The 61,322-nt window shown below is 43.8% G+C and overlaps 2 protein-coding genes and 1 long non-coding RNA gene across 6 annotated transcripts; all 3 read left to right on the plus strand.

The window, feature by feature from the left end:
- The first annotated feature begins 13,151 nt into the window (after positions 1-13,151).
- Positions 13,152-18,772, plus strand: LOC135563973 (nephrin-like). 2 transcript variants are annotated; one of them, XM_065008267.1, is made up of 5 exons: positions 13,152-16,795; positions 16,989-17,127; positions 17,388-17,429; positions 18,266-18,391; positions 18,686-18,772. In XM_065008267.1, the coding sequence occupies exons 1-5, from the start codon at positions 16,748-16,750 to the stop codon at positions 18,688-18,690; spliced, it is 360 nt and encodes a 119-aa protein (XP_064864339.1). In that variant the 5' UTR covers positions 13,152-16,747; the 3' UTR covers positions 18,691-18,772. The 2 variants fall into 2 exon arrangements, with proteins under 2 accessions (XP_064864339.1, XP_064864336.1); XM_065008264.1 differs by having other exon boundaries at positions 18,606-18,691.
- A 9,917-nt stretch (positions 18,773-28,689) lies between these two features.
- On the plus strand, positions 28,690-52,271 carry LOC115102014 (intercellular adhesion molecule 1-like). 3 transcript variants are annotated; one of them, XM_029621498.2, is made up of 12 exons: positions 28,690-28,841; positions 30,696-30,741; positions 34,857-34,943; positions 44,496-44,768; positions 44,855-45,181; positions 45,863-45,937; positions 49,490-49,540; positions 50,048-50,104; positions 50,556-50,585; positions 50,734-50,808; positions 50,945-50,990; positions 51,665-52,271. In XM_029621498.2, exons 1-12 carry the CDS (start codon positions 28,830-28,832, stop codon positions 51,687-51,689), a joined length of 1,104 nt encoding a protein of 367 aa, XP_029477358.2. In that variant the 5' UTR covers positions 28,690-28,829; the 3' UTR covers positions 51,690-52,271. The 3 variants fall into 3 exon arrangements, with proteins under 3 accessions (XP_029477358.2, XP_029477385.2, XP_029477367.2); XM_029621507.2 differs by lacking the exon at positions 28,690-28,841 and adding an exon at positions 29,044-29,070; XM_029621525.2 differs by lacking the exon at positions 34,857-34,943.
- A 7,065-nt stretch (positions 52,272-59,336) lies between these two features.
- LOC115102045 (uncharacterized) lies at positions 59,337-60,222 on the plus strand. Its single transcript, XR_003859398.1, has 2 exons — positions 59,337-59,526; positions 59,629-60,222. It is a non-coding gene; the product is annotated as an uncharacterized LOC115102045 (long non-coding RNA).
- Positions 60,223-61,322: the final 1,100 nt, after the last annotated feature.

Consider the following 61,322-nt stretch of genomic DNA (forward strand, 5'->3'; position numbering starts at 1 on the left):
CTCAGGTAAGAACGGTGAGTAGTGAGTGAAAGTCATATGAGGGGAAGAGCAAGGAGTGGGAAAGCAGGAGAGGATAATGTGTTTTACTCACAGAGATAGATAGAGGTTTAATCTTTATATCTGTGCCATTCTAGGATCTGTGACAGTGTGGGCACCGCCACTGAGGCTACAACCCATAGGAATCCCCACCCAGTTGACTACTTTGACTACTTTAAAATGAGGAAGCATGGTGGAAGCCCTAATTGATGCTGCCCATGATAAAATGGCCATTTGGCCACTAGAGGCCTCTATCATTCTCTGATGTTTTCCTCAGCACCACTGTGAGCGTTCTGTGCAAACAGCCTGTCTCAGTGCCGCTCTGATGGCCCACACACACCACAGAATAAATTAATCAATTGTCAAAGCACAGAAAAAAATGTGAATTTGTTATTTAATTAATTTAAACTGCAACCTGGCCACGGATTTATCGAATGTTCAAAATAGACTCACCAAATGTTTTCCTCTCACCTCTCATCAGGCTCCTAGGAACACAACGTTTGGTGATGTGTCAGTAAGCAGGACTCTGTCCCTCCCCCTGTCCTCCCAGCACCATGGCCAGAGGATCACCTGTCAGACCTACAGTTCTCTGCTGTCTGAGGGAGTCAACACCTTCTTCAAGCTCAACACCTTCTTCAAGCTTCTTCAAGTGTGTGGGTTGTATACATGTGTATGTTTCTCTCTGTTTGTTATACACAGCTTTTGAATACTTCATTTGTTTCACTGTCAATGCTTAATTTGTTTCACTGGGATCCAAATAAAGTATTGAATATGTGTGTGCACAGTTATGAGTAGGAGAAAAAGAAAGTGTGTGCTGGTGGGTAATGAGGCTTGAAGCATGATGGTAATGTGACACGATAGTGTGCATGGCAGGCAGTTTTGTTTGTGTGTGTTTGTGCTGTTCTCTGTGTTTGCGTGTGTGTGTATGTGTGTGTGTGTATGAGTGTGTGTTAATGTATTCCTTTGTTGTGACTGTGGGTTAGACAGGCTCTGTGGCAGTGTGTTCTAATTGTGTGTGTGCTTTGCAGCACAGCCATGTTATTCTTTGATGCTGTTTCGCAGGCTGTAGCCAGCCAGCTCTTCAAAGCCTGCTGCTCCGTGCGAGCATGAAGGAATGTCACTGTGTGTTTGTGTGCAGCTGCTGTTGGACAACACTACTGTCACTCGCTGTTTTAATGCCTGTCCCTCCACCTCCCTCCCTCCCTCCCTCCCTCCCTCCCTCCCTCCCTACCTCCCTCTCTACCTACCTCGTTCTCTACCTACCTCCCTCTCCCTCCCTCCCTCCCTCCCTCCCTCCCTCCCCCGTTCTCTACCTACCTCGTTCTCTACCTACCTCGTTCTCTACCTAACTCTCTCTCTCCCTACCTCTCACCCGGCCTCCTGTGTGAATTCAGTCTTTTTTTGATATTGGTGGACGCCGCTTCTCTACAGGTTTTTCTTTCATTTGTACTGCTGTCGCCTTTCATGGCTGACATGGTTTCTTCGTGTCTGGGCTTGTATGTTTTTCTCCCTTTGTGTGTGTGTGTTTCAGATCCCCCAGAGTTCAGCCCTGACCATCCCCAGAAGATACAGGTAGTGGAGGATGAGATAGCCATCCTTCCCTTGCCAACATCTCCTGCAGTTGGCTCTACCGCAAGGAGGAGCTGCACAAAGGTGATCTACCCTGCTCTCTTCCTCTCTCGCTGTGGTATCTCTTTATAGCCAGCCAACTAACTCTCTAGAGCTGAGCCAGCAACTGTGCTCGTATCATCCGCCATTCATGAATAAAACAACAATGTGAACCTGCCTGATTCTCATTCAAATCAATCCAAATGTTATTTTATTTGTCATATGCTTTGTAAACCACAGTGAAATGCTTACTTCCTTATGGGCCCTTCTCAAAAATGCAGAGAGAAATAAGATTGATAAATAATAGAAAGTAAAACATAATAATAAAAGTAATAATAAATACACAATGAGTAATGATAACTTGTCTATATACTGTACACATGGTACCAATACTGAGTTAATGTGCAGGGCTACGAGGTAGTTAAGTACATATAACTAGGAATAAAGTGACAGATAATAAACAGTAGCAGCAGCGTATTTAAAGTTAGTGCCAAAAGGGTCAATGTAGAGAGTCAGGGTAGCTATTCGGTAAACTATTTAACCTGTTTGGGATAGGGGGCAGTATTTTCACGTTGGGATGAAAAGCGTGCCCAGAGTAAACTGACTGCTACTCGGGCACAGAAGCTAAGATATGCATACTATCAGTATATTTGGATAGACAACACTCTGAAGTTTCTAAAACTGTTTGAATGATGTCTGTGAGTATAACAGAAATCATATGCCAGGCGAAAACCTGAGAAAAATCCAACCAGGCAGTGGGAAATAGTAGTCATTGCCTTTCAAATATACAGTGTAAATGGGGTCATATTGCACTTCCCAAGGCTTCCACGAGATGTCAACAGTCTTTAGAACCTTGTTTCAGGTTTCTACTATGAACGGGGAGCAAATAAGAGCTGTTTGAACCAGGTGTCTGGCAGAATGTCTTGAGCTAAGTCTCGCACGTGGCTGTAGAGCGAGCTGAGTTCCCTTTCCCGTTCATTTCTAAAGACAAAGGAATTGTCTGGTTGGAATATTATTGAAGATTTATGATAAAAACATCCTAAAGATTGATTCTATACATCATTTGACATGTTTCTACGAACTGTAATAGAACTGTTTTGACTTTTCGTCTGGACTTTCGTCTGGATTTGCCCGCGCCTTGTGAATTTCGATTGGTGAACTAAACGAACAAACAAAAAGGAGGTATTTGGAAATAAAGATGAACTTTATCGAACATTTATTGTGGAACTGGGATTCCTGGGAGTGCATTCTGATGAAGATGATCAAAGGTAAGTGAATATTTATAACGCTATTTCTGACTTTTACTGACTCCACAACATGGCGGGTATCTGTATGGCTTGTTTTTGTGGTTTAGCACTGTACTCAGATTATTGCATGGTGTGCTTTCACCGTAAAGCTTTTTTGAAATCGGACACCACGGTTGCATTAAGGAGAAGTATATCTTTAATTCTATGCATAATACTTGTATCTTTTATCAAAGTTTATGATGAGTACTGTAAATTGATGTGGCTCTCTGCAAATTCGCCGGATGTTTTCGAGGCACAACATTACTGAACATAACGCGCCAATGTAAACTGAGATTTCTGGATATGAATATGAACTTTATCGAACAAAACATACATGTATTGTGTAACATGAAGTCCTATGAGTGCCATCTGATGAAAATCATCAAAGGTTAGTGATTCATTTTATCTATATTTCTGCTTTATGGGACTCCTCTCTTTGGCTGGAAAATGGCTGTATGTTTTTCTGTGACTAGGCGCTCACCTAACATAATCGTATGGTGTGCTTTCACTGTAAAGCCTTTTTGAAAAAGGACACGATGGCTAGATTACCAAGAAGTTAAGCTTTAATTTGGTGTATTGCACTTGTGAATGTATGAAAGTTAAATATTTCAAAAATATATTTTTGTATTTCGCACTCTGCCATTTCAGCGGATGCGGACTAACTATTTAGCAGTCTTATGACTTGTTTTAGGGTCCTGTTGGTTCCGAACTTGGTGCATCGGTACCGCTTGCTGTGCAGTAGCAGAACAGTCTATGACTTGGGTGGCTGAAGTCTTTGACAATTTCTAGGGCCTTCCTCTGACACCGCCTCGTATAGAGGTCCTGGATGGCAGCGAGCTCGGCCCCAGTGATGTACTAGGCTTTACGCATTATCCTCTATAGTGCCTTACAGTCGAATGCCAAGCAGTTGCCATACCAAGTGGTGATTCAGTCAGGGCCCATTCCAAATCTTTTCAGCCTCCTGAGGGGGAAGAGACGTTGTCATGCCCTCTTCACGACTGTGTTGGTGTTTGTGGACCATGATAGCTCCTTAGGGACCAAGGAACTTGCAGCTCTCGACCCGCTACAACCCCACTACAGCACCGTCAATGTGAATGAGGGCGTGCTCGGCCTCAGTTTTTTGTAGTCCACGATCAGCTCCTTTGTCTTGCTGACGTTAAGGGAGAGGTTGTTGTCCTTGCACCAAACTCCCAGGTCTCTGACTTCCTCCCCTATAAGCTGTCATCGTAAGTCGTCAGCAAACATAATTATGGTGTTGGAGTCATGCCCAGTCACGCAGTCGTGGGTAAACAGGGAGTACAGGAGGGGACTAAGCATGCACCCCTGAAGGGCCTCGTGTTGAGGGTCAGCGTGGCGTATGTGTTATTGACCTGGGGGTGGCCTGTCAAGAAGTCCAGGATCCAGTTACAGAGGGAGACGTTCAGTCCGAGGGTCTTAGGTTAGTGATGAGCTTGGAGAGCACTATGGTTTTGAACGCTGAGCTTTAATCAATGAACAGCATTCTCACATATGTGTTCCTCTTGTCCAGGTGAGAAAGGGCAGTGTGGAGTGCAGAGATTGCTTCATCTGTTGATCTGTTGTGCTGGTATTTAAATTGAAGTGGGTTCAGGATGTCTGGGATGATGGCGTTGATGTGAACCATGACCAGTCTTTCAAAGCATTTCATGGCTACAAATGTGAGTGCTACGGAGTGATAGTCTTTTAGACAAGTTACCTTAGCGTTCTTGGGCAGAAGGACTATGGTAGTCTGCTTTACTGGGGTCAGGGAGAGGTTGAAAATGCTCTGATTACGCGTCCTGGTAATCCTTCTGGCCATGCGGCCTTGTGAATGTTAACCTGTTAAAATGTCTTATTCACATCTTTTATGGAGAGAGTGATCACACAGTCGTCTGGAATAGCTGGTGCTCTCATGCATGGTTCAGTGTTGATTGCCTCAAAGTGAGCATAGAAGGAATTTAGCTTGTATAGTAGGGCAGCTCGCAGCTGGGATTCCCTTTGTAATCCGTGATAGTTTGCAAACCCTACCATATCTGACGAAAGTCAGAGCCGGTGTAGTAGGATTCGATCTAAGTCCTGTATTGACGCTTTGACTGTTTGATTGTTCACTGGAGGCCGTAACGGGATTTCTTATCAACATACGGATTAGTGGCCCGGATTAGTGGCAGTCCTGTTGCTTAGCATCCGCTTCATCGGACCACTTACGTATTGAGCGCATCACTTGTACTCTTTACTGGTAAGTAGGAATCAGGATGATAGAGTAATGGTCAGATTTGCCTAATGGAGGGTGAGGGAGAGCTTTGAATGTGCTTCTGTGTGTGGAGTAAAGGTAATCTAGCGTCACCTCTGGATGAGCATTTTCTTGTTTTCTTATGGCCCTATACAGCTGGTTGAGTGCAGTCATAGTGCCAGCATCAGTTTATGGTGGTAAATAGACAGTTACAAAAAATATAGATGAAAATAGTATGGTCTATATCTTATCATGAGGTTTTCTAACTCAGGTGAGCAGAACCTAAAGACTTTTTTAATATTAGAGATTGCACAAAGCAATTATTAACACAGAGACACTCCTCCCCACTTGAGGTTACCCAACGCTGCCGTTCTGTGCTGCCGATGCATAGAAAAACTAGCTAGACGTACACTGAGTGTACACAACATTATGAACACCTGCTCTCTCCATGACATAGATGGACCAGGTGAATCCAGGAGAAATCTATTATCCTTATTGATGTCAGTTGTTAAATCCACTTCAATCAGAGTAGATGAAGGGGAGGAGACGGGTTGAAGAAGGATTTTGAAGCCTGAGACAACTGAAACATGGATTGTGTATGTGTGCCATTCAGAGGTGCCAGGCGCACCAGTTTGTGTCATGAACTTCAGTGCGGCTGGGTTTTTCATGCTCAACAGTTTTCCGTGTGTATCAAGAATGGTCCACCACCCAAAGGACATCTAGCCAACTTGACACAACTGTGGGAAGCATTGGAATCAACATAGAACAGCATCCCTGTGGAACGCTTTCACCACCTAGTAGAGTCCATGCCCTGACGAATTGAGGCTGTTCTGAGAGAAAAAGGGGGAGGCGGGGTGCAACTCAACATTAGGAAGTGTTCTTTAAACCTCTCTGGGATAGGGGGCAGTATTTTCACGTCAGGATGAAAAACGTGCTCAAAGTAAACTGCCTGCTACTCAGGCCCAGAAGCGAGGATATGCATATAATGAATTAGTAGATTTGGATAGAAAACACTCTGAAGTTGCTAAAACTGTTAGAATAATGTGTGTGAGTATAAAATAACTGATTTGGCAAGCGAAACCCCGAGCACAATCCATCCAGGGATTTTTTTGTTGTTGTTGAAGTCATTGTGTTTTCCAATATATTTCTATGGGAGATCTGATTTATTAGGGCCCAGACTGAGACATTTGAGATTGCAAAAAGAAGAAGATCTTCAAAGGTAAGGAATTTATTATATGGCTATTTCTGACTTTTGTGTCGCACCTGCCTGGTTGAATTTTTTTTCATGTGTTTGTATGCGGGGCGCTGTCCTCAGATAATCACATGGTATGCTTTCGCCGTAAACCCTTTTTGAAATCTGACACAGCGACTGGATTAACGAGAAGTTAACTTCTAACGGCTGAAATCCCTTTAACACCTAGTGAAAGCGCAGGGGACCAAATTCAAACAACAGAAATCTCATAATTAAAATTCCTCAAACATACAAGTATCATACACCATTTTAAAGATACACTTGTTGTTAATCCCACCACAGTGTCCGATTTCAAAAAGGCTTTATGACAAAATCATACCATGCGATTATGTTAGGTCAGTGCCAAGTCACAGAAAACACACCCATTTTTCTAGCCAAAGAGAGGAGTCACAAAAAGCAGAAATAGAGATAAAATTAATCACTAACCTTTGATGATCTTCATCAGATGGCACTCATAGGACTTCATGTTACACAATACATGTATGTTTTGTTCGATAAAGTTCATATTTATTTCAAAAATCTCAGTTTACATTGACGCGTTATGTTCAGTAATGTTTTGCTTCCAAAACATCCGGTGATTTTGCAGAGAGCCACATCAATTTACAGAAATACTCATCATAAATGTTGATGAAAATACAAGTGTTATGCATGGAATTAAAGATATACTTCTCCTTAATGCAACCGCTGTGTCAGATTTCAAAAAAGCTTTACAGTGAAAGCACACCATGGAATAAGCTGAGTACAGCGCTCAGAGACCAAAACAAGCCATACAAATAACCACCATGTTGTGGAGTCAACATTATTCATAAATAGCATTATAAATATTCACTTCACTTTGATGATCTTCATCGGAATGCACTCCCAGGAATCCCAGTTCCACAGTAAATGTTTGTTTGGTTCGATAAAGTTCTTCATTTATGTCCAAATACCTCCTTTTTGTTCATGCGTTTAGTTCACAAATCCAAATTCACAAGGCGCGAGCACTAGGTCCAGATGAAAAGTCAAAAAAGTTACATTACAGTTCGTAGAAACATGTCAAACGATGTACTGAATCAATCTTTAGGATGATTTTATCATAAATCTTCAATAATATTCCAACCGGACAATTTCTTTGTCTTTAGAAATGAAAGGGAACGCAGCTCGAACTCTCTGTCAGACCCCTTAGTCAAACAGCTCTTATTCACTTCCCCTTCACAGTAGAAGCCTGAAACAATGTTCTAAAGACTGTTGACATCTAGTAGAAGACTTAGGAAGTGCAATCGGACCAAATTTTACACTGTATATTGGATAGGCAAAGACTTGAAAACCTACAAACCTCAGACTTTCCACTTCCTGGTGGATTTGTTCTCAAGTTTTTGCCTGCCATATCAGTTATGTTATACTCACAGACATCATTCAAACATTTCTAGAAACTTCAGAGTGTTTTCTATCCAAATCTACTAATAATATGCATATCTTCTGGGCCTGCGTAGCAGGCAGTATACTCTGGGCACCTTATTCATCCAAGCTACTCAATACTGCCCCCCAGCCATAAGACATTAAGCTTTATTTTGATGTATTACACTTATATTTTCGTGAATGTGGAATATTGATATTTCTGTAGTTTGAATTTGGCCTGCTGCAATTTCACTGGATGTTGTCAAATCAATCCCGCTAATGGGATTCGAGCGGGATTTGCTCTTAAGCGATCCCTAAGAGGTTCTCTACACTCAGTGTATATTATCCATGTCCTTGTTCAGCCACAACTCAGAGAAACATAGGATATTACAGTTCTTCAGGTCCCATTGATAGGACAGTCTCAAACGGAGCTTGTCCAGTTTATTCTCCAGTAATTTTACTTTCGCCAATAGATCGGAGGATAGAGGCGTTTTCTGTACTCGTAGATGTAGTTTCCTCAGGGTACCCGCACATCAGCCTTGCTTCTTTTCCGTGTCTCGTGGATCAGGGCCCGGTCCAGGGTGAGCACTATGTCCTGCGCCTACGAATCGTTGAAGTAGAAATCTTCATCCAAATTGAGGTTAGTGATCGCTGGTCTGATGGAAACATTCCGTACAAATGACGTAAATGTGGGTCGCTATTTTTCTGAATACATCACAGCCGTTCCTCTCCTGGCCTAACCTCTATTCCCTGTCATCGGGCCACAGCCACCACACTCCTGTCCCTAACCTCCCACCTCAACCTCCACCACCGCACCATCCTCCCGGAGGGGTTTCCCAGCCATTAAAGGAGGGATGTTGCGGTACAGTGGTGGTCTGACACATGGGCTATTGTTTCTGTGGGAATATTACCAGGCCAATCAATAATATAGCATTAGATGTCACGTATAAGCCATGAGTGGCTTAGGGGTGTGTGTGTGTGTGTGTGTGTGTGTGTGTGTGTGTGTGTGTGTGTGTGTGTGTGTGTGTGTGTGTGTGTGTGTGTGTGTGTGTGTGTGTGTGTGTGTGTGTGTGTGTGTGTTTATGAACAGAAATGCATCCTCGGTACCACTTTACTGAGAGCACAGAGTTTGAGATCTGGAATGTGACAAGGAGAGACACCGGGGTCTACACTGTGAACTGTACCAACGAGGTGGGGTCTGACAATACCATCATCACTCTGGACGTACAGTGTAAGTCTGACCCACTGGCGTTGAATCTGGTTTGTCTACTCACCTCAACACTGTGTTAGCCCACTGAGCTCAAGTCTAGGCATTAGCTCAGGGACTGAACACAAGTCTTCAGGACTTGGGCAAGGTTTCTCAGTCCTCACGCGAGTGTGGTTCATCAAGCTACTTACATTACATGCCAGTGTTGTATACCCAATACAACCCCAATCCTGTCACAACCTTGAACCAACCGACCGACACATCTCCATCCCACTGCCTCCACTCTTAATGATGTAATAATAGCAGGTCTGAATGTTCCAGTAAAACCTACAGTGCAGAACGAGCCTAATGGACAGACAGCACAGCGCTGTCCTGATCCGATGGAACCTGACAGTTAGAGGTTTCCATAATGTATAGAGGATTGTAATAGCTTTAATGGGTGGCGCTGTAGCCTACTTAACAATGTTGTTCCTGGTTAAAATGAATGTGGTGTGTGAGAAGGCCGTAAGTGTCTCTGGTGATTCCATCAGTGTGCTGTGTGTATGAACACAGACGGGGGCATTGGGACACTAATGCCACTAATGTTATAAGTAGATGGTACCCACAGGAAGAGAAGAGCACACCGTCAGGTGGAAAGGGATTACACTACAGTATGTTGATGGAGTCATAGTGCTGCTGTATCCAGGACATAGTGACTGACTGAAGGAGGGATGGAAGGAGGGAAAGTGGGCCATGATGACTGCACCCTCCCTGCCTCTGTCTCACTCAAAGTTAAGGTAGAAGACAGGCAGCATGCAATGGAGAACCTCCAGCGTGACGTGGCCCAATTTATGGACACTGAATTGGGCAGGGGTGTTTGACAATAGGGGGTTGGGACAGATCCAAAATATACTGGGGTTAAATTGATTGGCAAATATTTAATGTAAAGTGGTCAGAAAGGTAATTAGTTACAGTATGTATAGGGTGTCTGTTGGATCAGTGATGCATAGAATAAAATAGAATAGAGTGGAATATAATACAATATAATGGAATAGATTAGAATGGAATAAAATACAATATAATTAGTATATTTGCAGAGAGTTGGGAGTTGGTGGGTGGTGAGTGACTGATTGTTCCCTAAGTTCCAAAGTAGAATTTTACTTTCATATTGTTTCTCTCGTCCTACTTTCTAATTGTCTACTCCCCAGATGCCCCTAGTGTGAAGATGGAGAATGACCCAGTGTATGTGCACGTGGGGGAGACAGCAGACCTGTTTTGTGTTGCAGATGCCAACCCCATCATCAACACTGACATGTTTTCCTGGAAATGGCTGGTGAGAAGCCCCATATGCCCATCTCATTTCACCTCTCCTTTCTCCTGATTTGATTTCCCTTTATTTGGCCTCCTTTCTTTTATTTTACCATTTCTTGCGGTTTATCACTCCCCCTCTTAAATGCAGAGACGTGCCATATTTCACCGGCTCTAACTATCCTTCCGCCCCACCTCTCCCGGCTCCCGGCTCCACACTCGGCCCAAATCCAGAAAAATGGCTTTCATTACGGAGAGTCGACTAAAGGGCACATTTATCAACGTACGCTCTCTATCCTGTATCTAATGCTCTCTTTTTTTCTCTGTTTTACTCTTTTTCTCTCTCTTTATCTTTCTCCGCTCCCTCTGGAGTACCTGTACTGATCTTGCACAGGAGGGGGTGGGGGTGTACGAAGGTATGCATGCTGTCCTCCTGTCTTCCTCTCAATTACCCCTCTCTCTGTCTTCCTCAGGGCGAGGGGGAGATGGAGGAGATGGGGGAGCAGATCCAGGATGAGGCCACTGGGCAGCTGACATTTACATTTACATTACATTTAAGTCATTTAGCAGACGCTCTTATCCAGAGCGACTTACAAATTGGTGCATTCACCTTATCACATCCAGTGGAGCAGCCACTTTACAATAGTGCATCTAAATCTTTTAATGGGGGGGGGTGAGAAGGATTACTTTATCCTATCCTAGGTATTCCTTAAAGAGGTGGGGTTTCAGGTGTCTCCGGAAGGTGGTGATTGACTCCGCTGTCCTGGCGTCGTGAGGGAGTTTGTTCCACCATTGGGGGGCCAGAGCAGCGAACAGTTTTGACTGGGCTGAGCGGGAACTGTACTTCCTCAGTGGTAGGGAGGCGAGCAGGCCAGAGGTGGATGAACGCAGTGCCCTTGTTTGGGTGTAGGGCCTGATCAGAGCCTGGAGGTACTGAGGTGCCGTTCCCCTCACAGCTCCGTAGGCAAGAACCATGGTCTTGTAGCGGATGCGAGCTTCAACTGGAAGCCAGTGGAGAGAGCGGAGGAGCGGGGTGACGTGGAGAGAACTTGGGAAGGTTGAACACCAGATGGGCTGCGGCGTTCTGGATGAGTTGTAGGGGTTTAATGGCACAGGCAGGGAGCCCAGCCAACAGCGAGTTGCAGTAATCCAGACGGGAGATGACAAGTGCCTGGATTAGGACCTGCGCCGCTTCCTGTGTGAGGCAGGGTCGTACTCTGCGGATGTTGTAGAGCATGAACCTACAGGAACGGGCCACCGCCTTGATGTTAGTTGAGAACGACAGGGTGTTGTCCAGGATCACGCCAAGGTTCTTAGCGCTCTGGGAGGAGGACACAGTGGAGTTGTCAACCGTGATGGCGAGATCATGGAACGGGCAGTCCTTCCCCGGGAGGAAGAGCAGCTCCGTCTTGCCGAGGTTCAGCTTGAGGTGGTGATCCGTCATCCACACTGATATGTCTGCCAGACATGCAGAGATGCGATTCGCCACCTGGTCATCAGAAGGGGGAAAGGAGAAGATTAATTGTGTGTCGTCTGCATAGCAATGATAGGAGAGACCATGTGAGGTTATGACAGAGCCAAGTGACTTGGTGTATAGCGAGAATAGGAGAGGGCCTAGAACAGAGCCCTGGGGAACACCAGTGGTGAGAGCACGTGGTGAGGAGACGGATTCTCACCACGCCACCTGGTAGGAGCGACCTGTCAGGTAGGACTCAATCCAAGCGTGGGCCGCGCCGGAGATGCCCAACTCGGAGAGGGTGGAGAGGAGGATCTGATGGTTCACAGTATCGAAGGCAGCCGATAGGTCTAGAAGGATGAGAGCAGAGGAGAGAGAGTTAGCTTTAGCAGTGCGGAGCGCCTCCGTGATACAGAGAAGAGCAGTCTCAGTTGAATGACTAGTCTTGAAACCTGACTGATATGGATCAAGAAGGTCATTCTGAGAGAGATAGCGGGAGAGCTGGCCAAGGACGGCACGTTCAAGGGTTTTGGAGAGAAAAGAAAGAAGGGATACTGGTCTGTAGTTGTTGACATCAGAGGGATCGAGTGTAGGTTTTTTCAGAAGGGGTGCAACTCTCGCTCTCTTGAAGACGGAAGGGACGTAGCCAGCGGTCAGGGATGAGTTGATGAGCGAGGTGAGGTAAGGGAGAAGGTCTCCGGAAATGGTCTGGAGAAGAGAGGAGGGGATAGGGTCAAGCGGGCAGGTTGTTGGGCGGCCGGCCGTCACAAGACGCGAGATTTCATCTGGAGAGAGAGGGGAGAAAGAGGTCAGAGCACAGGGTAGGGCAGTGTGAGCAGAACCAGCGGTGTCGTTTGACTTCGCAAACGAGGATCGGATGTCGTCGACCTTCTTTTCAAAATGGTTGACGAAGTCATCTGCAGAGAGGGAGGGGGGAGGATTCAGGAGGGAGGAGAAGGTGGCAAAGAGCTTCCTAGGGTTAGAGGCAGATGCTTGGAATTTAGAGTGGTAGAAAGTGGCTTTAGCAGCAGCGACAGAAGAGGAAAATGTAGAGAGGAGGGAGTGAAAGGATGCCAGGTCCGCAGGGAGGCGAGTTTTCCTCCATTTCCGCTCGGCTGCCCGGAGCACAGTTCTGTGAGCTCGCAATGAGTCGTCGAGCCACGGAGCGGGAGGGGAGGACCGAGCCGGCCTGGAGGATAGGGGACATAGAGAGTCAAAGGATGCAGAAAGGGAGGAGAGGAGGGTTGAGGAGGCAGAATCAGGAGATAGGTTGGAGAAGGTTTGAGCAGAGGGAAGAGATGATAGGATGGAAGAGGAGAGAGTAGCGGGGAGAGAGAGCGAAGGTTGGGACGGCGCGATACCATCCGAGTAGGGGCAGTGTGGGAAGTGTTGGATGAGAGCGAGAGGGAAAAGGATACAAGGTAGTGGTCGGAGACTTGGAGGGGAGTTGCAATGAGGTTAGTGGAAGAACAGCATCTAGTAAAGATGAGGTCGAGCGTATTGCCTGCCTTGTGAGTAGGGGGAAGGTGAGAGGGAGAGGTCAAAAGAGGAGAGGAGTGGAAAGAAGGAGGCAGAGAGGAATGAGTCAAAGGTAGACGTGGGGAGTTTAAAGTCGCCCAGAACTGTGAGAGGTGAGCCGTCCTCAGGAAAGGAGCTTATCAAGGCATCAAGCTCATTGATGAACTCTCCGAGGGAACCTGGAGGGCGATAAATGATAAGGATGTTAAGCTTGAAAGGGCTGGTAACTGTGACAGCATGGAATTCAAAGGAGGCGATAGACAGATGGGTAAGGGGAGAAAGAGAGAATGACCACTTGGGAGAGATGAGGATCCCGGTGCCACCACCCCGCTGACCAGAAGCTCTCGGGGTGTGCGAGAACACGTGGGCGGACGAAGAGAGAGCAGTAGGAGTAGCAGTGTTATCTGTGGTGATCCATGTTTCCGTCAGTGCCAAGAAGTCGAGGGACTGGAGGGAGGCATAGGCTGAGATGAACTCTGCCTTGTTGGCCGCAGATCGGCAGTTCCAGAGGCTACCGGAGACCTGGAACTCCACGTGGGTCGTGACCATCCAAGGGGCGACTCGGGTCAACGCCTGTCGCTACCAGTGCACTGCCAACAACAACATAGCGCCCCCTGCCAGCGTGGCAGTCCAGCTGGTGGTGCGCTGTGGGTCTAACGAGCTCTACCAAGGTCTATCAATCATGTCGTGTGAATACATCATGGGTGCAACGGAGTGGAAAAGCGTTGTGGGTGTCTTTGTTTGTGTGGCACCGTTAACTATTTCTATGCACATCTGTATGCATTTGCATGTATTTCATGTTTCTGTCTATCTATTTCTGTTTGTACATGTACAATATGAACATCTCTGGCTGTGTGTTTGTCCTTTCCTGTGTAGTTAAGCTGGAGCTCCAGAAGGGGGCTCAGTGGAATAAGGTGGCGAGCAGAGGGGATAGCACCAGAACAGCAGAGGTGGTGTGCCAGGGAGAGGGAATCCCGCAGCTCCACTTCTCTGGGCTTCTCCTGCCTGCCCTATAGCCATATTGGCTGACTGGCGGCTCTGGTGGCTCAGGACAGACTGGCGGCTCTGGCGGGTCAGGACAGACTGGCGGCTCTGGCGGCTCAGGACAGACTGGCGGCTCTGGCGGCTCAGGACAGACGGGAGACTCTGGCGGCTCAGGACAGACGGGAGACTCTGGCGGCTCAGGACAGACGGGAGACTCTGGCGGCTCAGGACAGACGGGAGACTCTGGCGGCTCAGGACAGACGGGAGACTCTGACAGCGCTGGGCAGGAGGAAAGCTCTGGCAGCGCTGGACATACGGGAGCACCTGTAGGGAGAAGACGGAGAGACAGCCTGTTGCGGGGGGCTGCCACCGGAGGGCTGGTGCTTGCAGGTGGCACCGGATAGACCGGACCGTGCAGTCACACTGGAGTTCTTGAGCACCGAGCCTGCCCAACCTTACCTGGTTGAATGCTCTCCATAGCCAGGCCAGTGTGGCGAGGTGGAATAGCCCGCACTGGGCTGTGCTGTCGAACCGGGGACACCATGCGTAAGGCTAGTGAATGTACGCCGGCCCTGGGAGACGCACTGGAGACCAGATGCGTAGAGCCGGGTTCATGGCACTTGGCTCGATGCCCACTCTAGCCCGGCCGATACGCGGAGCTGGAATGTACCGCACCGGGCTATGCACCCGCACTGGGGACACCGTGTGCTCCACCGCATAACACAGTGCCTGCCCGGTCTCTCTCGCCCTCTGGTAAGCACAGGAAATTGGCTCAGGTCTCCTACATGGCTTCGCCACACCTCCTGTGTGCCCCCCTCCAAGAAATGTTTGGGGGTGCCTCTCGGGCCGTGTTCCCTCATATCGCCGGTTCCTCTCTCCGGCTGCCTCTGCTCTCCTAGCTGCCTCCACCTGTTCCCATGGAAGGCGATCTTTTCCCGCCAGGATCTCCTCCCATGTGTAGCAACCCTTGCCATCCAATACCTCGTCCCATGTCCATTCCTCTTTGCACCGCTGTTGCTGTTGCCCGTTACCACGCCGCTTGGTCCTGTTGTGGTGGGTGATTCTGTAAGGGTTTTCCTGTGGTGAAGGAGAAGCGGACCAAAATGCAGCGTGGTGGTTATTCATGTTCTTTAATAAAGGAACTAGACATGAAATAACTAACAAAACAATAAATGTGCGAAAACCTAAACAGTCCTATCTGGTGCAAACACAGAGACAGGAACAATCACCCACAAACACACAGTGAAACCCAGGCTACCTAAGTATGATTCTCAATCAGAGACAACTAATGACACCTGCCTCTGATTGAGAACCATACTAGGCCGAAACATAGAAATACCCAAAACCTAGAAAAACAAACATAGACTGCCCACCCCAACTCACGCCCTGACCATACTAAATAAAGACAAAACAAAGGAATAAAGGTCAGAACGTGACACAACTGCTCAGCACAAGTATGTGTGCGTGCGTGCGTGTAAGAGTGTGTGTGTATGTGTGAATGGGTAAAAGGTCAGAGGTTAGGTCAGACATCAGGACCCAGGGATGTTGCTTTGATGTAAAACAAGTACTTTACAGCCAAATGCTAGAGTCCCATTGGTCCTAATTTAGCTACGTCCTCTCATATAATACTGTTGGGCGTTTGTGTATGCGCTGCCTTGTCCACGATTTTATCAGTGTGGTAGGACCCTCCAGCTTATAGAGAAAATATTCAGTCTCTCTCGACAGTAGGAAGAGCAAGTCCTCAGTGTCAGACACCCTTTAGCTATGTCATGTATATTGATATATCTCTCCTTCTTCCCCTGCCTATAGCTCTAATTCTCTTCTCTGTCAGACAACGCTGCAATAATGCGCTTTCCTCTCTCCGCGCGCAAAGGCTGAGTCGCCCTCTAGCTCTCTAGCAAGCGTATTCCTACGCCAGCGATGTCAACACTGCCCCTGCTCCCAGTGAGCCCCCTGGCCTCAATTGAACACATTTAATGTTTACCATAAAAAGCGTGAAATACAATCCAATATCCACTGCTGCTTTTTTTCTCTCCCTCCGTTTTTTTTTACTGCCTTGAATATTCATAATTAATCTGACGCAGCGATAATAAATGTTACATGCTTCCTTATCATCAGAAGGCCGGGAAAGGAAAGAAGGCTGTATTCTCTCTATCCCTGCCCGCCTCTCTGCCCGGTTTGGATTAAAAAAAGACAGATCCAAATAAGACTGACCCCTCTAACCTCGTATTTTATGAGCGGAACTGATAATGGAAATGATTTACTCTGCAAACAGAGCTGCCTATACGCCTGCAAGCACAGCTTCTCTCTCTCATTCTAGTGCTGAACTCTCTCCTTCTCTTCTGCTCTCTTCCTCTGTCGTTCTCTCTTGTTTATCCTTTCTATCCTCCTATTTCAACTACCCTTCTCTTTATCTCAGCTTCCATCTCTCTCTCTAACACACAGATCAACCAGATCCTCCCTCAGAGATCCGCCTGGTCAGCTTCACCCATGCCTCTGCAACTCTAGAATGGATCCCAGGCTTCGAGGGGGGCTTGGAGCAGAGATTCCATATCAGGTGATAGAGCATTGACTACAGTTTGACTGAAAATCATGTGTCAAATATTGTGATCTCTTCCTTGCATTCATAAGCAACCAACACATCCTTGATAGTCATATTAGGAACAGGTCCGGATCAAGGGTCAATTCCATTTCACTCCTTTCAGGTTAGAGTCCATCCATGTACTGACTAAGATGCTGTTGATTGACAGCTACCGTTGGGAGCAAACATCTTCATTGTGACAGGCCTGTCCCCCGCCACTACATACAACTTTTCTGTCAACGCACTCAACTCCATGGGAGAGAGCGGCTACGCAGACAACAACTCAGTACACACCATCACCAGCGAGGGTCAGTCTAGAGCAAGTTCACAACATGACTTCTGGGTCTTAGCTAGGAGAGGGACAATGGTCGGACATTAGATGGTTTGGACTCCTGCCCAGCTGGTATTGAGATCATGTTATGTCTCTATGCCCCATTTGGTAGAACATTAATAATCTTGGCACTATATGGGGAATAGGATGTCATTTGACCTTTGACCCAGGTTTATCTTGCAGCGTTAGAACAGCATTGATGTTTTTTTCCCTGTCTTCCATGGTTCTTCTAACCAGAGTGGGAAGGAGCAATCCAGGAAGAAGATCCCTTTGGGGAGGGTAATTTAATTTAATTTTTGTTTGGACTGTGGAAAATGGCTATTTACAAAGCAGCTAGCTTCATTTGGCTCTTTGAATAATCATGTGTGCTCTTTGAATAATGGTACTGTACTTCTGGCAGCCGTGGTCATAAATGCTACCTCTTTCCTTGTTTTAGTCTTCTATCAATGAAGGAAGTGAGAGACCGGCTTTCATATGGATTATTATTATCCCTTAATACGTTTGACTCAATATGCAATAAATATATTTACCACAAAAGAGTCAAAACTTAATTGAAGTTCAATTGTTTAATACCGAAGACGCAATAGCTGTAATAGGCGCCTGTCAAACGGTGCAGCCGTATACGTGCCTTTTGAGTGGCGCAGCACTCTCTTATATCCAAGCAAAGCTCCCCCACCCATACAATGATATATCAGTAGTTTTCCACTCACATCACACAGTACTTTCCACTGAGCCTTTCACCCTGATTAAGGACATGGTCTTCTGCTAACCATGACCAAGGAGTTTCAATCATCTCAACCCCTGCTGGCACAACTTCCTCTTATCTTGTTGCTGTTTAGGCCATTGAGAATACCTATGGTTTCCAGTGACCGGAGCCCTAACAGACAGTTACTTAAAACTACACACACCCTAATATCAACTAATCCTATTTCTCTACTTTTACCATCACATTACAATAACAAAACTTTGGTCTACTTCCCCTTAATCACACAAAAGCTATTAATCACACAAACCACAATTATTTACAATCAAACAATCTGTTCCTGATTCTTGCTTCCTTATGATGTCATCATGGTGGATCAACTCATTCCTGTTCTTTTTCTCTTGTAAACCAGACACGAGAGGGTTGTCGCTGTATCAGACCGTGATCATGGCGGTGGTTGGTGGGGCTCCGCTGCTGGCTCTCAACTGGCTGGGCTGCTTTCTGTGTCTGAGGTGGAAGAAGAGGCGTGGCCAGACAGGTAACCGTGGCAATACCATGGTCAAGGTTGTGTGACTGTTTTCTTCTGTATCTCAGTCTCAGAAACCTCTGCCCAAGTTACCAAAGAGTTGAGCCTGAATCTTAATGCAACTTCTTTCTTTCTCTCTCCCGCAATTTCTCTCTCTGTGTCCTCTTCTCTTCTCTTCCTCCTTTCCCTCCAAACACACCCCTCCCTCCCTCCCTCTCTTCTCCAGAGAGTAAAGGTAGTGTTTCAGATGGGAAGAAGAGTGAAGGTAATGGGTGAGTCATCATCTTAGTCTGTCTCTGTGTCCAGGCTAATCAGCACCCAATCCAGTCCAGTGGGTACAGACAAATCACTATACGTCCAATCCCCTCTCAGAGGCCTAAACCCTGCCCTACTGACAGACCACACCCAGGACCCACAACAGCAAAACTACAGGACCCTGTGATGGACAAAAGTCTCCTGGTTTGTATGATGTAGTGTATCAACAAAAGAGTAACACAGACACTCCTGTCAGTCTAAATTTGCAATTGGGGGGCAAAGCAACAGTGCAAATACAGGTGTCACATCCAAAAATACTTAAAATGCCATACGCCATATTGCACTGACAGTGCTATGCTCTTGTGCACTGTACTGTAGTGTTCATGTCTTTGTATCTAGCTATTTTCTCCCTGAGGATTAAGAAAGAGTGACATACGAGTTGTGGGTGGGTGATGAGATGGAGGGTGTTGATTGGATGACGTTGATATGCCTTCATTTAAAAATGGGAAAATAAATAAATAAAAGATTGGGATAGGAGGATGTGGGTGGGTTATCAGGGAGTTGGGATGTGATACTTTGTTTTCTAATTTTAAAAAAAAGAATGGAGGTTAAATGCTTTGTTCTGTCTGTCATTTCCAGGTTCACTGTGTTCACGGCCAGCGGCTCCACCAGGTACGAGGTCAGAGGGCTGGTGAACCCTGCGGCCCAGCGCACCCTCCTCATCGACAGCGGGTGAGAACCAGACAGCAGCGTATATGGGTGCTATGCTGGGGTAAGAGGAGAGGGGGGGGGAGGTGCGGAGAGGCTGGGGGAGGAAAGAGAGGGGGAAAAGGGGGATACTTAGTAAGTTGCACAACTGAGAAGAGGGAGTAAGGAGAGGAACGAGGGAGTAAGGAGAGGAACAAGGGAGAAAGGGGGATGACAGAGGGGGAGATAATAGAGAGTGTGAAAACACAGTAAGGTAGAGTGGTGGATGAAGGGGAGAGAAGAGGAAGTTGACAAAATAAAGAGACAGAGGGCGGGGCTTAGAGAGGAATAGGAGAAGAATAAAGTGAGAGAACAGGAGGGTGAGAGGTAGGAGGATGCTAGCAGACAGAGGTGGAGAGGTGAACAGAAAAGGAAGGATTAAGGAAGAGGGAGATCGGTCAGAAGAGAGGAAGTGGAGGAGTCAGGCATAACGAGGGAAACAGAGGAGAGATAAACGAATAAACACCTTTGGCTGTTCTCAGAGTAGGAAATCGATAGCCCACAATTAGCATTCAAAATACACTTCGATCCTGGGGAAATTGCACATTGTGAAAGGCCAAAAAGGCTTTGAACCCTGCAGAAAAATGTTAAGTAGAATATAACAACACCGTCAGAAAGAGACTATTAGAATAGGCTCTAATGCAAGCAAATTCTCCGCAGAGATGTTAGCTAACCTTGAGTTATAAAACAATACATCTAGTCTAGGCTACAAAATATACTGTTTGTCAGGTATCTCTCTACAGAGTCACCACGTACAGTACAGCATCTGTCTCTGTTTTTCACCTATGGTCTTTGTCCTCCCAGGAGAGCTCCCACTACTACTACCCCACCAGTGACTACTGCCCCTCTCTCTACCCCCACCCCGAGGGAGCACAAGGGCAAGGTGAGATAAATGAAAATACTACCTATGAATAATACATCACAAGAGCAAAGACAGAGACATTTCTCTGTTTAACTTACCTCTTTGCCTCTCTCTTTTTCAAGATGGCCGCCACGACCCACTGGAGGCCATAGGCCATGAGTATGAGGAGGTGAGAGACTGGGGCATGTATCAGGACATGCTGGGGTTGTCTCTCCCATTGCCTCCTTCCCAGTTTGACCCCTGGTTACCAGAGCAGAGGCGAGAGTGGAGACCACCACCACCAAGTTACCCTCAGGTCAGCACAACCCCACTGGGATAAAGTACTAGTTATTGATCCCCTGTGGGGTGATGACCCTTATGTTTTATCACCTTGGGTTTTATCCAAATAACATAGAGATTGGATGGGAAGTTTCGCATCAAAATTATTTCAAGTTAGGATTTGGCCTACAGTGCTATATAGTACTGTCATGTCTCTCACCTTGACACAGCTTTCTTCTCCAACAGGGACGTGGGAGGGACATGATTGCCCTGCAGAAGCCAATCAGAAGGAAGAATCCAGTGGATGAGCGATGCCCAGAGAGAAGCGACTATGATTTACCTTTTGAGCTCAGAGGACAGTTAGTTTAGGAAGCTTAGGCCTTGATTCCAGAATGTGGACAATAGCTCAGACTCAAATACAAACTCTTAGTGCTGTGTTGGTATTGAGTACTATATGAATAGGAAGCCTTCCAACTGTTACTACCAAAAGGTACAGTATTTACAGTAGGTGATATTGTGGGACAGTCAATCAATACAAATTAGTCCTACCATTGATCCAAAGACCTCAAAGATATAAAATGTAAAAGATGAAGCAACAAAACATGCAGAGTTTTTCATACAGATTTTCTAGTAACAGTTGATTATATTCTACTGTACAAATAAAATGGATAATCTAGGCCTAACTGATACACAACCCCAACATGCCTCCAGTGTTTTATACAGATACATGTCAAATCCTAAATATTTCTCCAACAAGAGCCTTTACTGGAAATGTCACTCCAGCAAGATGAGAGATGAAGAGGAAGAGACAAAGTCAGAGAAGATGACAGGAAACTTCAATCAAGTTCCCATTCACGTAGGGCCACAGGTTTCCCTCCCTCCTCCCCAGACCTTCTTCCTACCCCAATGCCCCAATTCCCTCTCCTCCTCTCTCCCACTCACCTCCCTCCCACTTCCCTTTAGCCCAGTCAGTACTACATCCTACAGAGCCTGCACTCAGACAGGCAGGAAGACAGACAGGTAGACAGTGACACAGACAAGCGGAAACCATCTCCATACGCCTGCTTGCCGTGGGCACCTTGCCCTTTTGAACAACCTGCCTGTCTGTGACACACGTCCTTCACAGCAGCAGACGAAGCCTGGGATTATTACAACACATGGTCACTGCCCAAGCCTCCTCCATCTCCCTTCCCCTCAACCTCCCCCTTTCCCTCCCTCTCCCTCCTCCTCTGAAACAAAGAGACCGTGAGTCCTCCCGGTGCGCCCCTCCAGCCCTGGGTGAGCCTCTGAAGGTCGGGGATGAAGACAGTAATTGAGCGTGGTAATGTGTTGTGAGGGTAAAACCACCACACTGTATCTACATGCTGCCTCCCTCCTGCTAATTCTGTTGTCTTTCACATTTCAGTTTCAACTCATCATTCTAGAGAGAGAACATGTAGGCCATTAGTCCTACTGTGCGATGAGAAAGAGAGCAAGAGAGAGGAAGGGAGGAAGGCAGAGAGAGAGGTTAGGCGAGTGGAGAGAGAGAGTATGAGAGATAGATGTAATTTAAGGTCTATGTAGAAAGTCTACCCTCAGATAGCCCTCTAACTTGGTTTTATTGTGCAGATCTGTAGTTAGTTCAAGGTAGTTTAAGTTCATTGCAGGATATTGCTCCCTGGTCTGTACAGATTGAAATGATATGAACATTTTGACAATGTACCTGGTTACAAAGACTTGGTGGTGTTGTTCAGGTGAGGGTTCAGATTAGGAATCTGAATCACGCAACATAACAAAATAGCATCTACACATGCACACACAGGGTTGTTCTTCCTCCTACTTCCCATAATATCTGTGTGTGTGCATGTGTGTGCATGTGGTGGTGGTGGGGGGTATGTGCGTGCGTGCGTGCGTGCGTGCATATGTGTGTGTGCGTGTCCCAGGACGTCAAAGAACAACACTACTTCCTCATAGCCCTCTGATAATTGCATAAAACTCACATTGAACACCCACTCACTCAAAAACATACAATATAATACACACAGACACAACCAATCAACACCTTACTTCCTCATTCTCCCTTCAGCTTGATTTTTTATACGGTCACATGAGTGCAGGCAGGCAGGCAGGCAGGCAGGCAGGCACAGACAGACAGACAGGCAGACAGGCAGACAGGCAGGCAGACAGACAGACAGACAGACAGACAGACAGACAGACAGACAGACAGACAGACAGACAGACAGACAGGCAGGCAGGCAGGCAGGCAGGCAGGCAGGAAGGCAGGCAGGCACAGACAGACAGACAGACAGACAGACAGACAGACAGACAGACAGACAGACAGGCAGGCAGGCAGGCAGACAGACAGACAGACAGACAGACAGACAGACAGACAGACAGACAGACAGACAGACAGACAGACAGACAGACAGACAGACAGACAGACAGAGTGTCGAAAACATAATCTTTATTCCAAGGGGGAAAATAGAATAACCACTGGTTCTATTTTAATGAGGATCATTCTGCCTACTTTAAGACCGATTCTATTTCTGGAGGAAGTCTCCCATGAGATCTCAGATATTATTTATTATTACGACACTGTATTGGGAACATTCTCACCAAATTGGTCTGAAAACATAATATTTACAGTTAGGGTCTATTTGAGATCATGCACGTACAGTGGGGAGAACAAGTATTTGATACACTGACAATTTTGCAGGTTTTCCTACTTACAAAGCATGTAGTGGTCTGTAATTTTTTATCATAGGTACACTTCAACTGTGAGACGGAATCTAAAACAAAAATCCAGGAAATCACATTGTATGATTTTTAAGTAATTAATTTGCATTTTATTGCATGACATAAGTATTTGATCACCTACCAACCAGTAAGAATTCCGGCTCTCACAGTCCTGTTAGTTTTTCTTTAAGAAGCCCTCCTGTTCTCCACTCATTACCTGTATTAACTGCACCTCTTTGAACTCGTTACCTGTATAAAAGACACCTGTCCATACACTCAATCAAACAGACTCCAACCTCTCCACAATGGCCAAGACCAGAGCGCTGTGTAAAGGATGGGCTACAGGACAATAGGCAAGCAGCTTGGTGAGAAGGCAACAACTGTTGGCGCAATTATTAGGTTCATGCTCTACAACATCCGCAGAGTACGACCCTGCCTCACACAGGAAGCGGCGCAGGTCCTAATCCAGGCACTTGTCATCTCCCGTCTGGATTACTGCAACTCGCTGTTGGCTGGGCTCCCTGCCTGTGCCATTAAACCCCTACAACTCATCCAGAACGCCGCAGCCCGTCTGGTGTTCAACCTTCCCAAGTTCTCTCACGTCACCCCGCTCCTCCGCTCTCTCCACTGGCTTCCAGTTGAAGCTCGCATCCGCTACAAGACCATGATGCTTGCCTACGGAGCTGTGAGGGGAACGGCACCTCAGTACATCCAGGCTCTGATCAGGCCCTACACCCAAACAAGGGCACTGCGTTCATCCACCTCTGGCCTGCTCGCCTCCCTACCACTGAGGAAGTACAGTTCCCGCTCAGCCCAGTCAAAACTGTTCGCTGCTCTGGCCCCCCAATGGTGGAACAAACTCCCTCACGACGCCAGGACAGCGGAGTCAATCACCACCTTCCGGAGACACCTGAAACCCCACCTCTTTAAGGAATACCTAGGATAGGATAAAGTAATCCCTCTCACCCCCCTTAAAAGATTTAGATGCACTACTGTTCCACTGGATGTCATAAGGTGAATGCACCAATTTGTAAGTCGCTCTGGATAAGAGCGTCTGCTAAATAACGTAAATGTAAATGTAAATGTAATTAGAAAATAGAAGAAGTTCAAGATGACGGTCAATCACCCTCGGTCTGGGACTCCATGCAAGATCTCACGTCGTGGGGCATCAATGATCAAGGTGAGGGATCAGCCCAGAACTACACGGCAGGACCTGGTCAATGATCTGAAGAGAGCTGGGACCACAGTCTCAAAGAAAACCATTAGTAACACACTACGCCGTCATGGATTAAAATCCTGCAGCGCACGCAAGGTCCCCCTGCTCAAGCCAGCGCATGTCCAGGCCCATCTGAAGTTTGCCAATGACCATCTGGATGATCCAGAGGAATGGGAGAAGGTCATGTGATCTGATGAGACAAAAATAGAGCTTTTTGGTCTAAACTCCACTCGCCGTGTTTGGAGGAAGAAGAAGGATGAGTACAACCCCAAGAATACCATCCCAACCGTGAAGCATGGAGGTGGAAACATCATTCTTTGGGGATGCTTTTCTGCAAAGGAGACAGGATGACTGCACCATATTGAGGGGAGGATGGATGGGGCCATGTATCGCGAGATCTTGGCCAACAACCTCCTTCCCTCAGTAAGAGCATTGAAGATGGGTCGTGACTGGGTCTTCCAGCATGACAACGACCCGAAACACACAGCCAGGGCAACTAAGGAGTGGCTCCGTAAGAAGCATCTCAAGGTCCTGGAGTGGCCTAGCCAGTCTCCAGACCTGAACCCAATAGAAAATATTTGGAGGGAGCTGAAAGTCCGTATTGCCCAGTATTGCCCAGCCCCTGGTCTGTATGGAGGAGTGGGCCAAAATCCCTGCTGCAGTGTGTGCAAACCTGGTCAAGAACTACAGGAAACGTATGATCTCTGTAATTGCAAACAAAGGTTTCTGTACCAAATATTAAGTTATGCTTTTCTGATGTATCAAATACTTATGTCATGCAATAAAATGCAAATTAATTACTTAAAAATCATACAATGTGATTTTCTGGATTTTTGCAAAAAAAACTTGCCAAATCATTAGTGTTTCAAATACTTTTTCTCCCCACTGTACGTGACTGATAATGATGAGGTCTGTTCTTCTACAGTCTATTCTACATGAGTTTCCCCCACATTGCCAGGCATCTGCGGTTGTCTCTACCCAGCTACCCAGATATGAAAGAGATTCATTCCAATGATTCACCAGACGGCTGGTGCTGTCTCTCAATTAGGTATGTTATTTTCCATCATGGACTGTCAAGACACATTTGTCTCATTACTGAAAAATTGTCTTAAGTTCCAGTCAAAGTGACAAGCAGGTATTCAAATAGAAATCTATTCTCTCCTGCTGCCGATATATCATGGAGGAGTGGAGAGGAACTATAATCTGCTAAATTGAAGGTTTGACAGCCTAATACAGGCACGTCAACGTCCATTTCTCTTCTCTCATGTCATGGGCGGTTTGATGTATTATGTGCAGAAGAAGGTCCCAACGGTACGAGTAGGAATGGAAAACAAATTGAGAAATTAATTAGCTTAATATGAGATGTTTTTTCCTCTTTATACACCTCTTTTCTATACCCCTTTTCTACACAATAGAACAAAATACACCGGAATAAAAGTGAATACACATTTGTCAATCCCAGGTGGCTATTAAGGTTGCTGAACCAATGCAGTAACACAAACCATACAATCAGTAAAACCTTTCCCTACATGCTGCACCACATTTTCACTTCTTGAACTAAGTAGAGCTGAAATAGAAATGACCCCAGTCCTGCTCTACAAAAACATGAGAGTACATACAGACATCTTTAGCACAGTTTCCTGGAGCGGGTTTTGTGAGCAAAGAGAATGCAAAGTGAGTTTTAGATTTGGGTGAAACTCTACAAAAAATAGAAGAGTTGTCTTATGAAAGGCAGCTTTGAAATAAAAACAGAATTAATGGTTAATATTTGATGAAGGCTGATTTGAATACATGCTAAAGCTAAAGGAGTATGGTGAACCTCTTTAACTATTGATGTTGGCTAATGGCTTTAATGGCATGTCTGGACCACTTGGTTTAAAGAACACCAGAATACAATAAAACCAGTTATTCTAGCATTGCATTTAGAGTACATAGTGACTAAATGCATTTGCATGTTGGGTAGGCTACAACAGCACAGGGCTTTTAAAGATGTGTAACACGCATTGAGGTATGTCTTTTGCCATTCAATAGCCATAGAGGTAATAGAAAAACAATGCTTAACTGACAGTCTTTTATTGAATGTAAAGTATTATTTCAATGTCCAATGTTCACCATTTTACAATATGTTGACAGCACTGCATTACTGTAAGCTTGCCTGTGCCTGTGATTCTCAGCCATGGTCAGTGGACTTCAGGAAACAGCAGAGTGGGCACCCCCCTATCCACATCAACGGGACAGCAGTGGAGAAGGTGGAAAGTTTTAAGTTCCTCGGCGTACACATCACGGACAAACTGAAATGCTCCACCCACATAGACAGTATAGTGAAGAAGGCGCAATAGCGCCTCTTCAACCTCATATACTAACCATGTGTATGTGACCAATACCCTTGATTTGATTTGATTTGGATCGTATTCACCTATTTGAAGACAACCTTTTCTTCTCTTTAAGATGTCAGCAGGTAAAGAAAATGTATTATATCCAGTGGTCTGGTGCAGTGTGGCCATTGGCATGTCTTGTGAGGAGGAGGAGAAGGAGGATGTGCAGCATGTTGAGAAGTAAAGAACGTGACTGGATGGGGACAGTCCAAAAGCCACCCCAACTCCTGCAGCGAAGACTGTGTCCTCTGTTTGAGGGCCTGAATTGGCCCCATTGTCCATTGTGACCGGCCTGGACTGGTGTCTCACTGTTGTGTAATATTGTAGTGGCTGGAGAGGCTATGCTGACAACTCTCCAAGAGCATCGCCCCACTGGGCTATAACTGATGGAACCAATGCTGTTTCTGCATAATTTCAACCCACAAAAAATAAATGTGATGATGTTGAATCAACATGGAAAACTAATTGCATTTGAAAAAAATTATCATAAACAAAGGGGTATTTAGTATTTTTTTCAACTAACTTTTATTTGTTGATTTATTTGTTGATTTCACTTTGAATTCACGTTAGTTGACAACGTCTGTGCCCAGTGGGGCTCATTTCCTTGTTGTGTTTCTCAGTACAGTACTGTGCTTTTCAATGCACTTTCTTACTGGAAGTTCTGCACTAATTGAATATGTGAAGGACAGTTCCCTTCCCACTAATCTATGATGATGCTTAAATGTATGAGTACTGTGAGAATTAAGTATTTTTTATTTAAACTTTTTGGGTACAAGAGGATGTAAAAAGAGAGACATGCAGACACACAGAAATGGAGAGAGACATTCAAAAAGAGAGACATGCAGACACACAGACATGGAGAAAGACATTCAAAAATAGACATGTAGACACACAGACATCGAGAGAGACATTCAAAAATAGACATGCAGACACACAGACATCGAGAGAGACATTCAAAAAGAGACAGGCAGACACACAGACAGGGAGAGAGACATTCAAAAATAGACATGTAGACACACAGACATCGAGAGAGACATTCAAAAATAGACATGCAGACACACAGACATCGAGAGAGACATTCAAAAAGAGACAGGCAGACACACAGACAGGGAGAGAGAGATTCAAAAAGAGAGACATGTAGACACACAGACATCGAGAGAGACATTCAAAAATAGACATGCAGAAACACAGACATGGAGAAAGACATTCAAAAAGAGACAGGCAGACACACAGACATGGAGAGAGATATTCAAAAAGAGACATGTAGACACACAGACATCGAGAGAGACATTCAAAAACAGACATGTAGACACACAGACATCGAGAGAGACATTCAAAAATAGACATGCAGACACACAGACATGGAGAGAGACATTCAAAAAGAGACAGGCAGACACACAGACATGGAGAGAGACATTCAAAAAGAGACATGCAGACACACAGACATGGAGAGAGACATTCAAAAAGAGACATGCAGACACAGACAGGGAGAGAGACATTCAAAAAGAGAGACATGTAGACACACAGACATGGAGAGAGACATTCAAAATGAGACATGCAGAAACACAGACAAGGAGACAGACAGACAGACAGACAGACAGACAGACAGACAGACAGACAGACAGACAGACAGACAGACAGACAGACAGACAGACAGACAGACAGACAGACAGACAGACAGACAGACAGACAGACAGACAGACAGACAGACAGACAGACAGACAGACAGACAGACAGACAGACAGGAACCACTAACACAGGAACGATTGAGGCAGACTGACAGTGAGAGAGACTAGTCTGGAAGACAGAGAACAAAAAGAAAGTGGGGAGGCCCACGTGTGAGAGCCAGCAAACAGAAAGAGTGGGTGAGAGAAGTGCCATGAGCAAGGGATGGAACGAGGAAGTCATGAGCAGAAGGGTGTGGTCGACTAACGGTTCTTAATGGTTCCTGACTGACACACAGAGGAAAGAGACCGTGGATGCTGCTCTGGAACGAGCTCTGGAACTAAGCGACAACTCAGGATGGACACCAAGGTGAGCTGAATGACTTTCATTTGGGACTCAAAGAGGAGAGGAGGAAGGGAGGGACATTGGTACTCATGAGAGAGGGAGAGAGTATGATATGTGAAGTGAGAGACAGAGAGAGAGAGAGAGAGAGAGAGAGGGAGAGAGAGAGGGAGAGAGAGAACGTGTGGCGGATGTTCGAGATTGACAGACGGACGGTCAAACAGCCTAGATACACAGAAAGATAACACAGACAATGGTGAGTGAGTGAGTGAGTGAGTGAGTGAGTGAGGCGGCCAGACATGGGGTTAGTGGAGTGAGAGAGAGTCTGGAAGGGAGGCTGGGACAGCCCCAGAAGAACAGGCCCTTACCTTGACATATGCTTCAGAGGCTTCAGAGTGAAATTAGGACTGGCGTGACCCGCTAATCTGAGCTGTCAAACCTCATGATGCCCACTGACACTTACCTGTCACCGCTTCCCCTGCCCTCAGGACATGCTGCCATCAGAATAAGTCAGGGCAGGCATCTCAGCTAGGTACTGATACAACACCAAAACACTCCTCTGGCTGTCACTCCCTCCCTCCTTCCTTGCCTTCATCCACCTCGCTCTCTGCTCTCCATCCCTCTAGAACAATAATCATTGGGTTCCTCGTTGGTTTACGGATGATGTTATTTTCTGTATACACTACTGCTTTTTCTCAGAACTAATAGTTTGTCAGTGTGATTGCAATTCTCCTCAGAATGAATGTGTTTACTTGTTTGCCTGTGTTATTTTGTGTACGATTACCATATGGTGCAGACGAAGAGTGATTACAAAAAGCTATTATGACCCTGTACAGTAGTTGTGTGTCTCAGAGAAAGCTCTGAGTAGCACCTGATTGGCTGTAAGTGTTGTTGTTATGACAGATCCTCATTCCGCAACTAGATTTTTAATTGGCGACACTAAGGAGTCCCGAGATATGATTTACAGTGTGATGGCTGAGGGAGCAGCGGTAGCAACACAATGTACTAAGGAGCATGTGGGAGGATTCCCGTTATAGCCATGCACTCTATCTCATCTCAACACATGACCTCAACCTTCCAATTCAGCTAAATCAGGGCCATGTGATGTGTGCTAGGTGATGATATGTGTAAGTATACAGAGATCATGGCATTCAGTTGGAAAAGTGTAAACAGGGCATAAGTATAATTCCATGGATTAGAAAATGAGAGTGCTCTCATCCAGTTTGTATATCGTATTATACATTTCGTTTGAGATTGTCAGCCATCTTCATTGCGTGGAAAAAATGTTCTTGACTGCACTTAGGTGTGGGGGAGGGAAGTGGTAGAAACAACCGCTATGTGTACAATTTCCTGTGTTTCAAAAGACATGTAGCCTCAGTACTTGACATAAAACCAGTAACACGGCTACTTCCTCTTTACACTGACATTAGTCACGGGCCTACATGAACGCATCCCTTGTTCGACACAGTAGCTCGTAGTGTCTGTCTCGTTGTGTCGAGCACCATTAGAAAACCCTTACAGCTACTGTAACGATAGGAGCTGGTTCTGAAACCTGTTACTCAGCCCTATAATGGGCAGAGTGTGAGTGTGTTTAAGTGCAGCGGGAGCGCACAAACAAGCAGGGTGTTAATGAAGGTTGATAGATGTGTGGTTGTCATGTGTCTGTTGTAATCTATTGTGGATATAACAGATGTGCCTGTGTGGCTGCCTCTAAGTGATCTGTATTCATTGCAGTGTCACCTGTGCTGCTTAAGGGCCTTTGCTTATCTTGCAGATTTCCAGCTGAAGTAGTAGTCAGCTTAATGCTGTATTAATTACAGACCCTGCTGAGACTCTGTACCACAATCAATCTCTCACTCACATCTCTCTCACATCTTTCAGATTCAGCTGAGCTGGATGGCAGTATGTCTGTTTCTCACACTACCAGGTAAGCCATGAAAAATGATGATTTATTTATTTCTCACACATATACGCATGCATGCACCCACGGTCAAGCACACTGTTCTCATATGAACATACTGTATACACACTCTCTCCCTTTCTCATCTCAAACTAAAACAGGGTCTTCAACCTTTCCTTGCCCAGGGACCTCCGTCCAGGCAAACCGGTGACCCCACATATGTTAGCAGAACATGTTAATGACAAGGACAAGTAACCAACATTTCAAAATGAATCGATTTGGTAGATAGGTTTTCATTATTTTGACCTCCACACATTATAACTGGAAAAAGTGTAAACTCGAACATAGCCTATTAGTTAGAAAGGTAACTCCAAACTAGGTCTGCGATGATTATAGACATTTGGGTAACTATGTAATGCAAATGGCCACAGTTGTCATTTTTGCTGAATTTTTTTTGGAGCTTTTGTTGCGTCATAATGCATCTTTCAAAATGAGCTACGCATTACCTAATGAACACAACACAGCTTTGGTGACACCCCTGTCTCAAAAACGAATGATTTTGACCACCTTGAACTTTTGGAAATGAAGCTTCTCCTCCCAACTGTGTCATTCTGCTCGTGTAATGATTACTAACTTCACCCTCTCTATGTATTCATTCTCCTAAAATTAATGTATTAAGATAATTGTGATTACCTCGACTAACCAGTGCCCGCGCAAATTGACTCTGTATCGATACCCCCTGTATATAGTCTCGCTATTGTTATTTTACTGATGCTCTTTAATTACTTGTTACTTTTATTTCTTATTCTTATTAAGATTTTTTAAACTGCATTGTTGGTTAGGGGCTTGTATGTAAGCCTTTCATTGTAAGGTCTACACCTGTTGTATTCGGCGCATGTGACTAATACAATTAGATTAGATTTGATTGGGACTTTATTTGATAATTATACAATAGATGTGCCAGTCCTACTCCACATACATGTTGGTTAATAGCAGCTGGTTAAAGGTTAGCAATGTGTTGGAAAAAATGTATGACCAAGTCAAAAAGGCTTGCAGCAGCTAACATCATTTGCTGCGACTGGTAGTCTCGGGAGCTTTTTCAAAGCCTATATCAGATACTCCAATGAGTGTAATTAGCTCAATATTAGGAGTTGAGAAAAACAGACATCATTTAAAAATAAGATATTCCCCTCTTTTCTACTGTAGGCATGTAGCACAACATTTGTTTAGTCTGTTGTTGCTAGAGACATTCATAAAAATATATACATTTTTTACATATATTTTTGCGGCTCACCTGCTGTACCTCCACAGACCCCTAGGGTCCAAACAGTCCTGAGTCATTCCAACGAATGTATCTGTTTTTTCAGTGACATCTCTCCTCCTCTGAACCACACTGTAAATATCTAAAATGACCTCATAGGGATTCAGCAACAGAACTGATTTCCCTGTTAGGAAATTGATTCAGTTCTAATCACATTTGCTTGTGGGAACCCAGTGGGCCCATAGTGGGCTTGTAGCGATTCATCATGGAGTGGTTAATTGGAAGGTATTGATGGGGAGTGGAGTGTGTACAAAGGCCTGCTTCTCACGTCTCTCAGGGCCAGTACAATCTACCTCTGTGTTGGTCAGAGCAGCCCCTTCATAACCATGCTGCACTGCCCACTCACAAGACTAGTATTATCACAGACTTTGAATACATTCACAGCACTCTATTGACCCAGCTAACAATTCTAGGGAGAGAGAACGTAATGTTACCCTTAATGTTCCTTTAAGCAGTCGCACACAAGCCTAAGATCACCATGCGCAACGCCAAGCAGTCGGCTGGAGTGGTGTAAAGCTCGCCGCCATCTGGAGAAGTGGAAACACTTTCGTTTGAGTGATGAATTACGCTTTATCATCTGACTTTCCGACAGACGAATCTGGGTTTGGGGGATGCCAGGAAAACACAACCTGCCCCAATTTATAGTGGCAACTGTAAAGTTTGGTGGAGGAGAAATAATGGTCTATCTTTCATGGTTCGGGCTAGGCCCATTAGTTCCACTGAAGGGAAATCCTAATGCTACAGCATACATTGACATTCTAGATTCTGTGCTTGCAACTTTGTGGCAACAGTTTGGGGAAGGCCCTTTCCTGTTAAAGCATGAAAATACCCTCATGTATAAAGCAAGGTCCATACAGAAATGGTTTGTCGAGATCGGTGTGGGAGAACCTGACTGGCCCGCACAAAGCCCTGACCTCAACTCCATCGAACACCTTAGGGATGAATTTGAACGCAGAGCCAGGCCTAATCGCCCAACATCAGTGCCCAACCTCACTAATACTCTGACTGAATGAAAGCAAGTCCCCTCAGCAATATTCCAACATCTAGTGGAATGCCTTCCCAGAAGAGGGAAGGCTGTTATAGCAGCAAAGTGGGGACCAACTCCATATTAATGCCCATGATTTTGGAATAAGATATTCGACAAGCAGTGTGAGAGTGGACTAACAAAATCAATGAGGCCCCCCCGGTCAGTAATTCAACAATGATTACTACACGTTTAGATAGCTGGCCGGTAGACTTACCAATAAAAAAAAATTATGCTGACATAGGCTAATTGAGTGACTGTCAGTGACTGACATAACGAGAGAAAAACTGCTGATGCACAACATTTCGAAATTGCACCTTGTGTATTCTACTATTTTAACTCTCAATAGTAAGTTGAGACCCCAACTGAGTTCCTATAATTTACTTTTAAATTGATCCGCGGGCATAAACGTTACCCGTCCCTGCCCTAGGGAATGTGCTTATTAGTCCAGTATAGTTTAGGCCCTGTCCAGAAGAAACACTAACCCCTCCTCCTTTGGCACTTATGTAGATGAAACAACTCGATAGGTGTAAGCAATAGGTAGAGTGCACTTTGTAGTAAATCTCAGCTATGTTAAAAGTACACTCAAGAAAAAAACTATTTCATTGATCATAGTAATTCAGGAGTATCATTAAAACAGCTTAACATACCCCCAAAACATTAGAAAACTACACAGAAAGCTCTTAAAATACTGAAATAAGTCAATCAAATCACTGAGATCACAGTACAGTGAACTAAGACATTCAAAATTCAAATCCCAGGTAAGGACATGTTGAATAATTATTGTGTAAATGCACATTCACAATGTAATCATCTATTTTAAAGTGTGCAAAACGTGTATGTTAAAAACACTATGTTAAAAGCACTGTGTATGCGAGTATCCCTAACGTTCACAGCAGACAAAGAGCTATCATTGGTTCACCATTCAGGGCCTTGATTGGCTCAGCAACAGTAACAAGGCGTGATGTGTATTTACACTTTTTTGGGGGGGAGAACACTTCTTAGGGACCATCAGGCGACATCCTGACAACAGATACACAGAAATGTTCCAGCAACGTTCAATTGAAACGTGTCTAGAACATTCATATATTATGTTCTGAGAACACGCAACCATGTTCTGTGTATGTTTGGTGGGACGTTGATGGAAAATTCTCATAACATAGAAAATTGGACACATGAATGTTCTTGCAACGTTACCATGAAATGTGTCTAGAACGTTGACATTTTAAATTCTGAGAACATGGTAACCCCGTTCTGGGTACGTTCTATTTGATATTAAGGGAATGGTCTCTTGGAAACATTCCTTCCACATTACCAGAACAGTCCTATGAAAACATTACTTAATGGCCTTATGTCACTCTTAAGGGAATGTTCTCTAAAGTTGTGGGAACGTTTGTTGTTAGCTGAGTAACTCCCTCCCTTTGTGCCTCCCACTGGCTGTGTGTGGACACATTCTCAACCCTGGCTGCTGCTAGGAATATGTTAGTCAATTGTTGTGGAGAATAATTTCAGCAGAAGCCATGTTTTGTGCTTCCAACTGTCTTGTAATGTGTTGTTTATGTTTCACCCAACTGTCTTGTAATGTTTTGTTTAGGTTTCACCCAACTGTCTTGTAATGTGTTGTTTATGTTTCACCCAACTGTCTTGTAATGTGTTGTTTATGTTTCACCCAACTGTCTTGTAATGTGTTGTTTATGTTTCACCCAACTGTCTTGTAATGTGTTGTTTATGTTTCACCCAACTGTCTTGTAATGTGTTGTTTAGGTTTCACCCAACTCATTTGTTTTCTGTCAACAGGGTCCCTTGCTCAGAGCCCTACCACCACACACCCCAAAATGACTGTGGTGGCTAATGTTACTGCAGCTCCCTCTCCAGCCAGAACTGGTACAGTCCCCTTTGTCTTTTCTAGATGATGTCACATGGGGCTATTTCATATTTCTCTGTAGCTTAACTCAAGAACTTCACTCTTAATAGGACCTTCTTTTAAATATGTTTCACCAGCAGGATGAATGGAAATCAATGTCCATAAACCATGGCAGCTAGAGCACCAATGTTTCTAATTACTTTGTCCCCCTCCTAACTGGCTTTGGTTCAGTAGCTGGAATCAATTTGAGGAATTACTGTGACTTGCGAAAGAAGTCACACTTTAAATCATGTATAACTTATTTCGGACTATTTCATTAATGGAACTTGCGACAGAAGAAATCATACTTATTATTTGGAACACTACTCCTCTTACACCGTTTAAGACAGAAACGCCATTCAACCTTTAAAACATGCAGGCCGGTCAGGACCAGTATGATTGAAACCATTTATACTTTTTAACCTATTAAGCTTCTAATAAACCTCACCCACTTTAATGGGATTTCTTCTACATTCTAAAGCTCCCATTGTTAAAGAGCCACTGAACATGTCGATTGGCACATGTTTTTATGTTGCTCATTTGAAAAACAATATTTCAGTCTTAGCAGTGTGTTCCTCACTGATTCCGCGTTTGGTTAATGATTTTTTTCCCCCATGAGACACTACTGACGCGGAAGCCTATTGATTGAATTTAAGATAACTACTTTTTTGCCGAGGATGTTTTAGTTGCGCAGTTTTACATCTAACTAAGGTGTTTGGTGCAGTATTTCCCAAGTAAAAAAATGTGTGACATGTCTTAAGTAAACAAAGTCAGAACTGCTGGGCAGATCTGTCTCACTGTCTAATACATTGAATAGAGAGCGATCACCGCAGCTGCTCAGCCTATGTTGGTGGGCAAAAGGAAATCAACTCAAAACCCACCTTTCATTTACCCATTGTGACGCACAGAGGTTTCAAACTCTGTCATAGACGAGACTAACTTTATGACCAAAATGATCCTATTTACACTTTGTAGTCAATTTCACACTATGATAACTCTCTCTGACTCATATTGATACCATAAAGGCCATTTTCAAAGGGATTTTTAAAGGCAGTGACTTTAAAAACTCCCCTTCTGAAGCTGACTTTCAACATTCTATTCACTGTAAACAAATCAGCTACTTTGACCACTTTCCCAACAAGCTGGACAAAAACGTAGAGGGTATGAAATCTTAAAATATCTTCTACCAATCAAACTATATAGCTGTTTTAGTTATCAAATCAACTTACTTTTCCTCTCAACTTTTACAATCAACTGACATTTTGACCACTTTCCCAGCAAATATGACACAAACATAGATGGTATGACATACAGTGGGGAGAACAAGTATTTGATACACTGCCAATTTTGTAGGTTTTCCTACTTACAAAGCATGTAGAGGTCTGGAATGTTTTATCATAGGTACACTTCAACTGTGATAAACGGAATCTAAAACAAAAATCCAGAAAATCACATTGTATGATTTTTAAGTAATTAATTAGCATTTTATTGCATGACATAAGTATGTGATCACCTACCAACCAGTAAGAATTCTGTCTTTCACAGACCTGTTAGTTTTTCTTTAAGAAGCCCTCCTGTTCTCCACTCATTACCTGTATTAACTGCACCGGTTTGAACTCGTTACATGTATAAAAGACACCTCTCCACACACTCAATCAAACAAACTCCAACCTCTCCACAATGGCCAAGGCCAGAGAGATGTGTAAGGACATCAGGGATCAAATTTTAGACCTGCACAAGGCTGCACAATCCAGAGGAGGAATGGGAGAAGGTCATGTGGTCTGATGAGACAAAAAAATAGCATTTTGGTCTAAACTCCACTCGCCGTGTTTGGAGGAAGAAGAAGGATGAGTACAACCCCAAGAATACCATCCCAACCGTGAAGCATGGGGATGGAAACATCATTCTTTGGGGATGCCTTTCTGCAAAGGGGACAGGACGACTGCACCGTATTGAGGGGAGGATGGATGGGGCCATGTATCACGGGATCTTGGCCAACAACCTCCTTCCCTCAGTAAGAGAATTGAAGATGGGTCGTGGCTGGGTCTTCCAGCATGACAAAGACCCGAAACACACAGCCAGGGCAACTAAGGAGTGGCTCCGTAAGAAGCATCTCAAGGTCCTGGAGTGGCCTAGCCAGTCTCAGACATGAACCCAATAGAACATCTTTGGAGGGAGCTGAAAGTCCGTATTGCCCAGCGACAGCCCCGAAACCTGAAGGATATGGAGGAGTGTGCCAAAATCCCTGCTGCAGTGTATGCAAACCTGGTCAAGAACTACAGGAAACGTATGATCTTTGTAATCGCAAACAAAGGTTTCTGTGCCAAATATTAAGTTCTGCTTTTCTGATGTATCAAATACTTATGTCATGCAATAAAATGCAAATTAATTACTTAAAAATCATAAAATGTGATTTTCTGGATTTTTGTTTTAGATTCCGTCTCTCACAGTTGAAGTGTACAGAAAAATTACAGACCTCTACATGCTTTGTAAGTAGGAAAACCTGCAAAATCAGCAGTGTATCAAATACTTGTTCTCCCCACTGTATTGACTTCCGGCGCCAACAGAGATGGCCGCCTCGCTTCGCGTTCTTAGGAAACTATGCAGTATTTTGTTTTTTTATGTATTATTTCTTACACTGTTGCCCCAGGAAATCTTAAGTCTTATTACATACCGCCGGGAAGAACTATTGGATATTAGAGCAACGTCAAGTTACCAACATTATGACCAGGAATACGACTTTCCCGAAGCGGATCCTCTGTTTGGTCCACCACCCAGGACAATGGATCGGATCCCAGCAGGCAACCCAAAACAACTACGCCGCAGAAGGGGCAGACGGAGTGGTCTTCTGGCCAGGCTCCGTAGACAGGCACATCAACCACCACTCCCAAGTATACTACTTGCCAATGTCCAGTCTCTTGACAACAAGGTAGACAAAATCTGAGCAAGAGTTGCCTTCCAGAGAGACATCAGAGATTGTAACATTCTCTGTTTCACGGAAACATGGCTCACTACGTTATCAGAGTCGGTACAGCCACCTTGTTTCTTCACGCATCGCGCCAACAGAAACAAACATCTCTTTGGTAAGAAGAAGGGCGGGGGTGTATGCCTTATGATTAACGAGTTGTGGTGTGATCATAACAACGCCCATACTCAGGTCTGTCCAACGCTGGTCTGACCAATCTGATTCCACGCTTTAAGATTGCTTCGATCACGTGGACTGGGATATGTTCCGGATAGCTTTGAACAACAACATTGATGTATACGTTGATTCGGTGAGCGAGTTTATTAGCAAGAGCGTCGGGGATGTTGTACCCACGGCGAATATTAAAACCTTCCCCAACCAGAAACCGTGGATTGATGGCAGCATTCGCGCAAAACTGAAAGCGTGACCGACCCACTGCTTTTAATCAGGGCAAGGCGACCGGAAACATGACCAAATATCAACAGTGTAGCTTTTCCCTCCGCAAGGCAATCAAACAAGCTAAGCATCAGCATAGAGACAAAGTAGAGTCGCAATTTAACGGCTCAGACACGAGAGGTATGTGGCAGGGACTATAGTCAATCACGGACTAGAAAATGAAAACCAGCCCCATCGCGGACCCCGATGTCTTGCTCCCTGAAAAACTAAACAAATTCTTTGCTCGCTTTGAGGACAATACAGTGCCACCGACATGGCCCGCTACCAAAATCTGCAAGCTCTCCTTCACCGCAGCCAACGTGAGTAAAACATTTAAACGTGTTAACCCTCGCAAGGCTGCAGGCCCAGACGACATCCTTAGCTGTGTCCTCAGAGCATGTGCAGACCAGCTGGCTGGTGTGTTTATGGACATATTCAATCAATCCCTATCCCAGTCTGCTGTTCCCACATGCTTCAAGAAGGCCCCCATTGTTCCTGTTCCCAAGAAAGCTAAGATAACTGAGCTAAACGACTATCGCCCCGTAGCACTCACTTCCGTCATCATGAAGTGCTTTGAGAGACTAGTCAAGGATCATATCACCTCCACCCTACCTGACACCCTAGGCCCACTCCAATTTGCTTACCGCCCCAATAGGTCCACAGACGACGCAATCACACTGCACACTGCCCTAACCCATCTGGACAAGAGGAATACCTATGTAAGAATGCTGTTCATCGACTACAGCTCAGCATTTAACACCATAGTATCCTCCAAGCTCATCATTAAGCTTGATGCCCTGGGTCTCGACCCCGCCCTATGCAACTGGGTCCTGGACTTTCTGATGGGACGCCCCCAGGTGGTGAGAGTAGGAAACAACATCTCCACCCCGCTGATCCTCAACACCGGGGCCCCAAAAGGGTGCGTTCTCAGTCCTCTCCTGTACTCCCTGTTCAACAATGACTGCGTGGCCATGCACGCCTCCAACTCAATCATCAAATTTGCAGACGACACTACAGTGGTAGGCTTGATTACCAACAACAATGAGACAGCCTACAGGGAGGAGGTGAGGGCACTTGGAGTGTGGTGTCATGAAAATAACCTCACACTCAACATCAACAAAACAAAGGAGATGATTGTGGACTTCAGGAAACAGCAGAGGGAGCACCCCCTATCCACATTGACGGGACAGTAGTGGAGAGGGTGGAAAGTTTTAAGTTCCTCGGCGTACACATCACGGACAAACTTAAATGGTCCACCCACACAGACAGCGTGGTGAAGAGGTCGCAACAGTGCCTCTTCAACACTTAAACTTTTACAGATGCACAATCGAGAGCATCCTGTCGGGCTGTATCACCGCCTGGTACAGCAACTGCTCCGCCCACAAGCGTAAGGCTCTCCAGAGGGTAGTGAGGTCTGCACAACGCATCACCGGGGGCAAACTACCTGCCCTCCAGGACACATACACCACCCGATGTCACAGGAAGGCCAAAAAGATTATCAAGGACAACAACCACCCGAGCCACTGCCTGTTCACCCTGCTATCATCCAGAAGGCAAGGCCAGTACAGGTGCATCAAAGCTGGGACCGAGAGACTGAAAAACAGCTTCTATCTCAAGGCCATCAGACTGTTAAACAGCCATCACTAACATTGAGTGGCTGCTGCCAACATACTGACTCAAATCTCTAGCCACTTTAATAATAACAAATTGGATGTAATAAATGTATCACTAGTCACTTTATACAATGCCACTTTATATAATGTGTACATACCCTACATTACTCATCTCATGTGTATATACTGTACTCTATACCATCTACTGAATCTAGCCTATGCCGTTCGGCAAACGCTCATTCATATATCTATATGTACATATTCTTAATCATTCCTTGTTGTGAAATTGTTAGATTACCTCTTAGATGTTACTGCATGGTCCGGAACTAGAAGCACAAGCATTTCGCTACACTAGCATTAACATCTGCTAACCATGTGTATGTGACCAATAACATATCCGTCTACTTTTCTGCAATTCAAATCTGATATCAGAACAGAAATATATTCTAACAATCAAACAATATAGCTGTTTTAGTAAGAGCATCAAGTACTTTTCCTCTCAACCTCTTTGACCACTTTCCCAAGTTCGACAAAAACGTAAAGCGTATGAAATCTTAGTCTACTTCTCTGCTTTTCAAATGTTGAATCAGAATAGAATATATTTTACCAGTCAAACGATATAGCTGTTTTAGTAACAACATTGCCAACTTTCTCCCAACTTTTCAGAAGAACTGCATTTTTGCCCGCTTTTCCAATAACTTGGACAAAAACGTTTAGTGTATGAAATCTTCTAGTTCTCTGTTTTTCAAATCTGAAATCAGAACAAATATATTTTACCAATCAAATCATAGCACTGCGGGAGCAAATAAGACTGATTATGCCACACAGCTCACCCAAACTCAGTAAACTAACCCATTATAAGAAACCCCAATGACACTAACCAAACTACAATAGCGACCCCACGTACTGAAGCACCTATGTGAACTGAGCCACAATAACAATTGACCACAATAGTAGAATCGTCAGTTCACCTTCAAAATAAAAGTTGCATTGAAACTGATGCAAACAGATACAAATACTGGATTCATGCCATATTTGGACTAAATAAGGCAAAACAAAGGTTGGAATGTTGTTGTAAATTTTACAAAATACAATAATTTGTTTATTTGACTAGTCACCTATCCAGTCAGCTAATTGTGTGTATTGAACATTCATATTGCACTGTACAGTCTAGCCTAGGGATTGTGCACTCATGAAATGGGGTATCAGCCTACTCAGTGACACCCACAGAAGACAATTCTGAACAGTTTACACAAATATCTCTTAGTCTTGGTTTTCCCGTCCTTCTCCTCTGGTAAGTAATTCAGTTAATTGTAAAAAAAAAAAAAAAAAAAAAAAATTTTAAAAGGTAGGCTACTGTATGTGTTTATATTCTAATAGTCGACGCGTACGTATTACATAAGTATTCAGACCCTTTGCTATGAGACTCGAAATTGAGCTCAGGTGCATCCTGTTTCCATTGATCATCCATGAGATGTTTCTACAACTTGATTGGAGTCCATCTGTGGTAAATTCAATTGATTGAACATAATGGGGCCAAGAACCCGATGGTCACTCTGACAGAGCTCCAGAGTTCCTCTGTGGAGATGGGAGAACATTCCAAAAGGGCAACCATCTCTGCAGCACTACACCAATCAGGCCTTTATGGTAGAGTGGCCAGACGGAAGCCAATCCTCAGTAAAAGCACATGACAGGCTGCTTGGAGTTTGCCAAAAGGCATGGAAAGGCTCTCAGACCATGAGAAATAAGATCCTCTGGTCTGATGAAACCCAGATTGAACTCTTTGGCCTGAATGCCAAGCATCACGTCTGGAGGAAACCTGGCACCATCCCTACGGTGAAGCATGGTGGTGGCAGCATCATGCTGTGGGGCTGTTTTTCATTAGCTGGGACTGGTAGACAAGTAAGGATCGAAACAAAGATGAACGGAGCAAAGTACAGAGAGATCCTTGATGAAAACTTTCTCCAGAATGCTCAGGACCTCAGACTGTGGCGAAGGTCCTTCCAACAGGACAACGACCCTAACCACACAGCCAAGATAACACAGGAGTGGCTTCGGGACAAGTCTGTGAATGCCTTTCAGTGGCCCAGGCAGAACCTGGTCTTGAACCCGATTGAACATATCGGGAGAGACCTGAAAATAGCTGTGCAGCAACGCTCCCCATCCAACCTGACAGAGCTTGAGAGCATCTGTAGAGAAGAATGGGAGAAACTCCCCAAATACATGTGTGCCAAGCTTGAAGACTCTATGCTGTAAGCGCGGCCAAAGTGCGTCTACAAAGTACTGAGAAAAGGGTCTGAATACTTATGTAAATGTGATATTTCAGTTGTATATTTTCATAAATTCGCAAACATTTAGAAAAACTGTTTTCACTTTGTAATTATGGGGTATTGTGTGTGGATTGACGAGGGGAAAAAACAGTTAAATCCACTTTAGAATAAGGCTGTAACGTAACAAAATGTGGAAAAAGTCAAAGGAATGAATATGTCCTGAATGCACTGTATAGTGTAGAGAATTATTTTACCATCTAAATATATTTTCCACAGCCACAAATGTTGTATTGTCAGCTGTTTGAAGCTGGTGTACAAAACTGAAAGCAAAAACTGAACTTGATAACCGGAACCATAGAAATAGTTCACAAGGAACTGATCTATCACTTCTTAGACCTGCTTTCAATGAAGAATGACATATCAACAGTGGAAAGAAAAAGTATGTGAACCCTTTGGAATTACCTGGATTTATGCAGACATTGGTCATAACATTTGATCTGATCTTCATCTAAGTCACAACAATAGACAAACAGTCTGCTTAAACTAATAACACCCAAAAAATTGTATGTTTTCATGTCTTTGTTGAAAACACTGTGTAAACATTCACAGTGGAGGATGGGAAAAGTATGTGAACCCTTGGATTTAATAACTGGTTGTCCCTCCTTTGGCAGCAATAACCTCAACCAAATGTGTTCTGTAGTTGTGGATCAGACCTGCACAACGGTCAGGAGGAATTTTGGACCATTCCTCATTACAAAACTGTTTCAGTTAAGCAATATTCTTGGGATGTCTGGTGTGAACCGCTCTCTTGATGTCATGCCACAGCATCTCAATGGGGTTGAGGTCAGGACTGACTGGGCCACTCCAGAAGGCTTATGTTCTTCTGTCGAAGCCATTCTGTTGTGATTTACTTCTGTGTTTTTGGTCGTTGTCCTGTTGCATCACCCAACTTATTTTGAGCTTCAATTGGCAGACAGATAGCCTTACATTCTCCTGCAAAATGTCTTGATAAACTTGGTAAATCATTTTTCCGTCCATGATGGCAAGCTCTCCATGCCCAGAAGCAGCAAGCAGCCCTTTCATACTTTACAGTTTGGATGAGGTTTTGATGTTGGTGTGCTGTGCCTTTTATTCTCCAGGCAGAGTGCTGTGTGTTCCTTCCAAACAACTCCATTTTAGCTTAATCTGTCCACAGAATATTTTGCCAGTAGCTCCGTTGAACATCCAGGTGCTCTTTTGCGAACTTCAGAAGTGCAGCAATGTTTTTTTTGGGACAGCAGTGTCTTCTTCTGAGGTGTCCTCCCATGAACACCATTATTGTTTAGTGTTTTACGTATCGTAGTCTTATCAACAGAGATGTTAGCATGTTCCAGAGATTTCTGTAAGTCTTTAGCTGACACTCTAGGATTCTTCTTAGCCTCATTGAGCATTCTGCGCTGTGCTCTTGCAGTCATCTTTGCAGGACGAACACTTCTAAGGAGAGTAGCAACAGTTGTACTGTCTCCATTCATAGACTATTTGTCTTACTGTGGACTGATGAACATCAAGGCTTTTAGAGATAATTTTGTAACCCTTTCCAGCTTTATGCAAGTCAACAATTCTTAATCTTAGGTCTTCTGAGATCTCTTTTGTTCGAGGCATGGTTCACATCAGGCAATGCTTCTACTGAATAGCAAACAAAAATGTTGTGAATGTTTTTTATAGGGCAGGGCAACTCTAACAAACATCTCCAATCTCGTCTCATTGATTGGACATTTTAGCTGTCTCCTGACTCCCATTAGCTTTTGGAGAAGTCATTAGCCGAGTGGTTCGCATACTTTTTCCAACCTACACTGTGAATGTTTAAATTATATATTCAATATAGACAAGAAAAATACAATAATTTGTGTGTTATTAGTTTAAGCGCACTGTGTTTGTCTATTGTTGTGACTTAGATGAAGATCAGATCAAATTTTATGACCAATTTATGCAGAAATCCCGGTAATTCCAAAGGGTTCACATACTTTTTCTTTCCACTGTATAACTCAAATATCCATGTGAATTCGGTCAGGTCGCCCAAAAGGTTACATTTTGCAGCTTTAGGGTTACTGACTAGAAACTGCCTTCTGAAAAAGGCCATTATTAATGCAACCTATTTTTTATTTGTTCTGCATTCTAGGCCTATACTTGGGATATATTTTTTGTTTAAGCTAAGTTTGCTTGAGAAAGTAAATGATATGATTATGGTCTCTGTCATGCTCTGAACTGTAGGTGTGCCTACACATGCCTCCTGTCCTGTTGAGCTCAACCCTCCCAGAGTAGTGGTGAGATATGGAGACTCAGTCTCAGTCAACTGCACATCATCCACAGACCCCGAGGGGATGAGGTGGGAGGCCACGTACGGAGATACAGGTTGGCATGGAAATGTAAACCTTGTCACCTGGACTGTGAGAAGACTCATGGACTGGACAATAGAACCTAAATGCTACATCAAGTCACAAAATGGAAGTCAGTGTAGTGAGATTCTCCCTGTCATTCTCTACAGTAAGTTGTTTTTCTTTTTCTTATATTTGGGAGTTTTGTCAGTAAAAGCAATTATATTTCACTATATGTAACTATTTTGTCTCTAGTGACTCCAGACAGTGTGTCTATCTCTCCTCTGAGCCACTCTGGTCCAATGATGGAGGGGAAGGAGTACCAGCTGCAGTGCGACATCCAGAACATCGCTCCTCTACAGAACCTGGTTGTGAGGTGGTACAAAGGCAATGAAACTATAGAGACTCAAACGTTTAATGACTCCACAAAGGAACTAGTGAATATGTCCTCCACTATCACCATCACCCACAGAAGAGATGAGGGTGAAGTAGAGTACAGATGTGAGGCAGAGCTGGACCTGGGACCAGAGGGACCGAAACCTTCTGCCTTGTCATCAAAACCTCTTAATGTTACTGTTTACTGTAAGTCTTTTTGTTTCCTTTTGGGGTTGGTGGAATAAAGGGACTTGTTAACGGGCTGAGGGACTATTCCTTTCCACATACTGTCTACCAATCAGATTATAGCACTGGGGGAGCACATAAGACTGATTATGCCACACAGCTCACCAACCCACAACCCCCCACACTCATTAACTAACCTACAATAGTGACCCCACTTACTATAGCTAACCCATGGCCTACCTACCTAAAACATTCAGAATTACTACTACAATGTACTGCTACTAATACTTCTGGGTTACTCACTACTACCTAGTCTCCCACTAAAGGTTACTATAGCTATTTATAAAACAGTCACTGCCTCTACTATACCAGCCTCAATTTATCAACACTAACAAACTTCTTAACTTCTTCCACTAGATGCAAAATAACAGCCTACAACTTTTCTAATTCCTTATGACTAAAAGTGTAGTAGTCTGACTGTAGTTATTTATGATGAAATATGCACTTTTGACTATGTTTCACTACTACGCATTTAACATTTAAATGCCTCAATTTAAAGGATGTACCACTTATTTCTAACTTGTTGTAGTTATTTGGAAGCCATGTTTTGTGCTTCCGACTGTCTTGTAATGTGTTGTTTAGGTTTCACCCAACTGCTTTGTTTGTGTAATGCTTGAAAAGTCATTAGTTTTCTGTCAACAGGGTCCCTTGCTCAGAGCCCTGCCACCACACAGCCCAATCGACCGGTGGATGTGACTCCCTCTCCAGCCAGAACTGGTACAGTCCTCTTTCTCATTTCTAGATGATGTCACATGGGGCTATTTCATATTTCTCTGTATCTTTCCACCTGCCACAACTCACCGTTAATCTCAAGAACTTCACTCTTAATAGGACCTGCTTTTAAATCTTTTTCACCAGCAGGAGGAATGGAAATCAATGTCCGTAAACCATGGCAGCTAGAGCACCAATGTTTGTAATTACTTTGTCCCCCTCCTAACTGGCTTTGGTTCAGTAGTTGTAATCAATTTGAGGAATTACTGTGACTTGCGAAAGAAGTCACACTTTAAATAATGTATAACTTATTTCGGACTATTTCATTAACGGAACTTGCGACAGAAGAAATCGTACTTATTATTTGGAACACTACTCCTCTTACACCGTTTAAGATAGAAATTCAACCTTTAAAACATGCAGGCCGGTCAGGACCAGTGTGATTGAAACCATTTATACTTTTTAACCTATTAAGCTTCTAATAAACCTCACCCACTTTAATGGGATTTCTTCTACATTCTAAAGCTCCCATTGTTAAAGAGCCACTGAACACGTCGATTGCCACGTGTTTTTCTCATTAGAAAAAACATATTTCAGTCTTAGCGGTGTGTTTCCTGACTGATTCTGCATTTGGTTAATGATTTTTGTCCCCCATGAGACACTATAGATGCAGAAGCCTGTTTCCCTTCTTCAAAATCCCCAGAATAAATCTAAGATAACTCAAGAAATATGAAATAACTTTTAAGTCTTTGCAGAGGATGTTTTAGTTGCGCAGTTTTACATCTAACTAAGGTGTTTGGTGCAGTATTTCTCAAGTAAATGTGCGACATGTCTTAAGTAAACAAAGTCAGAGCTGCTGGGCAGATCTGTCTCACTGTCTAATACATTGAATAGAGAGCAATCACCGCAGCTGCTCAGCCTATGTTGGTGGGCAAAAGGAAATCAACTCAAAACACAACTTTCATTTACCCATTGTGACGCACAGATGTTCCAAACTCCGTTGTAGACGAGACGGACTTCATGACCAAAATTATCCTATTTACACCCGTTAACTGTTTCTGACTCATATTGATACCACACAGGCCATTTTCAAGGGGATTTTTAAAGGCAGTGACTCTTTAAAAGCTCACATTCTGAAGCTGTGACTTCTAACGTTCTATTCACTGTGAACAATGTGATTTTGACACAAATCACCTACTTTGACCACTTTCTCAACAAGCTAGACAAAAACTTAGAGGGTATGAAATCTTAGTCTACTTCTATCCTATTTAAAGCTGGTATCAGAACAGAAATATCTTCTACCAATCAAACGATACAGCTGTTTTAGTAATCAAATCAACTACTTTTCTTCTCAACTTTTACAAACAACTGAAATGTTGACCATTTTCCCAGCAAGTAGGACACAAATGTAGAGTGTGTGACATATTGGTCATCAAAACCTATTAATTTGACTGTTTACTGAGTCTTTTTGTTTCCTTTTGGGGTTGGTGGACTAAATTTACCTTTTAATGGGCTGAGGGACTATTACTATACCTTTCCACATACTGTCTACCAATCAGATTATAGCACTGGGGGAGCACATAAGACTGATTATGCCACACAGCTCACCAACCCACAACCCCCCACACTCATTAACTAACCTACAATAGTGACCCCACTTACTATAGCTAACCCATGGCTTACCTACCTAAAACATTCAGAATGATTACTACAATGTACTGCTACTAGTACTTCTGGGCAACTTACTACACTAAAGGCTACTATCGCCATTTAGAAAACAGTCACTGCCTCTACTATACCAGCCTCAATTTATCAACACTAACAAACTTCTAAACTTCTTCCACTAGATGCTAAATAATAGGCTACAACTTTTCTAATTCCTTATGACTAAAAGTGTAGTAGTCTGAATGTAGTTACTTAAGGAAAACATTTAAATACCACAATTTAAAGGATGTATCACTTATTTCTGACTTGTTGTAGTTATCTGGAACACCACTACTCTTACATAGTTTAAAATAGAAATGCCTGTCACGTCCGTTGTTTAAATGAGTGGACCAAAGTGCAGCGTGAGTAGAGTTCCACATATTTATTGAGGTGAAACTTCAAACAACAAATAAAAAAATGAATGTGTAGTTCGTAGTGCACATAGCACATGACAAAACAATACAAAACAAAACATCAAGTATGATCCCCAATTAGAGGCAACGATCATCAGCTGCCTCCAATTGGGGACCATGCTCACACCAACATAGAAAATAAAACCTAGAAAACTCCCTAGTCACGCCCCGACCTAAAACACCTGAACCTAGATGGGGAGGGTTAGGGTGGGCAACTAGCGTCGCTGGGAACCGGAGCAGAGGAAGGCTCCGGCCATGGAGCAGGACTGGTCGCCGTGCCTGGACTGGGCACCGGCACAGAGGAAGGCTCCGGCCATGGAGCAGGACTGGTCGCCGTGCCTGGACTGAGTACCAGCTCAGAGGAAGGCTCCGGCCGTGGAGGGGGACTGGACGCCGTGCCTGGAATGAGCACCGGCGCAGAGGAAGGCTCCGGCCACACCAACATAGAAAATAAAACCTAGAAAACCCCCTAGTCACGAAAACCCCCTAAAACACCACAGAGGACCCCGGTCAGGGCGTGACAATGCCATTCCATCTGGATTAAGTTTCTTTCATAAAACCTTTTGATAAAACGTTTACTTTTTAAACTATTTGACTTTTTGTCCTCCTAAAACAACTTTATCCACTGTAATATGATTTTTTCAACATTCTAAAGCTCCCATTGTTGAAAATTCCCAGGACTTCCAACATTCTATGCACTGTAAACAATGTAGCTTTTGACACAAGTCAGCTACTTTCCCAACAACTTAGACAAAACCGTAGAGGCTATGAAATATTAGTCTATTTCTCTGCTGTATTAATCTGAAATCAGAACTTCTACCAATCAAAATTGCTCCAGAAAAAAGGTAATGCAGCACTCGCTATGCCAACACATAAACAGCTAACTCTCGCCATTCCACCCATTTGCTAAAGTTAACTGATGCAAGCTAACTAGTCAGCCCAGACAGAAGCGCAAAACAAACTATAATATATTTAGAAAGTGGTCATTACTTTAGTGTCAATTTCAATCAGGCACTGACGTTATCTACCTACAAAACACAGATATCCAATTGACCAGTGAGAATTCTCAAGCTGTGAGCTTTTTTATGCTGTGATGTCACAATCACAGCCAATCACAAGTGTAAAAATGTTCTCACAATAATCATTGAATGTGAGCTATGTCACGCTGTGGGCATTTTTACATGACACCCCACACTCCAGTAATAGGATTGATATAGCAGTCAATCAAAGTAATCAGACCTGATATTTTAATATATTTAACTTTGACTGTATTTCACTGCTTCACTTAATGAAAACCTTCCAAACTTCTTCCAATACCACACAAATCATTTTAAAGAGCTGAAGCAAGTCACACAATTTAATTTCATATAAAATTACATTTCTAGTTCAAATTGTGTGGCCTTGCCACAGACCAAGTCATCCTCTCTGCTTTTCTCCTCAGCTCACACAAACAAGTCAACAACACCCACGGCTAAGTCCTTAACCACCACAGGTAAATAACAAACCTCTTATTCCCTCCTTGACATTTAAGAATGACCTGTTCCCTGAAAAATAAACACTCCTATTGGTAGTCCCTGAAACACACTGCAACAGAGCTATAGTGAATGGATGCTTTGCTATCAAGAAAATCCCATAACCAGTTCTGTCTTTCACGTCAAGGGTGCATGCAATTTAAAATCGAATTAGCTCTGTAATTAGCAAATGTTACATTCCCCTTTCTCGTTAAGATAGACAGACAGTGGATTTTACAGCACCTGACAGGGACACCACTGATACACTTTAAAAAGTGTAATTAGACTGACCCGATTTCCTATGAGAGTCGTGCCATTGAAATATGCAGAAATTCTATAAAAAAGGGAGTGGAACATAAAAGGAATGCACCTGGAATTTAATGAGATGTAATTATGTACAGGTCCATATGACAGAGATAAGGACTCAAAATGCTGACAGAGAAAATGTTAATCTTTTTTTATCTCTCGCTCTCTCTCTCTGTCCATAGTGACACCATCTCCAACCACCTCTGAAAATACCGCCGTCGTTTCTCCTGTTGCCTGGGGTAACAAAGGCATTTCCTAGCCTACCTTTGCCTTAAATCTGGTGGGGTTTTCTGAGTTTGGTTATTGTTATCTCACAGCACATTTGACAGTATCACAATTCCTCATCTCCCAAACAAAACCCTTGGAGGAGTTGTGAAACAGAAACAGAGCACCTCAGCTCGCTGTCTCTAACTTGTCCTCAGATTAATGCTTCATTGTGGCTGATGTAAGTGATAAGAAGTCTCTGAGTGTGTCCCTCTGCGCTGTGCAGGCTTACGTAAGGGTTGAGATGTGGCTTCAACAACACATCAACTGGACCAGATCGCTCTGTTGTCATCTCATTGTGTTGTTGTTCCCACCTCTTTCTTTGTTTCAGGAATATAGGCTACACCTATTATGCTCTAAAAACACACAATGCAAGTACTGTCTTTAAAAATAACTAAGTGATATTGTATTTTTCTTTGATCACAGATGCAAAGTGGGATGAACCATTCAATTATGGTAAGATAATCTGATTTTTTCCAAAGTTAACAAATACAATGATTAACCAAGCAGCTAAAATCCACTTATCAATACCACAATGCTTTCAAACATGGGTTACAATCACACGGTAATAGACTCATCTATGTGTCACTGTGTCTGTGCTCAGACTACTACTTCCTCCGTGTTGTTGGTCTGTCTTTGGCTGCAACGCTCTTCATCCTGGGTATTATGGTCATTAGCTGTGAGTAGAAAACATTTACCCTCCGTGTCTCTTTTCTTTGTCGTATTCACACTGTTAATACTGTACTGTTATCATAAAAACAGCTCTTTATATCCCTCTTATTGTCTTCCTCTCTCTCTCATTCTCTGTCACACAGGTGGTAAAGTATGCCCGATGCCTAGGTGTCATGTGGGCACAGGGAAGTGAGTAGTCCTCTTTAGCCACATATCAATGTGACACGCACTCACGCACACATACAGTATACACCCAACCACACACACACACACGTCACCTTCAGCTTCACATACTGCAACTGACACAACTGTGGCAATGCTTTTGTGGCTGTGACCTCATTATGGAAGACAGGCCCAATCATGCAACAGTATTTGTAATGGAGGTGTTCCAGTGAAGTGACTGACTATAAAGGGACAACGTAAAAAGCCAAGTGGACCAGCTGGGTTGCAATGGTTAGGGATATCATTCTGTGTTGGTATTGAATGCTACTGTATTCTATCTATACCATGAGTGAGTATCTGTGTGCCTAAATGAGTTCATGTAGATCAGTACTGTGAACATGGATAAATCACTGTATAGAGGAAGTATCTAAAGTCAGTCTTGACATCAGTCATAATCACTGAATGGACTGCTGACTTAGATCCTATTGTTGACAAATGGCTTAAAGCATTGTTTGGCTGTATTCGATTGGTTCGTCAGCCATGTACAGTTCTGTAAAAACATTTTTTTTGCATTGTTTGATGAATTGATGTTAGAATAATCAATGTTTTTTTTTATTTGATTATCTGACCTTAGATGAATTGACCCTGGATACTGTAAATGGACATTTCATTAATTGTCTTCATGTGTGTTTTTTTCCCAGGTCGTACCAAGTGTCCAGAGAGTAGTGAGGGGACAAACGTGTTACTGAGTGGCCTCAAGAGCCCAGAAGAGTTCATCAGAGGGACATGGAGAAACAACACTGATACAACATACATTATCGTGCGTGTGTATGTTTGAGTTTGAGTTTATTTTATTTTTACAGGGACAGTGCACATTATGTGTGTGTGAAAACGTTGTTGGACAATACTCTGCGTCTGTCATTTCAGAGATGAGAATGTGATATGTGTTTCATGTGCCTTTCCCACAGACTGCAAGTGAGACTCACTCAACATTATGAAATTACCCCTCCCTCACTCTTCTAAAGACTTACCTGTAGTTTTAAATGCAAGTTTTATTATACTTTGGCACTCATGTTTCTGTGTATATTTTGAAATGCGCACAAAATGTTACAGAATACATACTGTAGATGTTACGTAGCTCAGAGGCGCCCCCAAGAGCACCGGAAGAGGTACTGATCCTTTTTTTTCTCTGATATTCCAGATACAGCAATTTCATGCCTAGCTTTTCACAGATCATTGTGTAGATTTTATCTGTAGATTTGTCACCAACTTGAATGATATTTTCTCTAATAAATCACATACATGTCCTGTTCATGGTCTCATTTCCACAGATATTATGGAGGTCCATCATGCCTCTGACAGCCTCATCTAACCGAACTGTCCCTCTGGTTCCGGGTAGGGAATTGCCGATACTACATGCCACAAGGACAATACTGACATAGGTGTCTGAGAAGCTTCCCTGTTCTACCTTTAAAGGGAAAATTGACTGAAAAACAATATATATAGATATTTTCATTATTGCACTGTTAATACAGTTCCAAAATGTTTTGCATGTCAGTAGTCAAGATATTGGACTTTCAAGAAGCAAAGTGTCACTGGCCACATCATGATTGTCCTTATAACAGAACAGAGAGGTGGAGAGAAAAATAAAAAAAACTCCAGAATAAACTATGGAAAAATGAGTCACGCTGACAAGTGAAGAATAGGGACATTATTTCCCTGCTACTCTTTGTTTAAATGTTACTTCCATTACTGAATTCAACTTTGAAATGAAAATGGATTGCTAGTCTGGGTGAATAATGACAAGATGAGCCATGTTTGATATTAGGTTTGTTTCCACCTCTATCGAACAGCCTGCTCAACTCTAGCCAAGCTGTTTCTATGAAAACGTTTTTAACATCACTACCTCAAACGGCCGAGCCTCGTACAAGCCAGTGAATAAAATGGCCCTGAAAAACATTCCACTATCTGTTAATCTTCAAAATACCCCTAAAACTATCAGGATGTAAAAATAAAACCTGTTCACTTCCCTTTCCTGTATTGTATAACTCACAAAGAAAACAGATGGTCAGTAGTTCCAGCATGTTCTTTACTCAGAAAACAGACTGACAAAATGTTTTAGTAGAAAGTTATTTTAAGCTTCTTAGTGGCTTTTCATTGTACAATTTACAATTTAAATGAGCAAAACTCTGGATTATGCCACATAGTGTACCAGCTCTGTGTCCATATGGCATATTGTGAAGCATTCACGCCGAGACAAAGCATAGCAGAACACATTTAATGTAAAAAAAAATGTCATAATCCATAATATAGAAGAGCCATATACAGAACATGAGTAATGCTAGTCCAAATTGAATGATTGGAGAATGTGTGGGCTGTGGAAACCTACAGTACAAGTAGAACAGCAAGATGACACTTTTAGTGCAGGTCTAGTTATTCTAAAACACACTCAGATTCATAGACATAGCAATTGATGAGACATAGAGTATTGTAGAAACACTTCGCTGCTGTACACTACAAACAGTTAATGATCCTGAGCAAACAGAATGTACAGGGTTTATCAGCATTGATTATGAGTACTGATGAAGACGTGTGCTTAAAAATTAAGACTAAATTATCATTTGAATATTGACTTTTACAATAGGACATCTCATAAAAACACAATATAATAATACACAAAGCTAAAATATTTTTGTTGTTGTACGCATTTGCATTACGTATTGCTGTGCAGAGGACGCATCATCCAAGCTCATCAAACAGAATCTGCTGGTTGATACATTTTCCTATTTTCATCAAAAGACAGAATGCACAATCCTGAAACATTTGTGTAAAATTGACAAATATAAACCCTAACCAGATTCAGTTTTTTTGGAGAGGGGGTGGTGTAAGGACTTTTGTGTTATAGATAAGGGCTCATGGAGAGCCATGTCTGACAGTGTCAGGGATTGGCTGAACTCAGTAACGCTTTCTCTTGACAATTTAAAAAAAAGATTAGATGAAAAATGGGCCTTGAGAAACTTTTGCACAGCTGAAAAAGCCCATGGAGCTCTTGAAAATACATGTTTTTTTCTCCAATATTTGAACATTTCATACCCTTTTCAACGTAAGCCCTGGAAGAAATAAATAGAGGACAATCAGTTTTGATGCATTCACAATAGCAATGCAACAGGCGAAGTGGCTTTGAAGGAGCATAATGCCATGGAGATGTGCGAGTGTAGCTGAATGAACAGGGCATTACACAGGTCAAACCAATTCTTTTAGAATTTTTGCACTTTGTTTAGTTCATGACTATTTCAACATGCTTGCTTGAATGGTTCTTAGATGTACTTTTTTCACAAACAAGAAAAACTGTTCTATGCAAAACTCATCTATATTGAGACTAGTCGCTGACTCGTAACCACAGCGTCTACTTTGTAGGTGAAGGGAATTTCTAAGGGTAATTTCTGAGTACGGGAAAAAGGCTTTCTTGAATGTGACTGTGGTCAGTAAACAAACAGAAAGTGAAAGTTATTTTGTTCTTTTACCGTATGTTAAATTATACTCCTTTTGAAATGCTGTCGGAGCTAGACTACATCTCAGGCTTACTGGGCTAGTTGTGATGCTTCAATCAAACTCCACATACACAAACAGCTGCAGAGTGCAGACACAAGCATACCACACTTTATGCGTTTAGAATCTGTTTACTAATTGAATTTCGTCAACTTAAACAGATTGGGACAATTCTGATTGAGTGAACCAGAGAACACAAAATAAGATGGAGGCACTAATAACACACAGGTGTTTCTGTACAGCCTGGAACCCAGCCAAGCCCATCCTCAGCTGATGACATCACAGTGGTAAGGTTGAGTGGAGAAAGACAGTGGGCACGCTGTTTTGACAGACCCAGTGATTTCAACACTACTTGATCTTGGGTGTAATTCGCACACACTCACAACAACCCTTGTTCCCTCATGATAACGCAACAAATGAATAGCCCTGTCATGCCAAAGCACATCATGTCCACCTCCCCTCTCCTCTGACCCCTGCCAAAAAACATCCTTTCTCTGTAATGCAGAGTAAGAAATAAGCCAGCCAGCACCTCGGCCCTAAAGCTTTTGATCACGGGGCACGATTGATTTCCATTTAAATGAAAAGAGAGCCAGGGAGCGATGGTGGAGTGGCCTTAAACTCAGTATGAATGAAACATGGGAATTGTGGGTATTTCCCCACTCACCCCCCAACCTCCCTACCCCTGCACTTTATTTTATCCTCTCAATTTCTCCCCACCATACCCCCGTCCCAGCACTATAAACCATTAAAATCAGACATACCTCAGCCATCCAAGAGCTATTTACAATCAGTGATGTGGTTGACGTTTTGAAAGGAAGCATTTCAAAAAGAAAAAGGGGGGTGTTGAAAAGAAAACATCATCCCTGAAAACATCATCATTCACAAAGGTTGATTAATTCCACCCATTTCTTTTCCTTTTTTCCCTTCATAGGTTGAGAAGACGGGAGAACAAGCTTTATCTTTCAACTGTACTGGCTGTTGTCACTAATAGGCCAAGGACAGGATATGTCACAGAGCTGAACGTGGTGATTTAGTGAGGACTGGGCTGGTTTATGGTGGATTAAACTTGCTTTTCTCATTCAAAAAAGCCTGTTCTAAATGCACCAAATCAACTCTGAATACAGTTTAGTTTAGCGAAGGAGCGGAGAAACAATTGCAATTGCAAATTACTTCTAGCGGGACATTTGTTTTTCTTGTAAAATATGCCATTGGACAAAAGCAGCAACTGCAGAATGCCCTTTTAAATATACACACATACTTTGGGATATGTGGGACAGAAACAAACAAGAGACCAAATAAAGGAAACTAAGTTTCCTTTGGAGGGGACCCATGACACAGTAACAGATGGTCCCAGAGAGGAGAGCAGTAGGGGGTGGTTCAGTAAGAGCAGGCTGGGGTGGAAAGTGTACCCTTCCTGGTTCAAAGGGCAGTATTTTGTAGAGCTCAGTTCATTGGTCCTCCCCTGCAGGTGTCCAATGGGACTGGAGCTCATCCTGTGGTTAGACCGTTCCTTTCATTCCCTGTTCTGTGGGAACTGAGTAGATCCTAAAGAAAGGACAGGAGAGAAGAGAAGATAAGAGGGGTAAATGTATTATACCAACCCAAAAAACCCTGTGGGACTTTACACATCTGAAAAATTATAAATTCACTACTATAAAATATTAAAAACATTATACGTCAGTGATATTTATTTCCTTGTTAGAAGTTTACGGGGATATATAATTTTACAGAAACATTGGATGTCCAGACTACAGTATATAAACATTACACGTTTTTGAGAATTGCGGATTACAATTTTTTAGATCCTTCCCATAAAACAGCCTGTTCGAGTTTGCACATGGAAAGCAGGTAGCTACAATCCCTGTTTGTCGGAATCCAGGAAATGCATGTCGGTTTATAGCGCGCTGCAGGGGTTTGGCGTGCTACATGGCGACTGCATTACCTCCACACATCCCCTCCCCAGGTGGGACTTATGGCCTTGGCAAGTCTCCCTGTTGATCCAACAAGCCGGGGGTTGCTGTGAGAATTAAGCCTCTTTTCAGCACACCTATCACTCAACACACAACACAGCCAGAGCTGACTGCAGCCCTAGGAGCCAAGCGTTAATCCTGCAGAGGAATTTAACCCCTTTCTCTTTCTAAGCCTGCATCATCAGATCTATAGCGCCGAGGTGGCTACGTGCTAGGTAAACTCTCTAACCTCTATCGTTGGCTAGGTCACATAGCAGCTAGCATGGGACAAATGAAACTGATTACTTTGCAGAACACCAGCCCACAGCCCACAGCCCACAGCTCTCAGCACAGTTACACAACCCCAAAGACAGACCCAGAGAAAGAAAGAAAAAAAGAGAAAGAGACTGGTAGAGCTCTCAGCTAGAACCCCCCCCCCCCTTTCTCCCTCAGAGGCCCCAGGAGAATGACTAACAGAATGACTATCTCTCACTGTCTGTTCAACTGGTTCAGGCTGTTCTCTGTGCTCTGATTGTTGTTGTCAGATAATGTCGTCATACCATAGAGACAGAGCTGGGGTTTACTGTTCACTGTGCAATGTGCTTTATACTCTATACTTTATACCATGGACATGTTATTCCTGCTCTGAGAGCAGGCTGGGTATTGCTCTGTAGGGGTCATGAAGGGCCGACCGCTCTCTCTGCATCATTGTTGACAGTTGACAGGGTGGGGCGAGGTAGAGCAGTGGAGTGGGCTGGATGGCTTCAGGCTGTGCAGGTAATTGCAGCACAAGTCCAGACGGGCTCGACGGCTCAGCGGCTGGGTGGATCTGCCCCTCCTGATTGAGTTTCGCAACCTCAGCAAGAGTTTGTCTGGTTTTACATGATGCTGGCATGATGCCGTAGCAGAGCGTGTTGCCAAGCCAGCGGTGCGGTGGATGGACTGACTGTTACTCACTCGACTGGTTCTGTCGCTCCCTTCCAGCCGGGCAGGCAGTCAGGTAGCGGGGGACTAAGTGGAACATCTCTCTGAGAGACACTGTTTTCTATTATGTCTATTATCGCAAGGCCCACTCAAGGCCTGTTCCTCTTAGGGAAAGTAAACACTCCGAGGGGAATAACACGAAGAGACAAATGTACAGTTCAACGTGCTTTAAAAACTATAATTTAGCTACATTTCCATAACTGCTCAATGGAATCCCCCATGGACAAAAATTGCAACCCTGATGGTTTTATCAGGACGATGGTGTCAGTGGAGGAATTGAGGTGCGAGGTTACACTGAGATCTAATATGCACAACTTATTGTAAGACTTTCAGTCAAACAGAGTGAATGGAGAAGTGTGGCCTTACCCTTGTGGTCGGTTGTGCATGCGGCGCCGGACCAGCACTATGGCTGAAACCAAACAGAAAAGGGAAAAGGTCAACGTTTTCTCCTTGCCGCTGGAGAATAGTTCACATTTGCTTAGTATTAGAGCTTACATGACACCCTGGAACTGGTGTAAATCATGTCAAGTACCTGATTCAAGGGCCTAACAGCCAAAGGCCTGTAAACTCACTGACTTCAACAAACCACTTTTCTAAAGGTTGCTACATCTGATCCCTGATCAAACCATCAGTAATAATGTGCTAGACACAGGCCCTATAATGTGTTGTGTTGTGAGGTGTGGAAAGAGGTCTGCCAGTCAGGTAGCGTGTATATCTGGTCTGATATTGTCTGTCTTATCTTGACTTTTAATCCTTACCTACTATCACTGCGATTGATAGTGCCACCACACTCACGGCTACGATGATGACAATGGTAGTAAATCCATCTGAGAGCAGATAACACACGACAAAAGTAGTTGATGTTTGCAACACACTGAGTCAAAATGAACGTACAAACTTAATTAACAAAATTATTTTTGCATGACATGGATAACCAAGAAGTATGAATTTGCCTAAATATTTACTTGTAAATGGATTTATAGCACATTTCAATTACAGTTCATCAAGTAAGAAGGTATCTATGGGCCTACTGATATGCAGAAATAAGGTTACTTCAATTCTACATACTGTAAAAGTAGAACAATTTGGAAACAAAGTTTTTCCTACCTTCCGCTACTTTTTCTCCTGTTGCCTTGTTTATGTCCACAGTATCATCAGTTTCAGGTTCAAGCGTGGTATATTGTCCGAGATTTGGGCTCACTAGAACAGGCAACAACACACCGAATTATTCTCTGACCTCCATATCCATTCAGAAGGATTTCACCGGTACAGACACATACAAACAAACATTCATTCATCTGTTCACTGACTTCATGGACTAATTCTATCACTGTCTGATCAACGTGGCAGAGGAGGAACAGAACTGGCAGATTTAACAGATCATCATTCTGATTGGATCGATTTCACTCCCAGCCAATCATTACTCATTCAACATTCAACACTCTGATGAGGGGGAGGGGGAGGAAGGAGGGCTTCAGTAGTGCAGCTCCACTCCTGGCCTGGCTGAGAGAAGGTGTTTCTCCAGAAGATGTGGCCTGCCTGCCTGCCTGTGGGACAGCCTTCCCTGTCCTAAACACCTCTATAATTATATCAAAGCAACATCATTGGGAAGATGAAGAGTGGCAGCGAGCGACGCCGAGAGAAAATGAGAACGCCAATGTGGATTAGTGCCCTGACAGGGCGGAGCGGAGGGGGGGGATCTCTACTTGTCTGTCTTGTCTAACTTCTGCTTGATGGATACACGAGGGGGGGGGGGGGGGGTTCTCCCAACAGATAATTGATTCCATTCTGGGGTAATGATGAGGGGAACGGTGGTGTAACAGTGGTGTGCTCTCACTCTGCTGACTGGGCTGCTTGCCCTTCACATTTCTAACAGGGGGCGAGTTAAAGGGTTAAACTCACCGTTTTGCTTGAATAGATCTTCATCGTCTCCATCTGTGGGACATTCAGAACAGAGGAAGTGGGAAAAGCCCAGTCAGCATAAATATAAAGTAGCTTGTATTACATTTAAAGATTAGCAGAAGTTATATCGCTGTGCTTCATTTGAGGGTTCACTCATGGAACATTATCGGATCATCACGGTACTCCTAAACATAATCATCACTTTTGTAACATTATAAAAAACGCTTTTCATATACTCCTGATTTCATGCTACTTGTGATTTTGTCCTCTTTGTTTTCCAGATGAAGATGTATTCCATACCTGCTACGTCTGCTGATCCTTCACTCTCCTCTGAGGAAGCTGTATGGGAATAGAGATGGGGAGGATGGGACCAGATTAACTCACAGCAACATCTTACTGTGCATCACGAAGGTCATTCGTTACATCTCTGCACGGTACTGGAGCATAGCTACTCTCCTATGAACTACTGCTGTGGGTAAATATAGAATGATTGAGGTGCCATCCACGCCACTCATGAACTCTATACCTCTGTGGCTAGGGCATTTAGCTCATGGTAAATGTATCCATCTTAATATGACCAGTTTCAGAGTTTTGTGGGAATAACTAACTATACCTTCAGATAGATGGTAAAACACTACTGTAGCATACACAGGTTCATATCTTCTTTATGTTGAACTGGGGTTGATGTAATATGTATGTATTCTTTCTTCAAAATATACTTAAGTATCAGCCTAGGTTCTTCTGAGGAGTTTTACACTTAATATTCTGCTATCTCTGGAAGCTATAGGACTCAGAGAGAGACATTGTATATTTCTCGTGTGGAACACATACAGGGCATAAAAACAAATTAAAGCTGATCTGTGTGATTAGATCTTTATCGGTGTCTCAGTGTCTTCTGCCAGAGTGTTGTGGGAAGGTGAGAGCATGCGATACGTACCAGCAGCTCCTCGCAGAGTCACAATCAGACACAGAAACAGCAATCGCAACATCTTCCAATGCTGGAGGGGAGAGAAGAGAGGAAACCAAGTTATAAATACTGGTCATTAATATTCTGCTATTGATGTGTGTAAAAAATTAAGATCTTCCCATTTGAAAAAGCGAAAGTGAGATGGCGTGAAAGAGTCATCTATAGTCTGTTGTTAAGTCTGTCTGTTGTTGACTCAAACATATAGGTTTACCTCAGAACCACAGGTAGTCAATGAAAAATGACAGGTATTGGGAACACTATCTTCTGCAATAACGACACGGACTTCCATGATGACACAACTTCATGCAGGTGGCACAAGCACTGCCCTGATGTTAGAGGACGATGGATATCTTGTCTCAGGGATGGATATAAACTGTGTTTCCCAGTGCTCAGCAGAAACCCTGTCCCTCTCTAAACACTCAGTCACAGCCAGCTGGCATCAATACTTTCCCCTCCCACCTGGGTAACGGTGTGGGACTGTGTGGGACCTTGCGTGACTCGGTGTACTTTTACATTTTGTATTGTGTATTGTGTGTACTGTGTGTGTAACGGTTCGAATGGTGTGTAAGGCCACAGTGCTTTGTTCTAACCAGCCATTATAAATCATTAGGATTTACGTCGTGTCAGCCATTAAACTCTGTCACCCTCCGTTTAGACACTGAAAAGTTATTTGTAACTAAACAAATATTTAAGTCTCTGTCAGGTCCACTTTGGAAGATGGCCCAACAGTCACATTCGTTTTGTCTGGCTGCGAGTGGGAGTTTTTTTCCTGCTGCCTTCTTGAGAAACCTCACACTACTTCCTGGTGGCAGCGGGCCCAGAACAGAGTCTGTTCTCTCCCTCTATTCGCTGATCTCTCCAACACACAGATGTGGAACACAGCTGTTCTTAGCTAAACAAAGCCTCGGCAACCAGCTGGCCAGCCGCAGTACAATTGGCTGTATTTTTAAAACGGGCCCAGGCTTGGGAATGACCTCTTCCCTTGTCGATGTCCGACTGGGCGGATGA

This window comes from Oncorhynchus nerka, linkage group LG3 (genome assembly GCF_034236695.1).
Source record: "Oncorhynchus nerka isolate Pitt River linkage group LG3, Oner_Uvic_2.0, whole genome shotgun sequence".
Classification (NCBI taxonomy): domain Eukaryota; kingdom Metazoa; phylum Chordata; class Actinopteri; order Salmoniformes; family Salmonidae; genus Oncorhynchus; species Oncorhynchus nerka.

What these genes read in the sequence shown, in the direction of transcription:
- LOC115102014 (XM_029621498.2), top strand. An exon ending in TCTTAATGTTACTGTTTACT is followed by an intron (nt 45,182 to 45,862) that starts GTAAGTCTTTTT and finishes TTCTGTCAACAG; the next exon opens with GGTCCCTTGCTCAGAGCCCT. An exon ending in TGTCATGTGGGCACAGGGAA is followed by an intron (nt 50,991 to 51,664) that starts GTGAGTAGTCCT and finishes TTTTTTTCCCAG; the next exon opens with GTCGTACCAAGTGTCCAGAG.
- LOC135563973 (XM_065008264.1), top strand. Translation starts at nt 16,748, where the DNA reads ATGGATCCCAGGCTTCGAGGGGGGCTTGGAGCAGAGATTCCATATCAG. An exon ending in GAGCAGAGATTCCATATCAG is followed by an intron (nt 16,796 to 16,988) that starts GTGATAGAGCAT and finishes GTTGATTGACAG; the next exon opens with CTACCGTTGGGAGCAAACAT. An exon ending in AGAAGATCCCTTTGGGGAGG is followed by an intron (nt 17,430 to 18,265) that starts GTAATTTAATTT and finishes CTTGTAAACCAG; the next exon opens with ACACGAGAGGGTTGTCGCTG.